The sequence below is a fragment of the Lactuca sativa genome, chromosome 8 (assembly GCF_002870075.4).
Source record: "Lactuca sativa cultivar Salinas chromosome 8, Lsat_Salinas_v11, whole genome shotgun sequence".
NCBI lineage: Eukaryota > Viridiplantae > Streptophyta > Magnoliopsida > Asterales > Asteraceae > Lactuca > Lactuca sativa.
Window position 1 is genome coordinate 90939029 of NC_056630.2, and position 72089 is coordinate 91011117.

Below are 72089 nucleotides of genomic sequence, written 5' to 3' on the forward strand. Positions count from 1 at the left end.
ACCAGAACCTTATTCTGGACCTTAACCCAGCCAAGACAGATTTCTTCAGCCAATCGTCGAGTGCTTGAGATACTCTCCACTGGTCATCGCTTTGACAAAATCGGAGATCGTACCCTTGGTTCATCTGTCCAAGGTGTACTCGACTGCAAGTTATCAAAAGGGAGAGGAGTTGATTCCATTCGAAATCTACAATAAGAAAACCCACATCACCAAATCCCATTTATGTAGCCTGCTAGGGCTTCCTCGGCCTTCCTCAGGGTTGTGACCTGGTTGAACCTGAGACCGTCTCCAACTCATCCATCTTGTAGATGTTTTACCAGATGGGGTACAAGGAAACTCTTACCGCTGTCTCCAAGTTCAAAAAGCCAAAGCTACCACCGATGTGGAACAGAATGCTTAACCTTCTCTTCAAGAGTTTCTCAGAGAAGGTCACTGTCTCTGAATGTACAAGCAAACTCTTCATGGCAACGATGTACGGTATCTATTTTGGCATCAATCTTGATTATGGCTCAGTGCTTTCAGCTCAATTGGTCCAAAGTACCCTCTCCACTACACGACACAGTGAGATTTCTTATGCTCGTTTCTGGACAATTGTGGTTCAACGGGCGATTAACAAGCTTAACATCCCTGTTCTTGAAGACTCCTATATGCCTGCATGTAACATCCCATTTATTAAATAAATAGAATTAATGAATAAATAGTAGCCCTAAAATCCATAATAGTTAGCGGCATGTTGGTCTTCGGGAGCTAAAAGCCATAATTGAGAGTTTAGGGGTTAAAATGTAAATTATGGGCTTAATTTGAAAGGATTTTGAAGACAGTGCTGCTTGATAATTATTAGGACTTATTATGAAAAGATTTTGGAATGTGGAGGGCTGAATGGTAAATTATGTACCTAGGTTGAAAAGAATTTGTCATTGAGGGGCTATATGGTAACTTATGGATCTATTTTGAAAAGTTTATGTGTGAGAGGGACCAGTTGTGTTAAACTTCGTATGATGTTTGGAAGCATGATATGGGATTAAACCCGATATGCCCCTACCGAGTTGAAGATGCGTCTCAAGGGAAACCCTAACCCTCATTGTAAATCGTCGCCACCCTTATACCCTCTCAACTCCAGCCGCCGCTCTCGCTCCACCGTCGAGATCGTGAACCACCAAGAACTGTGCACTGTCGCTGCCGTTTGCTGCTGATGAAGTCGGATTCAAAGTCAATGTCAGATCCGCTGTGGTCTCTACCTTCTCCGATAATGGTGACCTTTCCTCCCCCTCGTTCTTCTATCATCTCTCACGTTCTTCGACACCACCACTCCAGCGGCTGTCACGCGTTGGTAATACTCTCTCTGGCTACCGCTTGCCACCACAAGAGTGGTGGTGCTATATATGTTTTGTATGTATGATTGATACTTCAGCCATGTTATTGTGTGTGTGTGTGTGCGTGTCTCATTTGCCATAGCCTGTGTGTGGGTGAGTTGTCGGCTGGAAAATGCAAGAAGACCACCATATCAGCCAACCATGGTGGCTACCGCCATGTTACTTCCTTTTGCCACCACCAGCCACTGTGTATGGGTGGTTGTGTGTGTGATACAGTGTTTTTGTGCGTGTGTTTCAATTGTATGGGGCTACAGGAACGCTTTTGGCCAGAGACCCAAAGAAACACCCCACGACCACCTCCATGAAGTTGTGGCTGCTACCTCATGCCGCCACCAGCCGCTACTTTAGGGTGGCTGTGTGCTTGTGTGTGTGCGTTTGGACCCAAAACCAATAACTCCCGCCATAGGAATGGTGGTTGCCGCCTCCCGCCGCCTTCAACCACTGCCGACCACCACTTCCTAAGGTGGCAGTGGGTGGTGCTTGATTTATAAAAACACATATATTTAATTAATTAACTAATTAACTAATTTATGAGTTGTAAACCCTAATTAGGGTTTAGAAAGCCCTAATGTTATGAAACCCTAATTTGGAAGATAGCGGGACCCGCATTGAAGCTATTTATCGGACTTAAAATATTAATTATTAATCCTTTGAAATTAACTTAACGCAATATTGAAATTAATAGATTAAGTCCTTAATGGGTTAAGTAAGAACACTTGACCCTAATCGTCATTTTATATGGAAACCCTAATTTCTCTTGGGCCTTGAGTTGGGCCTTACTATTAGGATTTAGTGATTGGGCTATTAATGGGCCATCCAAGAACAAGTTTATGGACAAGGAATTATTGGGCTTTAGGATAAGCCTCATTGGACAGATTTGGGCCCAATTTGGAAAATTGGGCCATAAGTGGGTCATAATTGGGCCTTAACGATTATGAGATATTGGATCATCGAAATGCTAAGTGTATGGACCAGGATTTTTAATGGGATTTAGGGTAAGGCCCATGTAAGGGGGTTTGGGCCTAATTTGGAAAATTAGGCCATAAATGGGCCTTGGTTGATTATTTGGCTTTTGGGCCTTCAAGTGTGAGTTTGGGCCTTGGTCTTGGACCAAGATAGGTTAGGGGTAAAATGGTCCTTTTACACTAAGTGTGTACTTATGGTTATATATTATAACCCAATTATTAATTGGGTGTTGTTTTGATGATTGGCAGTTTAGGGATCTGTCAGCCAGCAGCCAGGGATTTATTCGCGGGACTTCAGCAGTGCGAGGTAAGTCTCCTCACTGTTTGTATGGGTCTAAGGCACCAATGCTAGCCCATTTAGTTTATGTATGGTAGGAAGACCCGGGAGTTAGCCCTAGGCAATATGGATGAAAGACCAGGAGGTGGCTCCTGGCATACTGTATGCTATTATGTATGAAAGACCAGGAGGTGGCTCCTTGCACACTATATGCTGATTAGCTAAGTAGAGTAGTATGTATGCTAGTTGTCTTTGTGATGCTTGCATGGAAGACCATGAGATAGCTCTTGGCACTTGTCTGTGAGACCTAGGGGTTGGCCCCCGGCTTGGCAAGAAAGACCACATCTCGTGGCATAATGGCAAGACTATGTTTAGCACATAGCATCTATATTGATTATGATATACGTATGGCTCATGGTTATGTATGACAGTATGCGATTTATGTGCTTATATGCTAGACAGTATCCGGTTGAAGAGACTGAAGGGGTAGGCCAACACCTAGATATGCTAGGCAGTATGTTGACATGTATGGTATGTGGTATATGGGGAACTCACTAAGCTTCATGCTTACGGTTTACAGTTTTGGTTTCAGGTACTCGTTTTCAAAGGAAATGAGTCGGCTTGATCGCATCGCATCACACTATGTTTTCCGCACATGAGATCTTTGGGATTACACTCTGATATGGTTTTATGATAATATATTTTGAGTATTGACACTTTGGTTTTGACATGAGATATTATTATGATTGTTTTTATATTGTTGGTTTTTCGTAATAACTTAATTAAGATGAAATTTTTTGGTCTTGAATTTTGGGATGTTACACTGCAATTCAGATCTTCCACACCACCAACATTATTCTCGTAGATAATTCCAAGTTCAGCTTTATTAGCTCAATCCGGAGTCTATGCTTCGAGATGTTCCAGCTGCGAGTGACGTATTGCGAACCCATAGCAGTCTACCAGTCTCTAGCTTTCACCCAATGTTTGATGAAGTCCAAGAGATCCTTGATGAGGCAGTCAAACCGAATAAAGGAGGAAAGAAAAGACGTGCAAAAGAGGGTCCATATGAACCTCCTCAAGCTCTGAAAAAGAAGAGGGTAAAGCAAGCGGCTCGCAGGCCATGAACGCCATCACCGACTAACCACGAAGACTCGCCGTCGAACACGGTTTCGGAGCTATCTGTCCAAGGAGGAACTCAAAACGAATGTGATGATACTGTTGAATCTTCGCAACCACCAATCTTGCAACGAGTCTCGTCTAATCCTGAGGTAACTTTTGAGATTCCTACTTCTGTTCCAGTCAGCGATGAATTTTTCAGAGATTTCTTTGTTCCTTCTCCCACCTCTACTGTCACAAATCCTATTACCACTGCTCCTTGCCCACCGGTATCTATGGGTGTTTCGCAGACCCAAACCCCTTTATTCACAGATTCAACAGCCGCTACAACTGCTACCACTATTGAACCTCCGGTTTCCGTCAACGTATCTAATGCGGGGGCAGGTGCTTCAGGTTTCACTTTTAGTACTTCTACATCACCACCCTCACCTAGAACAACATAATACATTCAAAACAAAGCATAAACCATTAAATATAGCTCAAAAATATCCCCATTGGTTTATTGCTTTCTATTCTCTTCAAGGTTTCTCTACGAGATGCACGTCTGCTCGGTCAAAAGCCTATGTCCAAAGCTTCTTGTCAATAATTGTAGCTACCATACCGGTGAAAGCTTTCGCGACAGCTTCTTGTCAATAATTGTAGCTACCATACCGGTGAAAGCTTCTGGCGAGATGAACTCCCACTTTTGCTCACTAATTGGCTCAGTACTTGCACATGAGCCGGAACCTGAACCTGAACCTCCTCTTTGAGGGCTCATCCTCAACTAAAAAAAATCTACATGCAAATGATCAGAACATATCTAAGAATCCTCATCCCATAGGCTTCCTAGATTCTCCAAGATTCTCCCCGATTCGAGTATGGATCATGTGCTTTTAGTAGTACGGGCTCAATACTACCTTCCACACCTATCCATACTTTCCTCAAGAACTATTCTAAATCCTCTAAGTCAGATTCTCAAATTGATACCCCGAAAACTCGCTACCCAACTCAACCAACCCTCTAAAGGCACTTCTTAGGCTCTCCTAGGTTCCCGACCTCACCCTACCCTCAGTTGCTGAAAGACTCCCACCAATGTCAACAAACTACCTCATGAATATAGTCACATGCAACAAAGATCAGATAATCCTTCGAGTAAAAGACTCAACCCTAGAACGATTGAAATCAAATGAGAGTTGCGCAATAGGGTCAAATTCATCACTCTGAGATTATTTAACATGTGCAACATGTGACTTAACATATGCACTTAATAGCTGGTCCACATCTCTAAGAGTTCCACAAAGCACAAAGCGAGCAACATTCGGACAATGGAAAATCTAACCAACATATCACTAATCAAGTCATTCTATCCAATCATATGAAAACCATACTAGCATGCAATTCTAAAAGCTCAAACAATAAGGCATATAAAGGCATCTCTCCTAGCATAAAATTAGGAGCAGATCCATAGCCCTAGTCTAGCATGCAATTCTCATCATCATATCATATAACATAATAAACATGTATGGGTATTCTAGGAACCACTTACTTAAGCTTAGCCGATTGCACGCATCACACCCCTTTCTTTGATCAGAAACCCCTTTAATAAAATATTTACTTTATGAAAAATTTACCAAACCCTCAATTTGAGTTCAAGCACACTCGAGAGTATGTCTAAATCCCTCAAACCAAGGCTCTGACACCAACTTGTAACGTCCCGAATATCATAGGGTAAAATTTTCATTTTTAATATAATCAAAACACCAATTATCTTTTACTTAAACATTTAAAAGTATAACATAGAAGAATAGTTATCAGAATGCAATCCCAAGATCACAAAGTAGCGTAAAACATGGGTGTATACGCTGCAATCAAGCCGCACCCTTCCCTTTTGAACAAGAAGTACCTAAAACCATAAACAACAACTATAAGCATAAAGCTTAGTGAGTTCCCCAAAATATCACATACCATACATATCATTCATTTCATACATATCATACATACAATAGAAGGTGCTATGTGCCAACATAGGCTTGCCATTATGCCACAAATCGAATCATGGTCTTTCCTTGTCAGGTCGGGGGCCCAACACCCTGGGTCTCATAGACAAGTGCCAGGAGCCACCTGCTGGTCTTTCATGAAAGCATCACAGAGACAACTATCATACAAACTATAACTAACTATCTACTTAACACCCAAGGTCCGAACCTTAGTCTTGCATATTGATTTGCCAAGAGCCATCTCCGGGTCTTTCATACAAATGCCAAGAGTCACCCCCTAGTCTTCCAATAACATAATCTAATGGGCTGGCATTGGTGCCTTAGACCCATAGTATAGTGAGTAGACTCACCTCAAACCAAGATAACCGAATACTCGAACTGCTGCTACCGGAACCTTGCACTAACATCAATAAATATTATTCCATCAATAACTAATTTTTGACCCAATCAAGAATTCTAGACCAATGACCAACCTTCAGGGTAAAAGTCCATTTTACCCTTTTTCTTATTTTTCCAAAATCCAAAGACCAATCCACTAGCATCAACAGCCAAAATTCCATATATGGAACCATAAGGCCCAATAGGGCCTAAATATCCAAATTGGGCCCAAATCTATCATGGGCCTATCCCGAGAAGGCCTAATATCCTAAAAGGCCCAAAATATTCAATGCTCAATCCTGGTAAGACTTCAAGTCTTTAGTCCATGGTCAAAAGGTCAAAGGATCAAGAAAAACTCAACAGATTGAGTACACCCCGTGTACTCAGTTAGTACGCTTAGCATACGCCCAAAAGACCCAGTACGAGCTGTGTACAAGGAGGTACGCCCCACGTATTTGCTTAGCCCACAACCAACTTAGAAATTTCTTAATCCCTTAATCCAAAACATCAAATTCCCAAATCTAGCTCCTAAATCATGCCTTAATCCATAAAGTCGCTAACTTGAGCTTTTCCATGACTGAGTGGGTCCCAAATCCAAGTTCTTACTTTACAACTTCATCAAAGAGGTTAATACACATGCATTGGTTGATATTAACTATCAAGAACACATTTTTATGCATTTGGGACACCTAAAACATCCAGATCTAGTGTCCAACTCTTGAGACAAGCTCAAACTCATAACTACAAACCAAAAGGGACCAAAATGTTCCATAAACCACCCGAAGCAAGATCTAACCAAAGAGATGACAAGATGAGAGATTTTTACCTTCAATAGGTTGCAAAAGATGAGAAACTTTTGGATCTACAAGCCCCACTCCAAAGGATGATTCTTCAACATGCTCTAAACTCTTCAAGATGCACAAAAACACTCCAAGATTCCTCACAAGGCTTAAGAACTCCAAAATGGTGGCTAAGGGTCGAATTTTAGGGTTAAGGAGGCTTGGAGGCTGGTAAGGGTCAAGACTCAAGAAGAAAATATGCTTAAATAGAGGTAAAACCCTAAAAATGAGGGTTTCTAGCTGAATGGAGTACGCCCCGCGTACCCCTTAGTATGCCTGACGTACTCAAGGACCACCCACAATGCATTAACCCATTACGCCCAACATACTTGGTAAGTACACCCTGTGTACTCGACCAAGCTCCAAATCACATGAACTTCAGTTGGCCATAACTACATCGTATTAAGTCCATTTCCAACGAACTTTATATACATGGAAAAGTGACGAGAATCCCTACACTTCTAACAACTCACCCTTGCCTTAGAACTTCCCGAACAAAAATCCAAAATTCATAAAGGATCGAGCTACCAAATTACAATTATACCATTGGGCTCTGAAACAAAAACGAACACTTGGATTACTTAGTCTACAACCCCCATCCAAAAAGAGCCAATTCCTTCTTACCCAAGTCCCTAAGCCTTACGATATCCGAAAATCGGGCCACGACCCCGAATAATGAAACGATTCGAAACCGAGTTTTGTTAGGGTGCAAAGTCACGCTAGGATGTATTTGTGCTTTACCCTTATTGATGTGTAGATAATTTGTCTTTCCTATAAATAGGAAGTGAGTGACACTCATATTTAGAACTAGAAAAGGATCCCAGGCTTTTCCCGGGTTAGATAAAAATTTGAAAAAGGTTTTATTTACAAACAAAAGCATTTAAAAGGATTTATTTAGGCCGAATGAAGAATATAGCGAAAGAAATTTAAATATGTACACATTATTATTTATAACAATCATCTTATGAGGGTTAAATGCAATAAAAAGTATAAATGAACCCTTTCATTCTTTACTTTGTCACAGGATCGACTATTTGAACATATTAGACATGTAAAAATTCCACCTTCGTGCCCTTGCCCTTGCTTTATATGCTTCTTTACCTGCAAATCTGTTTATCAAGATTAAAGGTCAATTATGGAAAAAGTAAAATAAAACTACAGATAATATGAGAGTACTAAATTCTAAACTAACCAACTTCTTCCCCTCAACAATAACACGATCTTGAGAGCGAATGACACGTTTAATACCCTGTCTTTTCCCCTAATAATCATTACCTAATCCATCAGCAAAAAAGTAATGTAAAGAGTGCTAATTATTATTATTATTATTATTATTATTATTATTATTATTATTATTATTATTATTATTATTATTATTATTATATTAAAATTATCTATTGTTAGCTATAGTAATTTTAGTTTTCTAGCGGTGTATGAGCTTCTGAGCTGCTTTCCATCCCACTGTGTACCAAAATCTGAAATGAACATTCAAGAAGATGTTATACAGTGTCTTAATAAAATAAGGAAAATATAGAAAGAGTGAAAGTAGGATGCTACTTATTGTATTTAGCCCTACAAGAATCTGTAACATCAAATTGCAAATATTACAGATTTAGGTTATGCTAAAATTAACCCAAGGGTAAATCCGTAAATATATCCAGGTAATGAGCTCACACCCTCTTTATGAGACCTTAATACCAATTGTGTTGCACTGTTGTTTGTGTAAAGGATAAAAGCATACATCAGTAACCTAATTTACAATGAAATTGTTAAATTTTTATAAAGTGATTCAATAAATTATTGCAATGTTGCCACCCAATTTCGTGTGCCTTTTTATGATGGTTAAGGGTTTTTAATCACATACATTGAGATAAGATGCTACAATTGCACATAGGTATCAGAAAAAAGATGTGAAAAATAACTTGAGGATAAAATGACTAAAAACTAAAAAGTAATATGTTTTTTAAGCTAAATAGGAATTTTTTATAATTCAATGATGTTTAGTTAGAACTTGGAACTATTTATGTTGAATATTGCTACATTGAGAATCTATGATTCAAGAATGTTATTCAAATAAGTGGTAGAGTTTGAAAAAGTCAAATGCATGGACTTTTCTCATAAAAGGTTGTAATAATCTATTTAACCTTATCTTCCAAAACATCAAGGAAAATCAAATTTGTTTTTTTTTTCTTTTGTTGCAACAAAATTGATTCATTGTTCCCTGATGAATAGTAATTGTGAGATAAATATAAATATAATCTAAATTAAGAATTTGTAAAGCATAGTACCTGAACCCCAGTATCCTTCATAAGCATCTACATTGCAATTTATAATAAAATTTTATATTATTAAACAAACAACTCTAAAGGGTAAAATAGTAAACTCCAATGGAGGGAGAGAGAGAGATAGTCAGGTGAAACCTGACTAATGAGGTCCTATGCAGCTGCAGAAACTAACGGTTTTGAAGGAAACTTCAAATCTACTTGGCTTGTCCTGCAAAATTGAGTCCAACAATCTGTATCAGATATATGACATGACAAACAATTTTTGTTTAGAACAGTTTCTGAACATATTACATACCTTGGAAGATATTTTACGCCAACCTATGGCTGATAACCTTTTCATGGAACAAAGCTTGGAAACTGGTACTTTCCCATGCAAAATATGAAATATGAAGACAACGACTTATGACTTTACCTAGAAGTGAGGTTATCAGGCCATATGCAAATACATCGGTTAATTTGTTTCCATATTCATATTGAAAAATACCAATTGTAAATCAAAATCTTCGATAATGTTAACTAAGTACAAATTAACAAAAAATTCCAACGACACGAAAGCATATTCCTGAAATTCAATCTGTTTTCTCGAATAATTTCAAGGAAAACAAAGGAAGATTGGAAAACACGACGAACCTGAGCGAGATTGGTAACTGCTGTTGCGTAAGAATTCGGCCCTCTTTCATGCTGATTGCGAATCACTCTCATCAACAACCAAAGGCAGAAAGGAGACGAAATGGGGGAGACGAAATTGGGAAAATTGCAAAAGGGGATACCTTGGTGTGTATTACTACTTCCTGTGATGACGGTAGCGAGAATTTGAGCGAACATATGTAGAAAAAGGTGGGGATGTGCGCCTATTATTCACCCATCATTCCGGCCGGTCGAACCATCTCTGCCGCCGGCCTCACCTGCTCCCCTCCCTAGTGCAATGGCAGTAGTTGTTGGTGTCGAACAACTAAGTAAGAGACAAACCCTAGAATATGAGAAAAAAGAAACCGACTCCACAAATGTGAATTTTCCATTTCTCCTGCCCGTTGTCCTCAATTATAATCACATACCTGAGATTAGCTGCACCGATCGGAAAATGAAGCAGATCGTAGGCGCTTATGTAGATAGATGAAGGAAATATAGGAGGTGAAGCGATGGGCAGTAGGGATCGGAATTGCAGAAGAATAAAATTAAAGGTATAGGATCAAACGCATGTCAACCGGTGTCAGAAACAAAAACGGAAGGAAGATGCACGTGTATAGGAAAAAAGGTGATTGTACGGGTGGGAGGCTTAAAGGTTAGCTGTGTAACAGGAGTAGGAAACGACTGAAAAAAACAAAGACAAGAAGAGGATAATAGAAGGGGAAATTTTGACAAAAATACTGTAGCTAACAATAGATAATTTTAATATATATATATATATATATATATATATATATATATATATATATATATATATATATATATATATATATATATATATATATATATACAAACTCATTTGTATATCCTTTCTAGATCTAATATGAGCTTACACAAATTTATTTACTCATTGTGTTTTTGAATTTACATGATGATTCACTAGATCTTTTCTAATTCCGCACATGTCATCATAATCAACACCACTACAAGTTTTACACTAGATGTCTATATAATAATTCGTTATACAAGTATGACATACTTTCTTTTTCGTCATTAAACAATAAAAATAGTTGAGAAAATGGATGGACCATAAAATGATGATGTGAAGTGGGTGGGAGCCTTATCAATATAAATAAATAAATAAAATATTATAAAATGATACAAAATCTTTTTATTTAAGGTGAGAACAATTGTCAAATAAAACGAGAACGGAAGTAGGAATGATTATTTAAAATTTTCAAAAACACCAAAGTAGGGATGATTATTTAATATTTTCAAAAAAACACACTACATTAACAATTCTAAGTAAATTACAAGGACCATCTTTGAAATTACTATATTATTTATTTGTTTTTGTTTACCTACATGTGTACTTCAAACAAGAAAATGGGCATTTATTATCCATTTAATATAAGCCACTAACCTTAACGTAAATATACACATGTTGAGACACTTAATTCAGACCATGGTTCTAAAAGACAAGTTAATGCTTGTCAGGCGTGGAGTTGTCGTTACGAAAATGTTGAATATAGGTTTGTTAGGCATGACACCAAAAATAATGTGTCAAAGCGTGCCTTATCATGTTGTGGCAAGAGTTTTTTTTGAAGGCGCAAGTTTTTTTCTGTTTTTTCTGATCAGACCTAAAACAATTGAGTTTTTGTTAATTTTTTCATATAAAGTGTTAATATAACATTTCGAAAAACATGATATATTTGATATAAATTTATGATTATGTAATTATTTATTTTTAATATATATAAATCGTCTACTTCTGAAAAATATCATGGCTCGTCAAGACTTATCATGGCTTGATGTTTGACCTTGCCGGCCAAACCATGTCTCACGACATTTAGAACTCAGATTTGGACAATACAATGTAAAAAAAAAAAACAAACAAACAAAACAAAAAATTTGTTGAGAGTGAGATTTGAATTGACACCCAATTTAGACAAAATCCTTTATCAAACGCTTAAGACTAATTTTACCATGTCATTATTTGATTATATCATTGAACTTCGTTAATAATATCATTGTTTTTTAGGTGAACAATAATAGTAAAAAAATATTTTTATACTAATACAAAAAAAAAAAAAAAAAAAAAAAAAAAAAAAAGAGCAACTGCACGAGACCCCTCGGACTTTAGCAAACTTGGTGTTAAAATGCTAATGTTCTAAAGGAATAAATAAATTGGGATAGTCTTAGGGCCTGTTTAATATAGGGTATAACCAATTGACATGTTTGATAAGGATTAGAAAATGAAGGACTCGTCCAACACGAGGATTCGGTCCAAGTTTTTCTACTGTTTCGGTCATTTCTTTGCAATCGACGGACTGGGAATAAAAGTCGATACTTCCCATTTTGCCCTACTATTTTTTTTCATGCCCTGTATTAATTGGTTTTCTTGAATTTAGTTATGGAGTAATAATGGTCAATTGTAAAGTGTAAAGCTTGAATTTGTGTTAGAGATATTTTAAACTCATGCAAGTTGTCATTGCTTGATTGAAGTAATTACTAATGTGTAGTGTTGGATACAGAACAGGGAAAGAAGGCGGCAATGGTGGCAAGAGGAAGAGGAAGATGATGATGAGTGGCTGATCGAGAAAAAATATTTGGTTGATTCTTTGTTACAAGTTTAAATGGTTGGAGATAGAGAAATGTCATGGTGTTGGGCGATGAGATCATCAATTCATCCCTTTACTCATATCAAGCCAATGATCCAAACAAAAGTTATAAATCTTTAATTTATTTATTTTTTACTGTAGGTTGAATGTGTTTATAAAAAAAACTGTAATGTTATAAATTAAATGGTAAATCATAAAGGAATTATTATAAAAATGTTGTATGAGGGTAATGTAGTCATTTTACATAGTCAGTTAGATGCAAAATCAAACAATAAGTTTTAGTCAGAAGTTAACTTAGTCAGAACTTCTAACTCAGTCAGTTTTTAAGTCAGTCAACTCTAACCCAATTAGCAATTAGCAAACGACCCTTTAGTGACTGTCATACCCCAAATATGAAATCATTATTGTGGTAGTCTTTGTGACTGAAATACCGCCGATTTGTGACTGAAATACCACCGAATAGGAATGGAATGAAATTGGTAGTTTTGTGACAATAATACCAACGGAACTGTATTAGCAATAGCCTTGGTGGTGAATTACTACTCTTTGAGATGTGCATGGAATGTTTTGAGAAACATGATAAGTTACATTTTGTTATACAATGATTTTTATAATGTGATCCAAGTTTTACGAAAATGGTTTTATTCGTTATTATTGTATGTGTTATTAATGTGTTTTTAGGAACTAAAGTAGTTAGTAGTCAAGGTCTTTTGGAAATAAAGGAAATGACAATAGTCACTTTTGTATATCAGTAAACATATAGTGTAATATTGATCTTTGGATTATTAACTTTTAAAGACTTGATGTTTAAAATATACTATGTAACTATTGTATAATATTTTATAAAAAGGAAAAAGTTGGGTATATTTTTGGTATTAAACTATGGGTGTTACAAATTACATATGCGGTTTCTATTCGAATCTTATTTTAATTATGGTTCGGGTTCAGTTCCAACAAGTATTTTGATCTCCTAATTGTTAGAGTCTAGAACCTGAACAAAAAAATCGAAAACCGAATTTATGAATGAGGAGGAACAAAAAACCAAACCGAATTATATATTTGGTTCTCAATCAGTCGCGGTTCAAACATGTATTTTGCTGGCTCCTAATTGTTAGGGTTTGGAATTTGATTCATTCGAACCCAAACCAAAAACACAAGAACCAAATTTATGGATATGAAGGAACCAAAAATCAAATCCAACTAATATTTTGCTCGCTTCTAGTTCTATATTTTGCTCACACTGTATTGACCTCTAAAATGGATTTGGAAATATTAGGACAAATCATGGAACCACTTTTTAATTCAAGGCACAACCTTTACACATCTATGAATGCGCTACTTTGACTTGTTATAGACTCGTAAAAGAAAAAGCAATTTTAGGACTCTTTTTTAACACTTTAAAACACAATTACTCATGCATAATCAAGATTTCTACTAATATTTTTTCTCAAAATTGGCAAAAGTAAATAAAATAAAACCAAAAAAATTATCTACAGACCTCTTCTTTTCTGGTTGATATCAGGCTCTAATTGCCACCAACGCCTCCCACCGTCTCCACCAGCGTTATTAACCGCCGCCGCCGCCGCCTTCCGCTTCCTAACATCCGCCGCCAAGTTCTCAACATGTTCACCCTCTGAATTCAACGGGAAGAAAGAGAACTCCTTCTTCTGACCCGAGTCAACATCATTGACCAAAGTCAAACCTTTTCCGCATCCGTAGCTACTGGAAACAAGACCCAATCTTAGCGATAAATCACATTCAACCGGAGACGATGGTGGTTGTTGTTCTTCACCAACGGTTTTATTTAGATTAAACCCAGAGAAATTCGTAAACGGAAGCGGCAAACGCTCATGACCCGTTTGGAAAACCGGTTTTCCGACGATTATCCGGTTTGAATCTTCATGGGTCGTCTGAAATCCCGTTATCGGGTTTCGAGGTTGAAAATGGACGCCATAGTATAATGGGTACACCGAAGATGAAGCTACAGAAGCTTGATTTTCCATTAATGGTGGATAAAACGAGGGACCAGAAGTGGAAATTTGTATTTGATTTCGAGTGTCGATAGTTTTGGGCGATTTAGCATCAGGAGCTTGGTTTCTTGGGCTTAAATAGCTTCGGGTGTTGCTGTTTCTTTGGCTTCTTGATGTTCTTTCAGGAACACATCCAAGATTAAGTGCCGCTGAACACCATCAATCAAGAACACAATAAAAATCTCATCTTTTTTTGTCTTTTAAACTAAAAAACCATGAAAAAGGAAATGAATTTTTTCGAAAAGTAAGGAGAAATATGTGTACCTTCAACGCAAGGGGGCAAGAATTCACCGGTTTCGATGCTTTCATCTTTCCTGATTATGGTGTTAATGGCGTCATTTACTCGGTCCCATAGTGTATCAGGGTCAATGTATTCAGCCTGATTAATTTGTTAACAGTTTTGAATCAGAATCAAACAATAAACAAATGATTGATAATGATGGATAATAAGAAGAGATGTATGGATTTTACCTCTGAATTAGCTTTTGAGTACATGATTTCCTCTGATTTCAAAACAACAAGAGGCAATTTCTCTTGCCATTCTCTGTTCTTCTTGGTAGAAGTACTGTGATTTTCATGTACGACCCTGATCAAACACATGTTGTGCATTATTAGTAACATCTCAAACAAAGACCAAACAATCAAATAATCAAATAATCAAATAATCGAAACCCAATTTACCTAAAAATCTGCTGAATGATTGAACCTCTAATGGATTGATGACGATCACTGTGCCAAGATCTCCTCACGCATTCATATGGTCTTGGCCCAGGTCTTGGCATCTTCTACAATCAACCTAAAAATCGAAAGCTTTTCAAATGAAAAAGCAAGCAAATACAGCCCTAAATAATTAACAAAAAGTGAGAGAAAAGAAGAAAAACAGAGAACTGAGAAGAAACCCCACCCTCACAAGCATAGAAATTGAAAGGGGCCACAAAGACGCCATTGATAGCGATTGAAGTTTCGAATTCACTACCAACCAAATCGTATGTGTGGAGTGGGGAGGTGGATTAAGAATTGTCACGCATAAGGATGACACTGTCAAGGACAGCTTTTGCTTCTGGTTTGTCAATTTATCATAGAAATGGAAGAAGGAATCTTTTTTCCCAAGATCTTATCGTTACATTTTGATCAAACAGTGACGTTTGTTGGGTCTTTTTCTTGGGCAATGATCGACAAACATGTCGTCTATTTGGTACGAACCCAAGTGTCTTTCCATTGATTTTTATGGTACAATCATTGGTCCTACATTGTTGGGGTTAACAATTTTACTGTTTAAAGAGGAGCGTTTGTTTTGTGGTATCTATGAACTGATAGATATCTTTTCTTTTCAAGGTTAAAACGGTCATATTCAAACTTATAATCTTACGTTACCCTAGACAAGAGCTAGACATGCTTGAATAAGGTATCGTGGTGGTGGAACCACATGGCTTCATTATTGTTGTGTATAACTGGATATAATTAGTAGGTACAACTAGATTAGTAGTGTATTTTTAATTTAAAATTATATCTATTTTATTTAGAATAAAAGTAAATTTACTTTACAACATTTTTTATATGATAATGTTAGTTACATACATATACATGATGGATAATCTTTTAAGTGTCTTTTTTTTATGTTTTTCTTTTCATAGTGTCATCATGTCCATGAGACTATGATATCAACATTCAAGCTAAAAAAAAATGTGTTTTGTAAGAGCATTGGGTGTGGGCAATAAGGTGCAACACCAAGTTGTGCCACCTCACTTGCCACATAAACAAATGATATTATAACACCAAGTGGGGAAATGGACAACAAGATGCAACACCAACTTTTTGAAAATAAATATTTTTATTTTTGTATTTTTTTTACTATTTCGTTTTTTTTTTACTTTTTTTTGTTTTTTTGTCTTTTTGCGTTTTTTAATAACTAATATATTTTTTATAAAACATATAATTTAAAAAAAAAAAAAGACATAATATTTAAAATCTAAAATTCCGATTACAATTAAAAAAACATAATTTTAAACCTAAATTAATAACTAAAATACGATTCAAATTACTACTAAAACCACACACCAATCCAAATTAACCCAAATATTTTTTCTAATTTGTTCCTTCATCGCTTGTAGCACCGCTAGATCAGCAGACGCCAAACCTTCTTTGCTAGTCCGAAGAATTGACAATTGATGTGTCATTAATTCTCTATCTTTCTGCTCCTGTTTCTCCCGTGCCTGCCTTTCAAAGAACTCCAAATGACGACGTTTCAACTCATTTTTTTCTTTTACTAATAAATTGTGTTCGTTGAATTTCACTCTCATTTTCGCTGCCTCTTTTGCTCTCGTCTCCACCTCCTCCGCATGTCTTGTAGCACGCCTCGCTTTGTCGCGTCCGGGCGATCGTCGTGGAGGGGATATCTCTTGGATATCATCCGGAATTTCATCGCCATCGGCATTAGGTCGATGTGAGTCCGTGCGTCCGACACGTCGACCGAGCTAGAATTGCGAGACCTTTTGGATTGAACCTCCGACGATGTAAACATTTTATTCCACTTTGGATCCGCTCGTAACAACTCCCATGATTTTTCAAAGTCAAAAACATGACTAATTTCGACCCGATATTGTTCCTTAGCAGCTTTGAACAAATCGAAGTCGTTGGTTCTGCTTTGTTGTTGCGCCTCTAGCCGGTTGTAAATACCGTTAATTTGTTGGACCGCTTAGTTATTTGACCTCATTTGCTGCTTAACATGTCATTGTTGCGATACGGGTTTTTTTTTTTAAAATAGTGTGAAACTTGTCGAGCACCACCCCCCAATAAGCTCCTTTTTTTCATTCCATTTCCATGAACTTCGTCTTTTGAAGTAGCACACCATGCCGCCGTCAAAGCGTATTCCTCCTCCAGTGTCCACCATTGTGGAACGTCTGCATTTTCTTTCCCTTTACCTTTCTTGGTCCTACTACCTCCCGCTTCCGTTTCACCCGATTCTTGTGTCGTAGGCGATGGTTGGTTGGTTTGTTGTTGCATCGAAGCAAAAGAAGGGAAAATATTTTGTTGTAAATTTGGGTTTTGACCAAATTGATTTTGTTGAAAGTAAGGTGAGTTAGGAAACTGTAGTGGCGGTGAAGCGGGATTGAAATTTGCGCCTTGGTATGGGATCTGTGGTGAGCCTTGAGTCGATAAAAGGTTGAAATAACCTTCATAACCGGCAAACCCCGACAGGCGAGGTTGTGTTTGGTTGTGTGTTTGGGTTTGATGATGGGGAGGTGTTTTAGTTTTGCTCCGTTTTTTTAGAAAGAAATAAAAATGTAGATAGAAAGAAATGTAAATGTTTGAAATGAAATGAGTATATATATATATATATATATATATATATATATATATATATATATATATATATCACTACAGCCCTGCTGTAGATAGGGTTGTTAATCGGGTTTCGGGTTAAACGGGTCGGGTTAGTCGGGTTTTTCTAGAAAAAATATTCACCCGAAACCCGACCCTAATAAGGTACGGGTTAGTCGGGTTCGGGTTAACCAGGTTTCGAGTCTGTAGGGTTGGGTTAATCGGGTTAGTCGGGTTGAAGTTGAAATGTAAGATGAATTTATGTTGTGTCATTTTAATATATATCCACATGTATAGGGACTTAAAATGTAAAGTTGGTATACGATATGAATTTTTGGAGTTTCTTTTACCATATTAGTAATGTAAACAGTGAATAAAATTCGTAAAACTGTTACAACACAACCTTACTGCACTAAGAAGAGAGGAAAGTTATGTCATTTTATACATCTGTATACATATTACATAGTAATTTTACAATCTGGTTTGTTTATATAAGAAATATGTATTAGTTGTAAAATCTCATGGGATCTTGAATTCATATCATTCAAGGCAGTAAAAAAAGTTTTGGTAATAAATTCTTAATCGGGTTATTTGGGTTGACCCGAAACCCGAATTGTTTTGAAAAAATCAACCCTAAACCCGACCCTAATAATAATTCGGGTTAGTACGGTTAACCCGATTAAGAGTTCTGACCCGATTAAGAGTTCTGACCCTATTAAACCCGACCCTAATTACCTTATTCGGGTTTGGGTCCGGTCGGGTTAATCGGGTTTGGGTTTTTTTGACACCCCTAGCTGTAGACTCTGCCTCGCTCTAGCAGCCGAACAGAACGCTGACCTAGAACCGGTACCCTCGTTGTACACCGTAAGAACTCCCCCGCTAGGGTCTCGTATGGTCACCAGCTGTCGCTCGCAATTGATAACCACTCCAAATTTGCTTAACCAGTCCATGCCCACAATGACACAATCATCCCCCATCGCAGTCGGAACCAGATCAATCAGGAACTCAACACCGAAGATCTCGAGTACACATCCTCGAATCACATTAGTGGCATACACCACTCGCTCGTTAGCTATGGAAACTCGTAGAGGTCGACTCAACGCCTCTCGACGGATACTGATGTGCTGACTAAAGGCTAATGACACAAAAGATCGACTCGCACCCGAGTCAAATAACACCAAAGCAGGTACATAACTCACAAGAAAAGTACTTATGCATACCATAATATAAGCACAATATCTCAAACTCAAAATAAATATATGAAAGAATACATACCAGCCACAACATCGGGCGTTGTGTGAACCTCATCTGCTGTCAACTGGAAGGCTCTCCCGCGAGCCTTCGGCTCTTCGGCCTTCACTGGCCGACTCTCGGTAGCTCGTACAGTAGCAGGGGCAGCTCCCTGCGGTACTCCTTGTGCCGACCCCCGCAGTTGTGGACACTCGACCTTCCGATGGACGGTCTGGTTGCAGTGAAAGCAGACTGCAAATCCCTTGGAACAATCCTTAGCTATGCGCCCCACCTTGCCATATTTGTAGCAAGACCCTGCTCGGCAAATCCCCTCATGACTCTTGCTGCACTTACCACAGGTGCGGCCCCTATGGTTCCCTGGTCTCGAATCGGCGGGTTTTTCCTACTTGGCTACCGGCTAGGACTGAGTCGGTCGCTGATCCCTCTCCTGAGACTCTACCTCCTCCCTGTCCTGGGTCTCGAGCTCAATCTCCCTCTTCCGAGCATTCTCCTGGAGCTCGGCGAATGTCTGGTACGTCGAGTTCGCCACAAACTCGCGAATGTTCCTCCTCAGTATACTTAGATATCAGCTCATGTGTGCCTGCTTAGAAGACACATGCTCATGGCAAAACATCGCCCTCTCGTGAAACATCTGTGTGATCACCGTCACAGACTCTGTCCCCTGCTTGAGGGACAAGAACTCCTGTGCCAACCGTTCCCTCTCCACCGGGGAAACATACTCATCCCTGAACATGGTGGTGAACCTCTCCCAGGTCACCGCCGTCACAAACTTCCACCAGTCCTTCACTCCCAAGTGAAGATGGTTCAGTGCAAACCGAACCCTCAGATGCTCCGGAGACGAACATGTGTAGAAGAATCCCTCAATATCATAAATCCATCTCATCGTAGCAATCGGATCCTGCGTCCCGTCAAACTCCGGTGGCTTCGTGTTGCTGAACTCCCGGAACAGCAACGAGTCACACCCCTGAGTTCTAGCAGCAGCCACAGTTGCAGTAGTGGCTGCATATATATATATATATATATATATATATATATATATATATATATATATATATATATATAGGTAAAAAGGTAATTTTTTTAATTGCTGTGAATTTGACCGTTTTCAAACGGTCTAAGTTTACAACGGCTCAATTTTTGGCCGTTTCATCTCGTTTCCGTGGCCACGAGAAGTGAACGACAAGAAGCAACGAGTTGGGGGGCGGTGTTCCCCCCGTTACGACGTTGTCGAACTGCGCCACATCACCGGCATTTCATCTCGTTTGGACCCATACCGTGTGGTCTAAGGAAAATGGGGATGTTATGCTCAAGAAATAGATTTATCGACTTTGTGTGTAGCATCTTCTAGTTCGTAGTTGTAAATCGTCTCTATAAAAGGGTTATTTTTTAATCATATGTATATCAATAACATTGACATAAGTGATAGATGCCCATATGTGTCTAAATACGTATTGAAATTCAAACCCTAACATTATATTCCTAAGGCTTGAATACTTAATCTATTTATGGAAATATATCATCTTGAAACTTAGTACAAATTGGAGAATTCCAAAATCTAGAGGAAGTATATGTCATTCTCAAAGGGCGCGTTTGGTTGGTAGGAAAAAGAATGGAATTCAAGGGAAAATGATCTTAATTTTGTCAAATTCATGCGTTTGGTTGGACTTAGAGGGGGAAAATGATTCCTAAATGAAATAAATTTTCCCCCATATAGAGGAAAGTGGATTGCTTCCAAAGTTGGATGAAAAATTTACAAAATACTTCATTTACTTATTAGAAAACAAACACTCATCGGTCACCACTACTGTTGGATTAGTGTCTAAGTCCATAACTATTTTGGTATGTACTTGACCCGATGGTGCATGGTCCTTTTGGGTTGCCTTCACCATAGCAACTTGATTGGAGAAATAAATAAAGAGAGAGGTTATTATGATTTATTAATATGGTATAAGGATAATATATTAAAGGAGAAATCATATTTGTTTAATTAATATTGGTCAATAATTAATTAAGAATTAATTTTGTGATCAAGTGTAATTAATTAAACTAGAGGGGCTGAATTGTAATTATGTGATAGTTACAAAATAAGGTAAGGATTATCTTATATATAGGGTGAACGAATTTAAGGTGATAATGCCTTAGAATTCGACTAGGATAAGGGTTTCTAAGACTTATCTTATGGTTGCTTGGTGGGCAAGCAACTAGATAAGGATAAGGACTAAAACCCTAATCTTTACACCTATATAAACCCCCTAAGGCTCATGAATTCGTCCAACCCTTCCCAAGAAGTCCTAGGGACGAATTCTAACACCTCTCCTCTCTCTTTATACCTTCTCCATTTGTTCTTGGTGTTTGTAAGCCATTAGAGGAGTGACACTTGTAACTCTAAGCCTTCCAAAGTCAATTCAAGGAGGAATTGGGATTGTTATTGCTACATAACAATCAAGGTAATATCATAAACCTAATTATATGTTAATATTGATTTCCATATGCTAGAATTAGGGTTTATAGTCTTGGATTCAAAGCATGTACAATAAAGAAACCTAGATCCAAGCATTAGGGTTTGTATGAGCACATAGGATTTCTTATGACCAAAACCCATCAGTGGTATCAGAGCCATGATTGGTTTCTATTGTATTGATGCTTGATGTAACTAAAAATCGTGTTTTGGCCTCACTGTTCGACCTGACTCGGCGAGTCACTCTTGGACTCGGCGAGTCAGCCCTACTTGGCGAGTTCCAGAGGGTGACTCGGCGAGTCGGTGCGTCAGATAGTGCTTATCTCGGGATTTCTTGCTGTTTTTGCATTGGGATAATTACCTTATCATGTTAGATTAATATTAATCCGATTATATGATATATTTGACTATATTTTTAATCTAATTGAAGATATTTATCAATTAATAAGATAATTGATTAATTATTTTAAGTAAATTGATAAATTATTTTGCAAGAAATCATCAAATATGGATAATTATGTGATTAAATGTTAATTTGAATTATTTGTTATTTGATCCATGTTGTTGTGAAAAGTTTCATATTTGGCCCTTTAGGTTTTATAGTTTAAATTTGAACCCCAAAAGTTTTGTTGTTTTGAAATTTAAATAGTTAAAACCCTAATGTTTTGAAAAAGGTTTCAAAACTTGCCCTCAAGTTTTGGAATTTAAATTTTGATTAAATAGTTTAATTTTGATGCATATTTAAATTCTAAACCCTAATGTGTTGAAATGTTTCAAAACTTTCCCACAAGTTTTGGAATTTAAAAGTTGATTAAAAGTTTAATTAGGAATGTTAAATTCTAAAACTCTAGTATTGTTTTGAAAAAGTTCACATCACACCCTTATGGTTTTTTAATTAAGGTGTATAATTAAAAGATGTTTAGTAAATCCATAAAAGTTTAGGTTTACAATTTAATTGAATTAAAAGTATAATTGTTAAATTAGACCACCTAGTATTTTGAAAGTATAAAATACACCCTATACTATATATAACATTAAAAGTCTAACATTATATATATATATATATATATATATATATATATATATATATATATATATATATGAGTAAAAGTCAGTCTTACCGTTAGTAGGCATCATTCTCGAAGCTGGTCTATAAGGGGTGTTTAAGGAAATTGCCTATAAAATGGCGATTGAATGGGTATCCACTCTTACCCACCGCACTCTTGACTAGTGGAGGGTCGTTGGCCGAACGGGTAGGATAGGACGAAACCTTCCATTATAAGTATAATAAAGTAAAAAAGTAACTAAATGTTTTCATAAAATTCTCAATCTTAGTTACTTAGGCAAAAGTGAATTGATGCAATTCCATGAAATTACACTTTGTGCCCTTGCGAAGACGTTAGTGGAGCGTGTGTGGTTTACCAGCACACTAAATGGTTCTAAGCAAAGGTAGCAAAGGGTGACTCAATGTTTGTCATAGTTCGGTGGAGCGTGTATGGTTTACCAGCACATCGAATAGGTGACTGTAACATGTGAGTGCACCATGTAAGTTTGCATGGTTATTCACACCCGCTTTGTGATCCTCGGCATCCCAGTCACAAACAAGAGGGGTATATCGAGATTTAAACATGCCATTGAAAGTTCAATGAATCTCAAAGGATCTAGGAGTTTTCATAAATTTAAAACTTAAATTTTTTTTTTCCTTTTTCATGGTGGAAATTAGTGAATCGTCATTCACTTACCTTCAAATTATCTGCAATTAGGGTTACGGCATCCCTTTCCCGAGTTGTAGAATATTGTGTTGGGTCCTAGCCTTAGTATTTCATTTGGGTGATTTACTGAGGACTCAATAAATCAACTAACTTGAATTCGTTTTCTCCCGTATTGTAGATGTCAAAGTTTGACAACTATGGTCTTCCCAAATCCCGTGGAACAAGCATTCCACATGAAGATGATATTCCACGATTCGATCGAGGAACAAGAGATCATGCTTCACTTCCTCCTCCTCCTCTGATTATTCTCCCTAACCCACAAGTTCAAAGGCTTCAAAAGTTCAAGATCACTCAAACCCGTTTGGCAAGTAAACATAAAGAAGGAAAGTCGGTGTGTGCACACGTCCTATGGATGAAGTCACACATTGATAGGTTAAGAATGTTGGGATCCGTTGTCTGTGAGGAAATGGTTGTTGATTGGGTTCTTCATTCACTTCCTAACTCATATAGTGAGTTCGTAAAAGAGTACTATATGATGAACTACGACATGACCCTTATAGATCTCACCTACATGCTTATTGCTGCTGAATCAGCAATGATTTGGCGCAATAGAAAAAGCAAAGTTGATTGGTGAATCTGCCTTCGAGACCTCTATGGATATAGACAATGGCAACAAAAGACATGCTATGATCGAAAAGTTTGATCATAAGAAAGGCAATGTATGAAGTAGTTCCATGTCCTGTTCCAAAAGAGTCAATTTGCTTTTATTGCCAAGAGAAAGGGCATTGGAGACGAAGCAGCCCCATTTACCTAAGAGATCTAAGAGATAGGAGAGTCGAAACGTATGGCTCTAATATAGGTAAAATCCATTGACTAACTCTTTTAAGCTTCATTCTAGATTCTTAATACATAATGTGATAAGATTACAATTGATGTTTTGTAGAATCGAAGAAAAGAAAGGGAGCTTAAAGGAAGAAGTGAGCAGAATCTAACCATGAAGGAATGGATTTTGATCGTATTTCTCAAAGATTAGATTCTTAAGCTACTACTTAGAGTTAGAATTAGATTGCTAAGAAAGATGTATTAGCATAAGTTTTTCAATGAGTTGCATTGTAAGGACAAAATTTTTCCATAATAAAATAAATTTTGATTTTAAATTTTATTTATTTATCCTTACAATGGCGTGTATGAAAAATTGATGTTAAAATGTTTCTATTATTAGCAACAATGGATTTGGTTCTTATATTGTTATTTATGGAAAGCTGAGAATTTACCAAATAGGGAGAGTTTCTCATCGCCCAAAGTTTCAATTGGACAGAAATTTGGAATCACGCAACTTGGTTGCATGATGAATGAGAAATTTCATATTTGGAAATTAGACAAATTCATTGACAAAGTGTCAAGTGAAGGACTAAGAGATCCAGCACACAATGTTGCGTGTTGATCAAATCCACCATAAGAGTAACAATGATATTCGTCATGATTTACTAAAGGTTTAGTAAATATGATTATACTTACAAGATTAAGTGTAATTTTGAATTGATTAAAGGGTTTAGATCAATAGCAGAACGAATAAGAAGAATCAAGTAGGCAGAAAGATAAAAGTTTCTCCATTCTAAGAAGATGGGAGAGTACCTTTTATGCTTTATGATATGTCTTAATGATTAAGAACCATATCTCAATTGATCCTCTAAGTGAGTCTTAGTACAATTGTATGTCTAAGAAGAGGAATCAAGAATTGAAGAAATGGTTAAATCAATAAGTCAATCATACTTCGTTCCAATAACAAGTCTTAAAGTTAAGATTGTGACATTGAGTGAAAGGTATTAAGAAGGTTTGTAACTTTCATTAAATGTGGAAAGTTGTGATGTCTTGGATAAGACAAAGACCAACTAGGACCAATTTATGAAGTGTTTTGATAAAAGCTACACTAACTCTTGAATATTTGTTTGTCAAGAAATGGTTTTTGACAAGAGAATCGTATATGTCAAGGAGTCAGTGGGAGTCTTTATAGTCTTGAAAAGTTTCAAGAACAAATCAAATAAACCTAATCGATCATCACTAGCACATGAGTTGAGGTTTACAACCTATCGTGAAGACATTATTTTGTTTCTGTGCCAATCCAATCGAGTTAATTATGCATGTGAGTCCTATGAGTTCTCATTTGAATGCATAAAAGGCAAGGACCTTGATCAATGGAAAGTACATTGATAGGAAAAGGTGAGCTGCTTAACTACTTGGAAGACGTGGTGGGCAGCTGTGCTACCATAAGGCAAGAAATCAAGATTAAGAAAGTTCGATCCATATGAGTTTGAATTCGTCGTAAACTTTGGTTTTGACAAATTCACATGGATAGGAACATATACACCATTTAAATCTAAGTGTCATAAGATTTCCTCCTTCATGAAAATGATTGTGAGGAAATGCTTTCACTAAGAAAGATTTTAAGAAGATAATGATTATAAAATTGCATTCTCGAATTCGATTATGGTTACGGTATCCCTTTCCATAATTTGAATTGTGAGGTTTGGCAATTAGTCTTAATTGTCTAGACACACAGATGAACTATCGAAGGCAAAGGTGTATAAGTTCAAAAAGCCTTGATAAAAGATTATCAAAGCACTAAGTATTAGAAACATGAACTTAAGAAATTCAATAAGTATTGTCTTTCTGGAAGTTGAGATGTTTATGAATACATGTCGAAGCTAGTGGGAGCATAAGTGTTATGTTTTATAATAATCATCATGATAGTGGGAGCATAAATGTTATGATTGTATGATTATTAAGGCAAGTATTGCAAAGTTGGCAATATTAATTATAGAAAAACAAGAGTCATACTTTGCAAAGTCGCAATAGTTGAAGAGTTGTTTTGCTATAATTAAAGGAGAGAATATTATGCTTCATTTCAAATCTAAAGGTTTAGGTTGAGAAATGTTAATAAAATTTAGTCAAAGGTACAAAGTGTGTTCTTAAAATTTCGATTATGATTACGACATCCCTCTTCACTATTCGAATTTTGAGAACATAGCAAATAAAACATTATGCGTCGTATCCCATACGCTTCGGGTATAGGATCGATTGCAAATGCTTTAATGTTTGACCATTCTAAAATTTTCCAAATGTCGAGCACATTTAGAGGGAAAAAGGACTAGAATCGGTTTAGACTAAAATAATTAAACAACTATCAAAGGACAATCCAAGTTCGACGAGGATTGGTCGCTTGTGAGTAGTTGGAAGTATAGTATTGGAAAATATGGAAATGTTTCCATATTGGATGGACCATATCGACATCATTACGAATAGATAAGATTCTATTAAGAATGAGTTGTCATATGGAACATATGGAAGTGTGTCCATATTGGGAATTGAATATTGAGAAATCTATGATTAGATTAGAAACTTCTATGCAAAAGGATGTTCAAAGAATGTACTTTGAGTGAGAGACATCACGTCTATGGAATTGTCATGTAACAATCTCTGATAGAGGACTTTGTAATATCATTGGCAATAGTCTTTGTGAATTTGGTGCAGTGACATTACGAAAGGATAGTTGCGTAGAATGTTAGAATCTAGAATATTCTATAAGTAGCAAGAATTTGATATTCTTTCACTTATGGAAAAGGATTTGGAGTTGTGAAATGAGAATGATTGGAAATGTGTTCAATATGATCTATTTCACAAAGTAAGAACCATAGGTAAACATTGTGTGCATGCTAGGAGCATGGGACAAGTGTTGTAATTCAAGTAAGAAGTTGATTACCCGAAACTACAATTAATGAGTAATCAATATGGTGATAAATAAAAGGTGTTTTATTTATGCTCAAAGGGTTGAGGCCATATGAGATTAGTATTATTCTTGTGTTTCACATTTGCATGTTTTGACTTCCAGAATAATTGAGTTTATTAAGAATAATCGAATTATTCAAACGGGCCACAGTCGTTCATATGTTGGAAGTAGATATGAATGAAGACTGTCGTGAATTGGTGTGTGGATTGTCTAAAAGAGTATTAGACATAAGCAAATGTTTGCTGCAACGTTCATGAGTGCTTATGAATGTGATTTGAGCATTGGATTAGACCCACGCTCACTTGGATCACTCCATGGATTGTATCACGAGTGATTGGTGAGACGATAACATCTTATATTCTTGAAACCGAGATGTGTGAGTTGTATCTTGCAAATCGGTTGCACATTGATAATATGTAAACGCACCAGTAACTTGGTGTTATAAAACATATTGTTGTGTGTGATTCGGTGCGTGAGTGCAAGCGAGCATTGTATCAAAGTTTATCCATTCCTTTTATTCAAAGTAGGATAAAGGCGATATCTTTGGGCCCCTCGATGGTTTAGTGATGACAAACGTAAATGCTCGGCCGGGCTAGGGCTAATTTGATTTGTTCAATTAGTCTATTGTCATAAATCAGAAATCGAGAAATAGTACAAAGAGAATGATTTGAAATCATATCTCAAATGATATCTAGAATGGAGGAATATATGATCGCTTATCTAAGGACACGCGTATTTGATATGATTAGAGTTGACAGCGGCTTTGGAAAGCTACAATTGCAGATCGGGATCCGAAGTCATACGCATAATAGTTGTTAGACTTATCCAAGTGGGAGACTGTTGGATTAGTGTCTAAGTCCATAACTATTTTGGTATGTACTTGACCCGATGGTGCATGGTCCTTTTGGTTTGCCTTTACCAAAGCAACTTGATTGGAGAAATAAATAAAGAGAGAGGTTATTATGATTTATTAATATGTTATAAGGATAATATATTAAAGGAGAAATCATATTTGTTTAATTAATATTGGTCAATAATTAATTAAGAATTAATTTTGTGATCAAGTGTAATTAATTAAACTAGAGGGGCTGAATTGTAATTATGTGATAGTTACAAAATAAGGTAAGGATTATCTTATATATAGGGTGAACGAATTTAAGGTGATAATGCCTTAGAATTCGACTAGGATAAGGGTTTCTAAGACTTATCTTATGGTTGCTTGGTGGGCAAGCAACTAGATAAGGATAAGGACTAAAACCCTAATCTTTACACCTATATAAACCCCCTAAGGCTCATGAATTCTTCCAACCCTTCCCAAGAAGTCCTGGGGACGAATTCTAACACCTCTCCTCTCTCTTTATACCTTCTCCATTTGTTCTTGGTGTTTGTAAGCCATTAGAGGAGTGACACTTGTGACTCTAAGCCTTCCAAAGTCAATTCAAGGAGGAATTGGGATTGTTATTGCTACATAACAATCAAGGTAATATCATAAACCTAATTATATGTTAATATTGATTTCCATATGCTAGAATTAGGGTTTATAGTCTTGGATTCAAAGCATGTACAATAGAGAAACCTAGATCCAAGCATTAGGGTTTGTATGAGCACATAGGATGTCTTATGACCAAAATCCATCAACTACTACTAAGGACCACTAACCGCCATTGTCGCCGCCACCTACCACCACCATTGCCACCACCACCATAGTCACAATCACCGCTGCAGTCACCACCGTCACCACCACCACTACCACCGCCGCCACCACCATCACCACCACTACCACCGCCTTCGCCACCACTACCATCACCCACCACCATTACCATCGTCGCCACTGGCACCACCATCACTACCGCTACCACCACCATTACCGCTACCACCACCACCACTATCAGTACCATCACCCACCACCATTACCACCGTTGTCACCACCTCCACTGCCACCAACACCATCGTCGCCGCCATCTCTATCGCCACCAACACCACCACTGTCGCGACCATCACCACCACCACTACTGCTACCGTCACATGTTGGGTTTTTATTCAAAAATTGTTTCAAAAACATAAAGATAGCAACATAAGACTTTAATTTTGATCAAAATAAAACTAGTTTTATCCCCACCAAAAGATCATTTTGCAAGAACTTAGAAAGATTAAACATAACCAAAAAAGCAGAAAGTGAAACAATATTTGAAGACTTTGGTTCCTTTTGGCAATTAAAAGTTGATGAATATGGCTTTAACCTCCAAGGAAGAAGCTCTCTAGAAGTGTCCACCAACATTTAGTCAATTTGATAAGATGCTAGTCTTTATCTTGTAATAAAAGAATCTCTTAAGCCTTTACAAACAAAACAAAGCTTTTGTTCTAAATGAGAGTTTAATTAAAGTATCAAATTCTTCTATCTTTGATCTTAACATTTTAAGAGACAAAAACTAGATACAATATAGAGATAATAAGTCATAATTTTCGTGGTTTTTGACTAGTAAAAGAAGAGATACATGCAAGCCTTTTAATGATCTTAATTCAAGTACTTATAAATTGAGTCTTGATGTTTTAATAAACCATGCATCTAGCAAAAAAAGGTTATAAGTGTAAGAACATGGCTTTATGATTAAATAAATGCAAGTATGTCTTCTTTTCCCATTATGGTCTCCTTGAATATTTTAGAAAAAGAAGAAGCTGGTTTTTCTATAAAAACTCTTATAATTTTTAACTTTTAAAACATATAAATCCATATAAGATAAAGACCCCCTTTTGGTTCCAAAAGATGTACATGACATAATAAATCATATCTTACGATATATTTTGATTTAGCATTGAAAATTAACATATCCATGAAATAAATAATTTCCAATTAATTACAAGATATATATTTATTTATCAAGAATCAAATTCTCATAAATAATATAGTTGCATCAAGTTGTTGTTAGTGTAACCATTTAGGATCATATATTATCTAGCAATATCATTTTATAATGACTCTTGGGCATATAGATCTTTCAATCTCCCACTTGCACAAGACTCATAATAAATTGATATAGATAATGATGAACCTCTAGCAACAATTTATTGCCCCCAATAATATATAATGGAAGGAATAGTAATATAACGGTATTATCAAATGTAACATTGATCAATTGTTTGTATTCGTTTTGGTTTATATGTACTCTTTCATCCACAAAGGCTTCTAGGACTGTGCAAATTTTTATGAATGATTTGAAAACTAACATGTGTAAAAGTAAATTTTTTTGAAATGAGTTTCAAAAGTGAGGTTTATGAATTTTGATTTAAAGTAAAAAAAAATTATACAATGATTTGAAATTCTACCGTGTCCAAACATATGTATCTGACAAAGACAAAGACAAATTTGACTTGGGTATTTTTTATAATGTCATGTATTTTATCTTAACGATGAAGAGATATAGGAAGGAGTTAGTTTCCTACATATAGACCTTTTGATGATTAGAAGAATAGTAGGAGGGAAGATTAGGCATTACATTTAGAATATGTATTGTATTTATGTATGACTTCTCTATGGCTTGTGTTGATTTTTGTAAGGGGCAGAACCAAGAATTTTAAATAATAAGGGCTTAAAAGATATCGATTTTAAAATAAGAGATGCTTAAAACTGACGGTGGGTTTTAGGTATAATGCGCTTTAGTTGGTTGGACATATAGTCCAATTAAAATATATGGATGAGGAGCTCAACACCCACATGTGCCCCCTTACTAGCTCCACCATTGGTTTTTGTAACCCTCGATTTACTAATTCCAATTTGTTTGTGTTATAGACCTGAATTGCATTAGGAATATTAACATTATTGCAAATAATGGCATGTTATGTATGCTAATCCTTATCATAAAATATAGGGCGTTAAAAATATTATAGCCACATTTTAAGTGAATTAAGTAGTGAGTTGACACTCCTAGGCTTAAACAATGAGAGAATCACAAAGGGATGACAACCTTAGTACCACTTTTATTGACAATTAAGTCTTAAGTGCCTTATGACAGGCTTTATGAATGCATAAATGGAAATTTTCTATGCTAATCTAAATTATATAACTAGGTATAAGGTGAAGTGTCATTGGAATTGTTAATGGAACTAGATTATAACCCGCGTTAAACGCGGGGAACATACAAAAAAAGTATAAATCGTTGAATGGCATATATGTGGACAGCTTTTTATATTAAAAAGAATTTGATGCATTAATGGGTTAAAATGAATTTTTTCAATTCTTCAATACATATATTAAACAAACTTAATATCATAAAACAAAATAAGAGATGAGTTGGCGATTAAAAAATTTACCCTACATTTGATATCTTTTCCATCAGCCACTAATTAGCATGGTGAATAACATCTTTAACATGATGGTCAATCAATACAAAAGAAGCAGACTCATATTCATATTGAACACAAATTACGACCATCGCCGTAAAATTATAAAATGACACTTTAATGGACAATGAAATAAAATTGGAAACATTCAAATATAGATTAATGGCACAAGAACTTTACAAACGTAAAATTATGAACTTACTTGCTATAAACATCAGAAACTCCACTACAACAATCACAAGTAAATGGTTCAACATTAGTATCACCATCATTCTTACTTACTTTTTTTGAATAGTCATGACAATAAAAAGAATATCAGCATTCGTCTAAATCAAAACCGATGACAGTAACAATGATGGACAAACCAATTTCCTATTTCAAAATATATATATATATATATATATATATATATATATATATATATATATATATATATATATATATAAAATTCATACATATATTCATTATCATACTATTTTGAATTCTTTTATTTCAAATTCTATAATTATGAAATGTAAATACAAATTACTTGATTTTAAAAAGGAATGAACCATATTTATGTTTTGACAATTATTTTAACATTTATTTCACTTCAATACATTCCAATTAAAAATTTTAGTCACCATTAATAAGTTTTCAACTTCCCAAACGTAATCAACTTAATTTAGTTAATATTAATTTTATTTTATTTTATTATGGCATCATCAAAATGATCCAATGATTAAAATTAATTAAGCAAACAAAATTAATGGTCCTGATTGTTGAATGTGATGTCATCAAGTTTCTCTTTTAATATGTATAGACACTAAACCCTTCGAGAAGGTACTCTATTTTTACTTTTATTTATTTATTTATTTATTTTTTCATTCAATCCAAACACATAATCCAATTCAATTAACACATAACTAATTAAACTGAATTTTACTTCATCTGATCCAAACACACACAAGCACACAATCACAAACACACACACACACATATAGAGAGAGAGAGGGGGAGAGAGTGTGTGTGAGAATAGAAAATCCGTTTATCAAAAACTCAATAATAAGCCACTGATACATATATTGAACACATAAACTATAATCAAGTGTAAGAAATTAATCAATAAATCAAAAAAAAATGTTAACCTTATGAAGCTGGTATTCGAACGTGATGCTGCAAAGTCCTGATTTCATGAAATTGTGATAACAACTAAATGAGATTATACTTATACATAATTTTGAACAACGATTTTGGAAAGGATATGAAGAAATTAATATTATGATTCATATCATACTATTTTGAATTCTTTGATTTCAAATTCTATAATTATGAAAGATATATACAAATTACTTGATTTTAAAAAGGAAGGAACCATATTTATGTTTTGATAAATATGTTGACATTTATTTCACTTCAATACATTCCAATTAAAAGTTTCAGTCACCATTAATAAGTTTTCAACTTTTCCTAAAGTAGTCAAATTAATTTAGTTAATATTAATTTAATTTTATTTTATGATGACATCATCAAAATGATCCAATGGTTGAAATTAATCAATGAAACACAATGAATGGTCCTGATTGTTGAAGGTGATGTCACCAGGTTTCTCTTTTAATATATATTAGATTATAACATGCGTTAAACACGAGGGAACACATGAAAAAAGTTTAACTCGTTGAAGAACATATTTGTAGACAAATTTTTATGTTAAAAAGAATTGGATGCATTAATGGGTTAAAATGAATTTATTCAATTCTTTAATACATATCTTAAAAAAATAATATCATAAAACAAAATAAGAGATGAGTTGACGATTAAAAAAAATTAACGCTACCTTTGATATTTTTTCCATCAGCCACTTATTACCCTGGTGAATAACATTTTTAACATGACGGTCAAATAATACAAAAGAAGCAGACTCAGTTTCATATTGAACACGAATTACGACCCCTACCCTAAAAATTATAAAATGACACTTTAATTGACAATGAAATAAAATTGGAAACATTCAAATATAGATTAATGACACAAGAATTTTACAAATGTAAAACTATGAACTTACTTGCTGTAAACATCAGAAACTCCACCACAACCATCACAATTAAATGGTTCAGCATTGGTATCATCATCATTCTTACTTAATTTTTTTGAACAGTCACAACAATAAAAAGAATACCAGTCTTCGTTTAAATCAAAACCGATGATAGTAGCAATGATGGACAAACTAATTCCTATTTTATAAAAAAATTTAAAAATATATAAAAAAATTCATATATATATATATATATATATATATATATATATATATATATACATTGTGTTATGCGCTATAAATTTATATACTGTTAAGTATACCTTATTGTAATCTGGAATATCATCAATGTTCTTGATTGGAAAACGAAGGTAGTAATCTTCTGCCTTGGCCATAACAGTATTAGTGTTAAGTTGTGTAGTACTAATGGAAGACTCAACATTCAAATCCATATCAACGATACTATATATAAGAAGAAAAAAATGAAGAATTTAAACAATATAAATAATTAATGATTAAGAATAAGGAAAAACAAACATTAAACTATTAATTAATGATAAAAGACGTATGTTTTTTCGAATTTTGAAATGTGAGACATGTCATCATTAATATGCAATCTTGACCGAAACAAACAGTTACCCACTTTAGGCTAACCTGGAAATAACAATTAAAGTTATAAATTAATTTATCTTATAAATAAAATATTAATGTAATGACATGAACATTTATAATGAAAAAAATATTCTTACCACCCTAAGTTTTGAGATTTGCCATACATAGGAGGATGATAACACATGCATTATCATTTTGATGTAAACAAATCATTTTACAGCAAGTATGTATAATAAGGCAATATCAAAAGTACATTGCCTTTTTTTACCTTTGGACAAAAAACCATATGCTGATTGAGAAACACAAACACAAACATATATTAAAGAAATATATGAATCATTCCCAAAAAAGTAGTTTTTATTGCAAGGGTAAATAAGTCATTTTGAAGAAATAATATATGTAGACACTAAACTTTTCGAGAAGGTACTCCACTTTTACTTTTCTTTATTTCTATTTTCATCCGATCCAAACACATAATCAAATCCAAACACATAACTAATTAAACTGAATTTTACATCATCAAATACAATCACATAATCTAGTCCAAACACACACACACATACACAAACACACACAACAAAGGTAAATAGGTCATTTTACAACACGTATGTATAATACTGCAATATCAAAATTACATTTGCCTTTTTTTACCTTTGGACAAAAATGCATATGCTGATTGAGAAACACATACACATATATATTAAAGAATATACAAATCATTCCAATTAAAAGTAGTTTTTACAGCAAGAATATACTGAACATATACTTTTTTTACCTTTGGATTGTTTGTCAAAAACTCACTAATAAGCCATTGATACATATACTAAACACATAAACTATAATCAGATGTAAGAAATTAATCAGTAAATCAAAAAAAATTGCTAACCTTATGAAGCTGTTATTCGAATGTGATGCTGCAAAGTCCATATTTCACGAAATTATGATAACAACTGAATGAGATTATACTTATACATAATTTTGAACAACGATCTTGGAAAGGATATGAAGAAATTAATATTGTGATTCATATCATACTATTTTGAATTCTTTGATTTCAAATTCTATAATTATGAAAGGTATATACAAATTAGTTGATTTTAAAAAGGAAGGAACCATATTTATGTTTTGACAATTATGTTGACATTTATTTCACTTCAATACATTCCAATTAAATTTTTCAGTCGCCATTAATAAGTTTTCAACTTTCCAAATGTAGTTAGCTTAATTTAATTAATATTAATTTTATTTTATTTTATGATGACATCATCAAAATGATCCGATGGTTGAAATTAATCAAGGAAACACAATGAATGGCCCTGATTGTTGAAGGTGATGTCATCAAGTTTCTCTTTTAATATATAGACACTAAACCCTTCTAAAAGCTACTATATTTTTACTTTTCTTTATTTATTTTTCATTCAATCCAAACACATAATCCAATCCAATTAACACATAACCAATTAAACTAAATTTTACTTAATCCAATCCAAACACACACATAGAGAGGGAGGGAGAGAGAGAGGGAGAGATAGATAGAGAGAGAGAGAGAGAGAATAGGAAATCCGTTTATCAAAAACCCATTAATATGCCACTGATATATATATATTGAACACATAAACTATAATCAGAAGTAAGAAATTAATAAGTAAATCAAAAAAAAAATTGCTAACCTTATGAAGCTGGTATTCTAACGTGATGCTGTAAAGTCCAAATTTCACGAAATTGTGATAACAACTGAATGATAATATATACTTAACATAATTTTAAACAACGATTTTGGAAAGGATATGAAGAAATAAATATTGTGATTCATATCACACCATTTTGAGTTCTTTGATTTCAAATTCTATAATTATGAAAGGTATATACAAATTACTTGATTTTAAAAAGGAAGGAACCATATTTATGTTTTGATAATTATACTGACATTTCCAGTCACCATTAATAAGTTTTCAATTTTCCAAACTTAGTCAACTTAATTTAGTTAATATTAATTTTATTTTATTTTATATGACATCATCAAAATGATCCAATGGTTGAAATTAATCAAGAAAATACAATGAATGGTCCTGATTGTTGAAGATTATGTCATCAAGTTTCTCTTTTAATATATATAAAGATTAGGATGGTTATGTGTCATCCAGGTTGGGAAACGCAAAATGAAAGGAAAATAATGTAAAACACTATATATCATACATATGTTGGTGCATATAAGAACTCTACTGACTAACATGAATAAATTATTGAATATGAAATAATAAGAGGACTCATGTCATCATGATGAGCAAGATAAAGTATATTTGAATAAGATGGAACAATCTTATGAATGAAATCGAATGGAAATGAAAATACATAATATGTTGAAAGTAAATAATGGTGTTTAACTTTTCACCTAAAGATCATCATATGAACTATATGGGAAAAGTAAACAAGTAAGATAATAAAATTACTAAAGTGGAAATGTGATGCCTAAATAAGACTATACATGGACTTATAATTTGTGAATTCAATTACGATCTTACCTAAAATTGTAGAAGTTATACATCGAATATTATAGAGTTGTGTTTAATCTTTTGTTTATTTGTTTTGCATTTCCTAGAATAAAGTTAATAAAGTTTATGAGTTTTAGAGAATGAATAAGGTAACCATTTACCTTTGAACCCTCATACATATGGAAGCATCTTCATCATTTGTGTAACACTCCAAAAATCACAATAAATTTGAATTTTTCAAAACCAATCATAAATCAATATTGTTTACAAAAAGAGTCAGTGTTTCAAAAGCATTATTTCAAATCAGAGTTTTCCAAAGACTGGATACATAAAACAGGAAGTTGTGTACAATCATGTTTTTGCCTTCCCACGATCCTATGAAGTACCTGAAACGACAAACCAAAACTGTAAGCCAAAGCTTAGTGAGTTCCCCCAAAGTACCAACATACCACATAACAAACAAGCATACAATATGAGTAGCCGACCTGGACCGCCTCACAGAGCCTACAACCTATCTGGACTACTCTACGAGCCTTCGGTATGACTGGATCGCCTCGCAGGGCCTATAGTCTATCCCGACCGCTCCACGGGCCATCGGCCTGACTAGAACACCTCATAGGGCCTACAGCCTATCCGATCGTCCCCAGGTGTCTTGGCCTACAACACAAAGAAGAACCACCTCAACCCAACACAACATGTCGACATATGCAACAAATAAACATAAACATAGAGCCAACAAATATAGATAATCATACGGTTCTACTGAACAGCTACAAACTATTATATCACTATCTTGCCCAAAATAAATAAATAATCTAGTGGCCCGACATTAGTTCCTTCGACCCACGGGTAAAATGAGGAAAACTAACCCTTCGGTCTGAATGCAAGCCGAATAAATTTCGGTCCCGAAAATTAGCTCAATGATCACCTAACCAAAACCAAGGACCTAATCTCAATTAATCAGCTCAAAATACCTAAAATACCCTAGGTCAATTTGGTCAAAACCATGGTCAAAGGTCAAGGTCAACGGGTCAACTCGGTCTACTCAGCTAAGTATGGGGGTGTACTCAGCTCCTACGTTGGGTGTACTCAGGCTTTTACCAGAGTCGGGCGTTTGACCCCATATGCACAACATACTCTGGGTTATGCACGACGTACACACAAACTCTCTCTTTCCTCAATAAGAGCTTAATGCATTAAGCTCTCACATCCTAATGTCAGATCCAATGCCAAAATACCACTAGGAGTCATAAAGTTTCCAACTTTATGACTTTGTATGCCCATTAAGTGCTTAATACACAAAATCCTAACTTCTTAGCACCTTAAGACCTTCCAGAGCATGCATGGGGAAAAACTAAACATCCATACCACATTTTTATGATTCAAGACCCATCATTAGGTTTGAAAGGATGACTTATTCGACTAAGAGCATGTCATGCTCAAGAATCATCATAGTTGGGACCAAAAATGCCTTAAATGAAGAAATGGATAGATCTATAAGATAATATGATCAAGCTATGAGCTTTTTACCTCCTGAAGGTTGCTAGTAAGGAGAAAATCTCATATCCAAGTTGCTTACAAGCTCCAAGGTCTTTCCACCTTCTTCTTCTTCTTCTTCTTCAATAATACCACAAAACACAAAGATAAGCTCAATATGCACTCTTCGTACTTAGGGTTAGCTAGAGGGACATTTTCTCAGATCTATAAGATAAGATGTATGCCTTTCTATTTCATGGTTTCTACGTGACTATATGTGTTGTGTATTTTGGAGAACTCACTAGGCATTTGCTTACAGTTTGTTGGGTGTTTAAGGTACTTCTGGCTTTAAGGGCAAAGGCATAGCTTGATGGCGCAGCGTGTACTCTCCAGTATTCTGCACTAGTTGTTTTGGACACTCTGATCTTTTAAACGATGTATTATGTAATGGAATTTGTGGGAAACAAATATGGATAATATTTCTAGTTAATAAATATAAAAAAAATTATCTAAGTTTTTGGGTTGTTACAAAATCCCACTTGTTTTTTGATCATTGTGAGTAAGCACGCTATGTGTGCTTATGTTTCTTCGTTTTTGTCAACGATGCTCTCGCCAGAGGTGGGTTAAAACAAGGAAGAAGCTTGTTGGAGGTGGGTTAGAAGAATGAAGAGGCGAGAGAGAGAGAGAGATAGAGAGTCGATAAAAGAGGGAGATGGTGCTACCTAGTATAGTGGATGTAAGGTGGACTCACTTTTATTTTTAATTATAAAAACCTGATTAACTAATATAAGAAAATGGAAAAAAGAAATTAAAATGGAAAAAATGTCATTTCAAGTATTCTAGGGACCAAAACCACAGGAAATTCTTAATTTTAGACCTTCAATGCAAGTTAGATATTTTTTGGACTCTATCCATAGTTTTTTATCAGAACACAAGGACCAATTTTGTAGTTTTGTCTTATCCTTATTATGTGCTCATAGATAAGAAAATCATTAGATTTGGTTATTCATAGTTCAAATAACATTAAAATCAATTAATGATCACTTGTTGCGTGAACATTGCAATAGTTAGGGGTGAGCATGGTGCGGTTTTTACACCAAACCGAAACTGAAAAGCGAAATTACGGTTTTTATATCCATGAAACCGATAGGTGCGGTTTTTATTGCGGATCGGTTTTGCGGTTTCATTTGCAGTTTCCGTTTTTTTGCGGTTTCGTTTATTACCCGCAATATAGAAATGGTGTGGTTTTATTAGGATGGTGCGGTTATTTTTATGTCCAACCGCAACTTTCAGCTTTTATTTCCTTATTAAGTTTGACTTTCCCACAACTTTCAGCCTTTATTTCATTTATTAAGTTTGACTTTCTTTTATGAGAATTAGCACTAAATACAACATATAAGCATCAATTCATATTATATCAGTATATTCCCTTTAATTTTTTTGAAGTTATAACTTGCCAACTTGAACTTGCATCCAAAAGATAATAAAATAGATATAAACACACGATCCAACCACATTTTGAAATTAATAAATTCATTTTAATTCATAACCATTAAGTCATCAACATCTTGGTTTAAACTTCGTACAACATAATATCCATCAAAGTTCAAACTTCATCAAAAAGCATAAACATGTTTTTATCACCAGCAATAAAACATAGAAAATAAACCACCATTAATCATAATCTCCTTGATCCTTGGAAGATTTTTTCTTGTTTTCAATCTACATAAATAAATAAAAAATATTAGATTATTATTATATAAATCACTAGTAATTATAATAATAATATGAAATCATAATATATGGGAAAAAAACTTTACCAATTTTTAATCCTGCCATCTTCTCATTAAATTCATCAATTTCTTTACTCTTCATAGCACAACCAAGCTCAAGATCTACCGATGAACACCTTATCCAATCTTGTGCTATACCTAGCTGTCTCCCAATCAACATCACTTGGAGCACCAACTACTTTAGCATTTCATTTCCTTTTTCTTGTGCTCCCGTCCACATCGGCATCCGCCTCTATGCGAAAATAAGCCCCGTAAGAAGGGTATATCATATAAAGCCTATTGAGAAAATAAAACAAGCACTCGATGTTAGTTAAAGGAAAAAAAATAATATAAATATAAAACAAAAAACATACCTTTCAAACGCATTCTCATAAAGTACGACTGTTTCCAACATTAAATATGTTGAATTCCATCTCGTGTCAACATCAAGAGACGACTTTTGTTTGGATCGTACTTCAACACGAGCAACACAGTCTTCAAATGTTTTATATCGGGCCGGTAATGATCGTACATACGTCACCACATTTCGAATTCTAGTAACAACATCGAATTGTTCTTCCAAACCATCTCTAACAACAAGATTGATGATATTGTTGGATTAGTGTCTAAGTCCATAACTATTTTGGTATGTACTTGACCCAATGGTGCATGGTCCTTTTGGGTTGCCTTCACCAAAGCAACTTGATAGGATGAATTATGGAGTGAAAGGATTAAATATGATTTATTAATATATTATGAGAATAATATATTAAAGGAGAAATCATATTGTTTAATTAATATTAGTCAATAATTAATTGGTAATTAGTTTTGTGACTAAAAGAGATTAATTAAACTTAAGGGACTGGAATTGTAATTATAAGATAATTGCAATTTAGGCCATGGATTGCCTTTTATTATAAGGTGGACGAATTCTATGGGGGAAGCCCATATGAAATTGTCCAAGGCCTTAAGGAAAGGGCTCCATGGGTTGCTTAGGGCTTAAGCAACCAAATTAGGGTTTTCTTGTTAGATAACCCTAATTGCCTCACTATATATAGACCCCTTAAGGACCAAAAACGTGGACAAGCAACCTTCTAGGGTTTCACACATTTTTGGGCAGCCTCTAACCTCTCTCCTCTTCATCCTCTTGCTTATGGTGTTTGTGAACCATTAGAGGAGTGACACTTGTGACTCTAAGCCTTCCAAAGTCAATACAAGGAGATTTGGGATTGTTATTGCTACATAACAATCAAGGTAATATTATAAACCTATTCTCATGTTAATATGATTACTTGTATGCTAGAATTAGGGTTTATAGTCTTGGATAACTTGCATGTACAATAGAGAAACCTAGATCCAAGCATTAGGGTTTGTATGAGCACATAGGATGTTCTTAGGACCAAAACCCATCAGTGGTATCAGAGCCTAGATTGGTTTCAATTGTATTGATGCATTACATGTTCAAAAAATTCGATTTTTAATCTTCTGGAGGCTGGACTCGCCGAGTCCATAGCTGAACTCGCCGAGTCCATGCAGACTCGACGAGTCCAAGCTTGACTCGACGAGTCAACTCGTCTGATGGGGATATCTTCGCGATTTCTTGCTGTTTTTGCTTATGGATAGTTACCTTATCATATTAGATCAATATAAATCCGATTTTATGATATATTTGACTATATTCTTGATCTAATTGAAGATATTTATCAATTAATAAGATAATTGTTTCCTTATGTGATAATTGATTAATTATTTTGACTAAATTGATAAATTGTTTTGCAAGAAATCATTAAATAAATCAAATATGGATAATTATGTGATTAATTGTTAATTTAGATTATTTGTTATTTGATCCTTGTTGTTATGAAAAGTTTCATATTTTCCCCTTAGGTTTTATAGTTTAAATTTGAACCCAAAAGTTTTGTTGTTTTGAAATTTAAATAGTTAAAACCCTAATGTTTTGAAAAAAGGTTTCAAAACTTTCCCTCAAGTTTTGGAATTTAAATTTTGATTAAATGGTTTAATTTTGATGTATATTTAAATTCTAAACCCTAATGTGTTGAAATGTTTCAAAACTTGCCCTCAAGTTTTGGAATTTAAAAGTTGATTAAAAGTTTAATTAGGAATGTTAAATTCTAAAACTCTAGTATAGTTTTGAAAAAGTTCAAATCACACCCTTATGGTTTTATTAATTAATTAAGGTGTATAATTAAAAGAAGTTTAATAAATCCATAAAAGTTTTGGTTTACAATTTAATTGAATTAAAAGTATAATTGTTAAATTTAACCACCTAATATTTTAAAAGTGTAAAATACACCCTATACTATATATAACATTAAAAGTCTAACATTATATATATGTATGAGTAAAAGTCAGTCTTACTGTAAGTAGGCCTCATTCACGAAGCTGGTCTATAAGGGGTGTTTAAGGAAATTGCCTATAAAATGGCGATTGAATGAGTATCCACTCTTACCCACCGTACTCTTGACCAGTGGAGGGTCGTTAGCCGAACGGGTAGGATAGGACGAAACCATCCATTATAAGTATAATGAATTATTAAAGTAACTAAATGTTTTCATAAAATTCTCAATCTTAGTTACTTAGGCAAAAGTGAATTGATGCAATTCCATGAAATTACACTTTGTGCCCTTGCGAAGACGTTAGTGGAGCGTGTGTGGTTTACCGGCACACTAAATGGTTCTAAGCAAAGGTAGCAAAGGGTGACTCAATGTTTATCATAGTTCGGTGGAGCGTGTGTGGTTTATAGGCACATCGAATAGGTGACTGTAACATGTGAGGGCACCATGTAAGTTTGCATGGTTATTCACACCCGCTTGGTGATCCTCGGCATCCCAGTCACAAACTAGAAGAGCATATCGAGATTTAAACATGCCATTGAAAGTTCAATGAATCTCAAAGGATCTAGGAGTTTTCATAGATTTAAAACTTAGATTTCCTTTTCGTTTTTCGTGGTGGAAATTAGTGAATCGTCATTCACTTACCTTCAAATATTCTGCAATTAGGGTTACGACATCCCTCTCCCGAGTTGTAGAATATTGTGTTGGGTCCTAGCCTTAGTATCTCATTTGGGTGATTTGCTAAGGACTCAATCAATCAACTAACTTGAATTTGTTTTCTCCCGTATTGCAGATGTCAAAGTTCGACAACTATGGTTTTCCCAAATCCCGTGGAACAAACATTCCACATGAAGATGACATTCCATGATTCGATTGAGGAACAAGAGATCATACTTCACTTCCTCCTCCTCCTCAAATTATTCTCCCTAACCCACAAGTTCAAAGGCTTGAAAATTTCAAGATCACTCAAACCCTTTTGGCAAGTAAACATAAAGAAGGAAAGTCGGTGTGTGCACACGTCCTAGGGATGAAGTCACACATTGATAGGTTAAGAATGTTGGGATCCGTTGTCTGTGAGGAAATGGATGTTGATTGGGTTCTTCAGTCACTTCCTAACTCATATAGTGAGTTCGTAAGAGAGTACTATATGATGAACCGCGACGTGACCCTTATAGATCTCACCTATATGCTTATTGCTGCTGAATCAGCAATGGTTTGGCGCAATGGAAAAGCAAAGTTGATTGGTGAATCTGCCTTCAAGACCTCTATGGATATAGACAATGGCAATGAAAGACATGCTATGATCGAAAAGTTTGATCATAAGAGAAAGGCAATGTCTAAAGTAGTTCCATGTCATGTTCCAAAAGAGTCAATTTGCTTTTATTGCCAAGAGAAAGGGCATTGGAGACGAAGCTGCCCCATTTACCTAAGAGATCTAAGAGATGGGAGAGTCGAAACGTATGGCTCTAATATAGGTAAAATCCACTGACTAACTCTTTTAAGCTTCTGTTCTAGATTCTTAATACATAATGTGATAAGATTACAATTGATGTTTTGTAGAATTGAAGAAAAGAAAGGGAGATTAAAGGAAGAAGTGAGCAGAATCTAACCATGAAGGAATGGATTTCGATCGCATTTCTCGAAGATTAGATTCTTAAGCTACTACTTAGAGTTAGAGTTAGATTGCTAAGAAAGATGTATTAGCATAAGTTTTTCAATGAGTTGCATTGTAAGGACAAATTTTTCCGCAATAAAATAAATTTTGATTTTAAATTTTATTTATTTATCCTTGCAATGGCGTGTATGAAAAATTGATGTTAAAATGTTTCTATTATTAGCAATAATAGATTTGGTTCTTATTATGTTATTTATGGAAAGTCGAGAGTTTACCAAATAGGGAGAGTTTCTCATCGCCCAAGTTTCAATTGGACAGAAATTTGGAATCATGCAACTTGGTTGTATGATGAATGAGAAATTTCATATTTGGAAATTAGACTAGTTCTTTGACAAAGTGTCAAGTGAAGGACTAGGAGATCGAGCACACAAAGTTGCGTGTTGATCAATTCCATCATAAGAGTAACAAAGATATTCGTCATGTTTTACTAAAAGTTTAGTAAATGTGATTATACTTACAAGATTAAGTGTAATTATGAATTGATTGAAAAGGTTTAAATCAATAGCACAACGAATAAGAAGAATCAAGTAGGCAGAAAGATAAAAGTTTCTCCATTCTAAGAAGAAGGGAGAGTAGCTTTTATGCTTTATGATAGGTCTTAATGATTAAGAACCATATCTCAATTGATCCTCTAAGTGAGTCTTAGTACAATTGTATGTTTAAGAAGAGGAATCAAGAATTGAAGAAATGGTTAAATCAAGAGGTCAATCATACTTCGTTCCAAAACAAGTCTTAGAGTTAAGATTGTGACATTGAGTGACAAGAATTAGAAAGGTTTATAACATTCATCAAATGTGGAAAGTTGTGATGTCTTGGATAAGACAAAGACCAACTAGGTCCAATTTATGAAGTGTTTGATAAAAGCTAAACTAACTCTTGAATATTTGTTTGTCAAGAAATGGTTATTGAAAAGAGAATCTTATATGTCAAGGAGTCAGTGGGAGTCTTATTGGTCTTGAAAGGTTTCAAGAACAAATCATAGACCTTATCAATCATCACTAGCACACGAGTTGAGGTTTACAACCTATCGTGTTGACATTATTTTGTTTCTGTGCCAATCCAATCGAGTTAATTATGCATATGAGTCCTATGAGGTCTCATTTGAATGCATAAAAGGCAAGCACCTTAATCAATGAAAGGTTTATTGATAGGAAAAGGTGAGATGCTTAACTACTTGGAAGACATGGTGGGCAGCTGTGCTACCATAAAGGCAGGAAATCGAGATCAAGAAAGTTCGATCCATATGAGTTTGAATTTGTCGCAAACTTTGGTTTTGACAAATTCACATGGATAGGAACAAATACACCGTTTAAATTTAAGTGTCATAAGATTTCCTCCTTCATGAAAATGATTGTGAAGAAATGCTTTCACTAAGAAAGATTTTAAGAAGATAGTGATTGTAAAATTGCATTCTTGAATTCAATTATGGTTACGGTATCCCTTTCCATAATTTGAATTGTGAGGTTTGGCAATTAGTCTTAATTGTTTAGACACACATATGAACTATCTAAGGCAAAGGTGTATAAGTTTAAAAGGCCTTGATAAAAGATTATCAAAGCATTAAGTATTAGAAACATGGACTTAAGAAATTCAATAGGTATTGTCTTTCTGGAAGTTAAGATGTTTATGAATACATGTCGAAGCTAGTGGGAGCATAAGTGTTATGTTTTATAATAATCATCATGATAGTGGGAGCATAAAAGTTATGGTTGTATGATTATTAAGGCACGTATTGCAAGTTGGCAATATTAATTATAGAAAACAAGAGTTATACCTTGCAAAGTCGTAAGGGTTGTAAAGTTGTTTTGCTACAATTAAAGGAGAGAATATTATGCTTCATTTCAAATCTAAAGGCTTAGGTTGATAAATGTTAATAAATTTAGTCAAGGGTACATAGTGTGTTCTTAAAATTTCGATTATGATTACGGCATTCCTCTTCACAATTCGAATTTTGAGAACATAGCAAATAAAACATTATGCGTCGTATCCCATACGCTTCGGGTATAGGATCGATTGCAAATGCTTTAATGTTTGACCATTCTAAAATTTTCCAAATGTCGAGCGCATTTAGAGGGAAAAGGGACTAGAATTGGTTTTGACTAAAACAATTAAACAACTATCAAAGGACAATCCAAATTTTGACGAGGATTGGTCGCTTGTGAGTAGTTGGAAGCATGATATTGGATGGACCATATCGACATCATTATGAATATATAAGATTCTATTAAGAATGAGTTGTCATATGGAAAATATGGAAACGTGTCCATATTGAGAATTGGATATTGAAAATCTATGACTAGATTAGAAACTTTTTATGCAAAAGGATGTTCAAAGAATGTACTTTGAGTGAGAGACATCACGTCTATGGAATTGTCTTGTAACAATCTCCGATAGAGGACTTTGTAATATCATTGGCAATAGTCTTTGTGAGTTTGGTGCAGTGACATTACAAAATGATCATTGCATAGAATGTTAGAATCTAGCATATTTTATAAGTAACAAGAATTTGATATTCTCACACTTATGAAAAAGGATTTGGAGTTGTGAAATGAGAATGATTGGAAATGTGTTCAATTTGATCTATTTCACAAAAGTAAGAACCATAGGTAAACATTGTGTGCATGCTAGGAGCATGGGACAAGTATAATGATTCAAGTAAGAAGTTGATTAACCGAAACGAAAAATAATGAGTAATCGATATGGTGATAAATAAAAGGAGTTTTATTTATACTCAAAGGTTTGAGGCCATATGAGATTAGTATTATTCTTGTGTTTCACATTTGCATGTTTTGACTTCCAGAATAATTGAATTTATTAATAATAATCGAATTATTCGAACGGGCCACAGTCATTCATATGTTGGAAGTAGATATAAATAAAGACTGTCATGAATTGGTGTGTGGATTGTCTAAAAGAGTATTAGACATAAGCAAATGTTTGCTGCAACGTTCGTGAGTGCTTATGAATATGAATTTGAGCATTGGATTAAACCCACGCTCACTTGGATCATTCCATGAACTGTATCACGAATGATTAGTGAGACGATAACATCTTATATTCTTGAAACCGAGATGTGTGAGTTGTATCTTGCAAATCGGTTACACATTGATAATATGTAAACGCACAAGTAACTTGGTGTTATAAAACATATTGTTGTGTGTGATTCGGTGAGTGAGTGCAAGCAAGCATTGTATCAAAGTTTATCCGTTCCTTTTATTCAAAGTAGGATAAAAGCGATATCTTTGGGCCCCTCGATGATTTAGTGATGACAAACGTAAATGCTCGGCCGGGCTAAGGCTAATTTGATTTGTTCAATTAGTCAGTCGTCATAAATCGGGAATCGAGATATAGTACAAAGAGAATGATTTGAAATCATATCTCATATGATATCTAGAATGGAGGAATATATGATCCCTTATCTAAGGACATGCATATCTGATAGGATCAGAGTTGACAACGGCTTTGGAAAGCTACGATTGCAGATCAGGATCTGAAGTCATACACATAATAGTTATTAGACTTATCCAAGTGGGAGACTGTTGGATTAATGTCTAAGTCCATAACTATTTTGTTATGTACTTGACCCGATGGTGCATGGTCCTTTTGGGTTGCCTTAACCAAAGCAACTTGATAGGATGAATTATGGAGAGAAAGGATTAAATATGATTTATTAATATATTATGAGAATAATATATTAAAGGAGAAATCATATTGTTTAATTAATATTAGTCAATAATTAATTGGTAATTAGTTTTGTTACTAAAAGAGATTAATTAAACTTAAGGGACTGGAATTGTAATTATAAGATAATTGCAATTTGGGCTATGGATTGCCTTTTATTATAAGGTGGACGAATTCTATGGGGGAAGCCCATATGAAATCGTCCAAGGCCTTAAGGAAAGGGCTCCATGGGTTGCTTGGGGCTTAAGCAACCAAATTAGGGTTTCCTTGTTAGATAACCCTAATTGCCTCACTATATATAGACCCCTTAAGGACCAAAAACGTGGACAAGCAACCTTCTAGGGTTTCATACATTTTTGGGCAGCCTCTAACCTCTCTCCTCTTCATCCTCTTGCTTATGGTGTTTGTGAACCATTAGAGGAGTGACACTTGTGACACTAAGCCTTCCAAAGTCAATACAAGGAGATTTGGGATTGTTATTGCTACATAACAATCAAGGTAATATTATAAACCTATTCTCATGTTAATATGATTACTTGTATGCTAGAATTAGAGTTTATAGTCTTGGATAACTTGCATGTACAATAGAGAAACCTAGATCCAAGCATTAGGGTTTGTATGAGCACATAGGATGTTCTTAGGACCAAAACCCATCAGATAGGTGCACAACAACGGAGGTGAAAATATTTACAATCTAATATATCCTTCGGTCCCTTCAACATCTTCTTCAAATATCTTATAGCCTCGTCATTTGAAGACGCATTATCCACTGTCACAGTAAACACAATTTCAATCCCCCACTTTTGTATACACTAATAAACTAAACTCCCAATGGTTTCACCCCTATGATTCTCTATAGGGCAAAAGTTTAGAATTTTCTTTTGTAAAACCCATGCATCGTCAATCCAATGAGCCGTAAGACACATATAATTCACGTTCTGAAAAGATGACTATGTGTTGTTAGTTAGGCACACTATTGGGCTTTTAACATATCTTTAAATTTTTTTCTTCTTTTTTATAAATCTCTATATAGTCTCGAGCTACAATCCATCTAGATGTCATCTTAAACTCCGGATTCAATTCCCACACAAATTCCTTAAAACCCTCATTGTCAACAATGCTAAACGGTTGATTGTCTTTAATGCACATTTTGGCAAGGGCCAATCTACACTTCTCCTGGCTAAAGGAATGCTTAGCCAAAGACCCACCCGCCTCGGTACCTTTTGGCTTAAAGCTTAATTTTGTTTGTTTCTTTGCATCTTTGTCTTTACCTTCATAAAGGGGGCTACGCCTACAAGAATTTGTAAACGGATAACTTAGATAGCTTAGAGATAGGATTATGAATCAAATGTTTGTTGTAACTATATGATCCTTGTATTCAGGATCTCATTCCTATCTCTGTAATTTTACTGTATATAAATACACTCAGATACCCAATTGGGTTTTCACGGCTATTACCCTTCTTAACTTGGTATCAGAGCTTGATTCTAGGGCTTAGAAACTCTTCTCTTTCTCTGCTATTCCGGCTACTAGTTTCTCTATCCGGTTCTCACTATGTCTACCTCTGCTTCTCAAATCAACTCTGCCAAGATTGCCACTGCAATCTCGTGCAAACTCACTCGCACAAACTTTCTCTTATGGAAATCCCAAGTAGTTCCTATATTGCGAGGAGTTCAATTGTTTGGATACCTTGATGGAACCATACCCAAACCTAATGCCAAAATCGCAACTGGAACATGTGCAGATGTTAGAGAAATCGATAACCCCCAATATGCTCCCTGGTTTGTTCAAGATCAAGCAATTGTCGGCGCTCTTTTGTCCTCCATGACAGAAGAAGTACTTGCTCAAGTCACAAGGTGTGCAAACACGTCCAATGAACTCTGGACTTCACTGCAGACTATGTTCTCAGCTCAGCATCGAGGTAACTCCATCCAAATACGAACTCAACTCTCCACAACCAAGAAGGGAGATATGACTGCATCATAATTCTATCACAAGATGACCAGCCTTGCCGATATCATGGCCAACATAGGCCATCCAATGACAGATGAAGAAGTTATTGGATACATTCTTGCTGGGCTTGGCCCAGGTCATGGTGATCTGGTCACTGCTATCACAGTAATGAGCAACCAGAATTCGGTAACTCTACCCGATTTTTATTCGTATTTAATTGCTCATGAGGCACAAGCTAGTATTATGAATAGTACGCCCGATTTTACTACCTCTTCCAACACTGTCACTCGTCAAGATCAAAATCCTTCACGTCGTAACAACAACAACAACAATTCTTTCAATAACAGAGGCAATTATCGTGGACGTGGACGTGGACGTGGATGAGGCAGGGGTAGAGGCAATGGTGGTCTAAGATGTCAAGTATGTGGTATTCCTGGTCATGGTGCCTTAACATGTCGCAACAGGTTCAACCATGCCTATCAGAATGAAGAATATCGTGGGGGAAACAGTGCTACTACTGGAATCTACAACAATGATCCTCACTGGTACATTGATTGTGGAGCAACCGATCACTTGACAAGTGATTTGGATCGTCTCACTATCCAAGATCGTTATCAAGGAAAAGATCAAGTTCAAGTTGCCAATGGCACAGGTTTGAACATCTCTCATATTGGTCATTCAAAAATTTCTGGTCTAGGAAAAACTCTTGTCCTTAAAAACATCCTTAGAGTCCCTCAAATTTCAAAGCATCTACTTTCTGCCCATAAACTTGTTTCGGATAATAATGTTTTTTATTGAACTTCACAATCATGCTTTCTTTGTTAAGGACAAGGCAACGAAGAGAATCCTCCTGGTCGATAAAACCAAAGGAGGCTTGTACCCAGTGCCACTTCGTCATTCATCTATTCGATCACCTCATCAGACGTTTTCAAGTTCTCGAGTGACCAACTCTCAATGGCATCAACGGTTAGGGCATCCAAGTTCAGCGGTAGTTAGTTCAATTCTGAAGTCAAATAAATTAGGAGTGTCTTTTGATATTAATAAACACTTGATTTGTGACGCTTGTCAACGATCCAAGAGTCATCAATTACCATACAAAAACTCTTTGCATGTTTCTTCTTTTCCACTTGAGCTCGTCCACACGGATGTTTGGGGACCAGCTCAAGTATCTAGTGGTGGTTATAAATATTATGTCAGTTTTGTTGATGATTTCAGTCGTTTTACCTGGATATATCTTATTAAACACAAATCTGATGTTGAACAAATATTTTACAACTTCCAACATCACGCTGAGCGTCTATTGAATACCAAAATCCGTATGATCCAATCTGACTGGGGAGGTGAATATCACAAACTCAACAAATATTTTCAAACAAAAGGCATTTCACACCGTGTTTCTTGTCCACATACCTCACAACAAAATTGTATTGCAGAACGCAAGCACTGCCATATAGTTGAAACATGGCTAGCTTTACTTGCTCACTCCTCCCTTCCACTCCGATTTTGGGATGAAGCTTTCCTCACCGCTTGTTATCTCATTAATCGCATGCCTAGTTCCACCACATACAATACTGCTCCCATCACTCGATTGCTTCATCTCACACCTGATTACACCTTTCTGAGAACTTTTGGGTGTGCGTGTTGGCCAAGCCTACGAAAATACAATTCTCACAAACTAGATTTTCGGTCCAAAATGTGTGTTTTCATTGGATATAGTTCCATGCACAAAGGGTACAAATGCCTTGATCGAAGCACTGGTAAAATCTATATATCCCGTGATGTTATTTTTGACGAATCCAGATTTCCCTTTGAATCCTCATTCAACAGTCCAACGACATGCACATCTCATGATCTGGTCTCTTTTCCTCAAATAGAACCAGAAATTACTAATGATCATCTGAGTAGATACGATCTTTCTTTGTTATCTCACAATATTCATGCAGCTGCAGGTACACCTTTCTCGCAGGGGCTCCCAAACGTGAGCATCTCTCCACCATTGTCACCATCTACTGTAGAACCACCATTCATACCTATCCCAGACGACTCCATAAGTGAACAACCCACTCCTTCTCCTCCAGTCATACTTGATATACCAGTCATATCTGTCCCTGCTGCTGCGTCTCCCACAGTAAGTGAACAACCCACTCTTTCTCCTTCGGGAGTCACTACTCGCAGCCAAGCTGGTGTCACACGTCCACGCAAATTCACCGATGGCACTGTTCTTTATGATGTCAACAGACGAGCATTTATGGCTGTTCCTACCACCCATCACAAAGCTTATGTTGACCCAGCATGGCGTCTTGCTATGGAAGACGAATTCTTGGCACTCCAGCAAAATAAAACGTGGACCCTTGTTCCTCGACCACCAGGTGTTACCATCGTTAGTTGCAAGTGGATTTTTAAAGTTAAAACACACCCGGATGGGTCTCTTGATAAACGAAAAGCTCGTCTCGTCGCTAGGGGTTTTACTCAGCAACATGGAGTGGATTTCCATGACACCTTCAGTCCAGTGGTTAAAGCAGCCACCGTCCGATTAATTCTATCATTGGCTATCTCTAGGCAATGGCATCTCCGACATGTGGATGTAAGTAATGCCTTTCTCCATGGCTTTCTAAATGAAGAAGTTTATATGCAACAACCGCCGGGGTTTGAGGATTCCACTAACCCCCGTTATGTTTGCAAACTTCATAAATCAATATATGGCCTCAAGCAATCCCCCAGAGCTTGGTTTGCTCGTTTAAGTGATAAGTTATATCAGTTGGGTTTCACTTCTTTTAAGGCGGACACCTCCTTGTTCATCTTTCATCATGGATGTATTCTCATTTATATGCTCGTCTATGTCGATGACATTGTTATTACTGGTTCCTCCAAGTCCGCCATCGACAAACTTGTCCAAGCTCTCACATGTTCCTTTCCTATTAAAGACCTTGGCAGACTTAGTTACTTCCTTGGCCTTGAGGTAATTCACAATTCAGGGGGAATCACACTTCTACAACACAAATATGCTATCGATTTACTACACCGTGCTCATATGGAGAATTGTAAAAGTATCTCAACTCCAATGTTAGTAACATATAAGTTGTCTCTCAATCATGGCAAGCCGCTACCTGAGGAAGATGTGTTCAAATATCGAAGCATGGTTGGAGGACTACAGTACCTCACTCTAACACGCCCTGATATTTCCTTTGCAGTTAACAAAGTATGCCAATTCTTGTCGAAACCCACTGATATTCATTGGGAAGCTGTCAAACGAATTTTAAGATATGTTAAGGGAACGGTGAATACTGGATTACGCTTCACACGCTCCACATCAACACTTTTAAGTGTATTTACTGATGCAGATTGGGCAGGATGTACAGATTATCGACAATCCACAAGTGGTTTTGCAATATTTCTTGGTCCAAACCTAATATCGTGGAGTTCTCGCAAGCAACCAACTGTGGCTCGATCCAACACCGAAGCTGAGTACAAGGCACTTGCAAACGGTACTGTAGAAGCTAAATGGATACAGACCTTATTAAAAGAATTAGGAGTACATCAGCCAAGGCCTCCTGTATTGTGGTGTGACAATCTTGGAGCAACGTATCTAACAGCAAATCCTATATTTCATGCATGAACGAAGCATATAGAGGTGGATTTTCATTTTGTAAGGGAAAAGGTGGCCATGGGAGCACTTGCTGTCAGGTTCATCTCTTCTGGTGATCAATTAGCTGATGGACTTACAAAGCCGATGACCAAACAAATGTTACAGCATCTAAGACACAATCTTAACCTTGTATCGGTTAAGATTGAGGGGGAATGTAAACGGATAACTTAGATAGCTTAGAGATAGGATTATGAATCAAATGTTTGTTGTAACTATATGATCCTTGTATTCAGGATCTCATTCCTATCTCTGTAATTTTACTGTATATAAATACACTCAGATACCCAATTGGGTTTTCACGGCTAATACCCTTCTTAACTGAATTAACTAGACGACTGAGTAAAGAGGAGGTGCCATTCTCTCTAGTGCCACAAGCTAAAACCTTTTTGCAATGTGTGCATTCTGCTTTTTTGGCACCTTTAACATATGGAAAATGCTGCCAAACAATGGACCGTAACTTAGTTTTGCATTATTTTTTTCTTCAATATCACCTTCAGTCTGCGGAGTCGATACTCGATGGTTGCTGACTTGCTTCAATGGTTCGATGATTCAATTGTTGGTTGCTCCAGTCGCTAGTCGCCAAAACGGAGGCTAAGGCTTTTTAGAAAACACGACTTGAATGAAAGAAACATTTTGAACGAACTAGACGTCTGAAACGAGCCTTTTCTTTTTGGATATGTATTTTTATTAAAAAAATAAAACATATATTCAATTAATAATAATATTTTAATATTGCGGTGCGGTTCGGTTATTTTGCGGTTTTATGAGACATAAAACCGCACCGCACCGAAAAGTTGCGGTTTTTTGAATTTCTAAAACCGCACCGCCGGTTATATGTTCGGTTTCGGTTTTTCGGTTATTTTGCGGTTTTTCAGTTTGCGGTTCGGTTTTTGCTCACCCCTAGCAATAGTAGTTCATGAATTGATTAAACACTATGAAGTCGGGACAAGATAACTAGTAACTTTATAATTTGGTAACCAACTAAATAATCCATCGCGTAGAAATCAATCATAGGGAAAAGGTGATTCGAAGCTTAACGAAAGTTCCATTTAATCTTAATTTAAAATCGTTTCTGTTTTGTTTGTTTTAGTATAAGTAATTTTAGTTTAATTGTTAGTTAATAATTTGAGTTTTTCCGAACTAGCGAAATTAGATAACCCCCCCCCCCTCCCCCCAATTTGCAGTTATTTTTCTAGTTTAATTAGTAGCAATATTTTTTTTTATAAAAATCATACCATTTTCCCTTGTATTCGACACCATTTCTTACATTTACTATACTATTTAAGCGATTAGATATACTGCTTATTTGTGTTTTAAAACTAGTTAAGATTCGATAGGATTTTATAAATTTAAAACTGTTAGTGCATAATAAACACATCAAATGCATATTGAAATATATAGTATAGTGAGATAAATCACCTGACAATCTCGAAACAACTAAGTATGTAGCTTTGCAGACAACTTTGATCAACATGTATCAACTTGTTTTGACGAAATTCAAATATTTGCGAGCAAAACTTCAATGCCTACTTATCTCTTTCCGAAACTCCCAAAGCTTCACTGCTTAACTACTAAAATTACAGAAAGAGAAGTCGAATCACGAGGGACCGAAATGCTCGAGGGTAATCAGAGAAAGACTCTTGAATCAAGAGAATGGTACTGCAAGAAATGGAGGAGGGATGGCCTCCTATTTATAAGGAGGATGGGGAGGCGAGTCGTGCTTTTGAGGTGGTGTAGAGGTTGGTTCCTAGTGCGCCATGCGTGTCCACTTCTAGTGGTATCACGTCATCAGCTTCGCATGTAAAACTCTAGAACTTCGAAAAGTCATTTCTTTTGCATAAGAACTCCATTTTTTATTTTCTTTATGTCTCTGGTTTCATATCAACGAATACTACAGCTTTCATTTAGACTTATCAGCTAATTCACATTTTATTTTTCATTCTACAGTTTGAGAAGGTTACACTGTAATGCCGCTGCGAAATTCTTAACTTCTTCATACCAACTTCATTCTCGACATTCTTTATATCGACAGATTTATATTTACGTAGACATCAACTTTTATTTAGATCGTTTTGTCTAATACATGACCTATATCCATTTCATATTTTATGACACACATTACGGTATCGTGTGGAACACGAAACTTCAAAAAAAAAACATAACTTCTTTATACGAAGTCAAATTTAAGCATTTTTTATACTCACGGTTTCGTATTGACGTCTACTATATCTTTCATGATGATTACTTTGGTTAAGAATTTATATATATTTCTCTTTTGAATTTTATAACAAACATTTTATATTAAAATATATAGTAAAGTGAAAAGAGGGTGTTACAAAACCTATGACAAATTCACTTCAAAGTGTCAAAGTTACAGTTCCTTATGATAAGCGCATGAGTTTTCCTAGTTAGACATGTAATATAGTCTTTTGAAACACATACATAGAGAAAAAATTTATTGATGTTACAAGACAAATCCTAAAGTCCACTATTTTATTATGTATAATAGATATATTATCATGTTAATCTTGTTGCGATTGAAAATGATGAAAGAAAAACAGGTTTTCCCATGCATGCATACATTGAATTTGAAATGCATTTCATCATGATAAAGAAAATTCACACATATGATGTCTCGAATATAGGTATCCAAAAGACTTTATTGGGGTGTACCTCTCCTGGAAGGGTAAATGCCTTATAAATATGATGTCATGATAAGTTGATATGTTCTTCGTATGTTGGTGTAGACATGTGATGGATTTTGTAACCCCTGGGGTTGTACTAGTTCCAATTTATTTGTTTTATAGACTGGATTTCCACACCGGACATTGACATTATTGCAAATTATAGCCTCTTATATATGTTAATCCTATAATAAAATTGTTGTGTTACATCTATCGTCCCTATTGGCTTCTTGGACCACATCTTCCCGTATGCACCCATAATCTGGCTCTTTGTGCTTGGGATTTATGTGGCACTCTTTTACACTCCTCTCCATCAAGTATAGAATTGGTGGTTACTGGTGTTGAATGAACTTGAAGAAACATATATAGCTAAAAAGAATTTAGAACAAATAACTCTTAAAGAATAACTATTTTTCTTAAGGGTGAAGATTTTAGTATATAATTCTTCAAAAGAGGATTTAACTATAAACCCATGTAAACAAAAACAATAACTTAACTTCCTATTGTTTACCTTTAAAAAAAAATGATGTTAACATGGTTTTCGCTATATTTTTTTTTTCCTAGGATTGATTTATAATTAAGCTTAAAAAAGAAGAAGAAAAGTAAATCGTGTGCAAGGACATGCTCTATGAGAGACTTTAAGTAAATGACATGTCCTTTTTAATATATTTTAGTAAATATGGTTAGAATCTTATTCGACGACGATACATTTATTGAAGTTTTTAAATATCAAATAATAACACCATGACACTTTGATGGTTGTTAATAATTAAAGGTAAATGAAAAAATAACGTGTTTTTATTTGTTTGTGTACTATTTAATTATAATTTTTCCGTTTAAAAAAAATTGTTATACTTTTATTTTATATATTAGAATATTATATTTTTAATTCATTATTTGTTAACACAATGCAAGTTAAAATTTTATCCATTTATAACATGGTACTAGTTTATAACCCGTGAGAACCACAGGTAAAAAATAAATTAAATTTTCATAGTAAAAATTCATAAATTATTTATCAATTACTTTAAATAAATCATTAATTATGAGATATACCAAAATTTTAAAATTATTATAACTTCAAATCTAACATATACGTAATTAGAAAAATAAATTTGAATTTTGAAGTGTTGCCTAATATATCTTTTTGACATGTGACATGATATTAATGAAGATTTGTTTTAGAATGACAAATGTCAAATGCAGATTAACACTATTTATTTATTAAAATAAGAAGATTTTCAATTGTTTTTCATTAGAACATTATATTTGGAACAATCCATTCAAGTATAGTAACAAAAATGTTTCGTATCCGCCCTGCATATATTAATGTGAAGTTGGAGGAGTTAGGGCTATTCATTATTCGGATAAAACCAAATTATCCAATTGTACAATTTGGATTGAGCTATTTGGTTCGGATATTCGGATTTTTGGATTGGTTTTCAATAAAACCGAATTATTATTTTGAATTTCGGATTGGTTTTGGTTTATAAAATAAGAATCGAATAGTCCAAAAAAACCGAATAAACATTTATTATTTATCTATTTATAATATATATCTATAGTTATTTATTAATTTTGTAATTTACTTTTTCAAATAAGTTCAAAACGTTTCACCCGATAAAAAAACATTAATATGCATTTTCCCTCAAAAGTTTTCTACCTATAAAATATTTGACTACAATATATCTTCTAATTAGTTGTTTATAAATTTCAAATCACAACTAAATAATTTGTTTTTGCTGCTTGTGTAATATTATAATTATATGTCGTTTTAAAATGTTTCGATTTTTGAAAACCGAATTATAAAAACCGATCCAACCGAATTGTAATTGGGTCGGGTCGGATCGGATTTGAATTTTGGTTTGGACTATTCGGATCTATATTTTGAAAACTGAAATCAATTTGATGATGTCCATGGACCTGTATTCCCAGACTTTTTTCTCCTAAAAACTTGAACCTAAAAATCTTAACACGTGTAAAAAGAAACACCACACTTCGGATATACATTTCCATAATCACAAACTAAACTCTCATTTTCTTGTTGAGATTTGTGATGCTACATTATTATATGAAGGATGCTGCTAATAAGATACCCCTTAGACACCTTTTCATCAATTTTATAAAAAGTCAACCTATAATGAACTATTTGTAATCAGCTTTTTCGGAAAACAATGCAATTTCAACCAATAAAAATATTTCAAAAATTAATTAGAGTTGTCTAAATGGTAAAATGGGATGTCTATTTAGCCGACCTTATGAAATATTTCAATGATTATAACGAACGGTCCAATTTTAAGGGTATTTTAAGATACACTATGGCTTGTTTTTAATATGTGAAAAGAAGATCAATGATTTCATGTTATACTTTTGGGTGTAAATATTTAATCTCAAAAGAGTTTCTTTTTTTTTTCTTTTCTTTTCTTCTTTTTAATTGTTTGGTTTTATCTTACTTTTGGTTTTGGGTTTTTTCATATAAAAACTATTCAAATTATATATTTTTTTAAACTATAAAAACAAGAAAAAATCCAAAACTTTTAGCATTTTATTTGAAAATAGACCACTTAAGCCATATTATAAAAGTTTAGGTACTGAAATGTAAAAGTATCTGAAACAGAAGCACCCAAATTGTAAATTATTTCATATCAGCAATTCATGCTGCTATTCCTTCAACCACCTTTGTGCAGATTTACATATCACGGTACCGGAATCAGCTCATCGGAGATTTGATGCTACACAATGTCGTTGGTTCAACGACAACCGACCGATTCGTCGGACTGCATGCTACCGGGACCACCCTCCCGCAACAATGGTGGATCCGCTGACCTCGTATCAACCGGCCTCCTCGCATATGCCGCCGGTAGCACCGTCCCTATCCTCGATACTCGCTCCATGCAACTCGTCTGCGTCTTTCCTATCCCTCCTCCTGTTGCCACATCCGGCACCAGCAGCACATCCTCCTCCTCCTCACTGTCCCCTTATGTCACCTCCGTCCGTTGGTGCCCTACCTCGCTCCGTCTAGACCTTCTCTCTCATGACCTTTCTTCGTCCCACTCTCACCTTCTCCTCGCCGCCGGCGACCGCCAAGGCCGTATTTGCCTCCTCGATCTTCGCCAGAAATCAGCCCCTCTGCTCTTCCTCCAAACCGATCAGAACTCCAAACTTGGAATCCAAGACCTTTGTTGGATCCAAGCCCGATCCGACTCATGGATAATCGCTGCCCTAATGGGATCATCACTCCTCGCTCTTTTCAACATCCCCACCGGACGTTGCTTCTTCAAATACGATGCATCGCCGGAAATCTTCTCTTGTATTAAACGTGACCCCTTCGATTCCCGCCATTTATGCGTCATAAGTTTAAAAGGCCTTCTCTTGTCAATCAAAGTCCTTGGGGACGTGTCTGATTCTGATGTCGTATTGGAAGAACTCAAAATCCCTACCGATGTCTCTGAGTTGAATAAGCTTGAGAGAGAAGTCGGTATCGGCGTTGGTTCAGCCGCTACACTTAGTAATTCCCCGGCAACGGCGACGCTTCCCACTTATGCAGTCAAACTCGCATTTTCGCCTCATTGGAGGCACATTTTGTATGTTACTTTTCCGAGGGAATTAATCGTGTTTGATCTGCAGTACGAAACGGCTCTGTCTCATTCCAGTTTACCGAGAGGATGTGGGAAGTTTCTCGACGTGTTGCCGGACCCAAGTATGGAGCTGGTTTACTGTGCTCATCTCGACGGCCGGCTTAGCGCTTGGCGGCGAAAGGAGTGAGTAAATATTGTCGCTTAACCAAAGCAAAGCATATATGGTTTGCTTATTTGTGCCATTGTTATAATCCATCTCTAATTACAAAGTGTCGTTTAGAATTGCATAAGGTTTAGGAGTTTAAGGGAATTGGAAAACCTAATCATTTGCACATCACTGCAGAGGAGAACAGGTGCACGAAAAGTGTATGATGGAAGAATTGATGCCCTCAATTGGCACATCTGTCCCAACTCCCTCAGTTCTTGCAGTTGTCATCTCTCAATCGGATGCCACCCTCCAAAATGTCGGCAAGCATTTTTCCGATGGACATCAACCTTCATCTCCTGACAACGAATTTGATCTGGATTTTGATAATCCTTTTGATTTCCGTGATGATTCACATATCATTTGTAGAACACATTTTATATCCATTTCAGATGATGGAAAGATATGGAATTGGCTTCTGACTTCCGAAGACCCTACAGATAATCCAAAAGATACATCTGACCCTGCACATGTTACAGAAGTCCGTAAAGATCCATCAGCCTCTACTGTAAGCCAGGATAAGCTAACACTCAAGGTTAATAGTTAATACTTGATACTAAACTATGACTATTCAATTTCTATAAGTTCAAAGTTATGATTCTATTTTCCTTATAAATCATGCATTTTGTGAATCAAAATCTTGGTGCAGATCAGTCTTGTTGGCCAACTTCATCTCCTTTCTTCAACATTGACATTGTTGGCTGTTCCTTCTCCTTCTTTGACAGCAACTTTGGCAAGTGAGTTGTTTTCTCTGTAATTTCCAATTTTCCATATGCTTCTTTAAAACTTCATTTTTACATTCATCACTTAGTGAATGAGACATTTATGATATATGATGTGAAGGTGGTGGAAACCATCCTGCTGTGGCTGTTCCACTTGTTGCTTTGGGAACTCAAAATGGTTCGATTGATGTTATTGATGTTTCTGCAAATGCTGTAGCTGCAAGTTTTTCTGTACATAATAATCTTGTAAGAGGATTAAGGTGGCTTGGAAACACTAGACTTGTCTCATTCTCATATAGTCCGGTATTAAACATACTAAAACCACCAAATTCATCTTTGAATTTTTTTTTATAAATATTTTAATTATGAAAGTTAATTATGTACTTAATACAGGGAAGTGAGAAGTCTGGAAGCTATGTGAATAGGCTTGTTGTTACATGCCTTCGGAGTGGTCATAATCGAGCATTTAGGGTTTTACAAAAGCCTGAACGTGCATCAATTAGAGCTCTACGTGTGTCATCTTCCGGAAGGTTGTTCTTGAAAAGGAATATTGGTTGTTTAATTTGCTACTTCACCTAAATATGGAAGTGTTTTTTTTCTTTTTTGTTTAAGTATGGATTCTTGATATATTTTGTAGGTATCTTTTGATCTTGTTTCGTGATGCACCTGTGGAGGTTTGGGCAATGACAAAGACTCCAATTATGGTAAAATGGCTGATTGTTTTCCTACTTTCAAAGGATAATTACAAGTCAACAAAGTGGCCAACTTTTTAACCCTTTATCTCAATTTCACAATGGAAGAAACTGCAAATGTTAAATTGTTCCAACCATAAAAGAACATAAAAACTTTTGAAAAAGAAAGAATCATATTTGCAACTCTACAAAAGTATTTATTATAGTATTTTTCTTTTTGCAGCTTAGGTCTTTAGCTCTTCCATTCACAGTTTTGGAGTGGACTCTTCCTACTGTTCCACGTCCCTCTCACAGTGGAGCCTCTAGGCAATCTGTATCTAATTCTCAAGACAACACTTCTGCAGCATCTGAAGGAGCCTCTACAGACACCAGTGAGCTTCTTCTATTCTCTGCTAAATCTTACATACTTGATTTAACATTTTATACTTTATCTCTTTCTTACTGTAAATTCAATAAGGTTTTCATCCTCAAAACTCAAAAGTAACTTGCAGATGGAGCTCAAGAAGATTTTACAGAGACCTTTTCATTTGGTTTAGTAAATGGCTCTTGTGGGGTGTTTGAAGTTCATGGACGAAGGATCCGAGATTTCAGGTAATTTTTATTATCCATTTCTTCCATATATATATAGCATTTTTTCTTAATCAATTTTTTTTATATATTATAAGTTGATGATACATATTTGTTATTTCCAGACCAAAGTGGCCTGACTCCTCTTTTGTTTCTACTGAAGGGATGGTGACAGCTATGGCTTATCGTATGCCTCATGTGGTTAGTTTCTTTTTTTTTTTTTTTTTATATATATATAATAGTATTAAAAGATTTTGTCACTACTTATTTATATTTATATATGTGTAAAAAGGTTATGGGGGACAGATTAGGAAATGTAAGGTGGTGGGATGTGACAACTGGACAATCTTCCTCTTTCAACACTCACAAAGAAGGCATTAGAAGAATTAAATTCTCCCCTGTTGTTCCTGGAGATCGCAGCCTTGGACGTATTGCTGTTTTGTTTAATGACAACACATTTTCTGTGTTTGATCTTGTAATTAACTTGCTTTCTTACTCGTCATTTATGTCCCATGTTTTCTGCTACTTCCAATCTTTTTTTTATTTATTATTATTATCATTTTTTTTTCAGGATTCACAGGATCCTTTAGCCAATTCCCTATTACAGACACGGTTTCCAGGAACACTTGTGTTGGAGCTTGATTGGTTACCTGTACGAACTGACAAAAACGATCCATTAGTATTGTGTATTGCTGGAGCTGATAGTAGCTTTCGTCTTGTTCAGGTTAACATGTATGCATCACTTTTTTTTTTTTTTTTTTTTTACTTTGTTTTCAAGATATCTATTTACAACCAAAACATATTATCCAATACTAACATTGTATACTCTTTTTTTTTTCATGCAGTGATAAAAAAAGTGGTTATGATGCCCAACCTGGATCTGTGAAGGAGCGATTTAGGCCAATGCCTTTATGTTCTCCTGTATTACTTCCTACACCACATGCCTTAGTAAGATTGACTTTATTCACACTAATATCATATGGTGTATATCTTTTTTATTTTATACTATTAAAATATCTTTTTTTTTTTTTTTTAACCATAGGCATTGCGGTTAATCTTGCAATATGGGGTAAAGCCTTCATGGTTTAACACATGCGGTTCAATCCCAGATAAGGGGGGAGATTCAGATTCCCAAATATCAAGAAGTTCATCAGCATCTGTTGGAGACCTTCGTAGTTATTTAATTGATTTATCACCTATTGGTGACTCTGTTGTCCCTGAGTTACTTCTTAAAGCATTAGAGCCTTACCGAAGAGAAGGTAAAGCTTTATTTTCAGCCTAAATGCAACATACTTTTCAAATTTATTAACCATATTATTGCACTTCTTACTATAAGTAGAATGATGTGATAATAAAAAAGTTTGTTTTGTTTTTGGTTTGAATTAGGCTGTGTGCTTGATGATGAGAGGGTGAGACAATATGGTAGTATTGTGAATAAAGGTTGTGCTGCAAGGTTTTCTTTTGCAGCTGCAATATTTGGTGAAACTTTGGAGGCTTGTTTTTGGTTGCAATTGCCTCGTGCATTAAAGCACTCACTGAATATGTTGGCTACAAAGTCTTTGCAAAAAGCACCTGTGAAATTGCCATCTACCATTGATGAGTCATCTGTACTAAGTAGGATGTTCACCATGAAGAGAAGATCTGTACCAAGGTTAACAAACTCAAATTCACTCGTAAGTTTTCTTTTTTTTTTTTCTTCTATTTTTACGTGGTATAATTATTTCAGATGGAATTTTGGAATTTCTTTTGTTTTCTTCATTTCATTCCTTAGCCATATTGTTTATTTATTCCATCATGAATGGATGACAGAGTAATGGTGAACTTAGGATGATGGCTTTTGCACAAGAAGAGTTGTGGGAAAATGCTAGTGAACGTATTACTTGGCATGAAAACTTGGAGGGTGAACAAGCTATTCAAAACCAAGTCCATGAGTCAGTTTTCATCTCTTTCTCATTTTCTCTTAAGATGTTTGTAGTTAGAATTTTTTTTGTTACTAAGGAATTGTGGAGTTGATGAATGATTTATTATTATTTATAATAAATAAATAGGCTAGTGACAGTTGGTAACTTGGATGCTGCTGTGAATTTACTTCTTTCAACTCCTCCAGAGAGCTCCTTCTTCTACCCAAATGCTTTGCGTGCTGTTGCTCTTTCCTCTGCAGTCTCAAGATCTTTGAATGAACTCGCAGTTAAGGTAACATGCAGTTTCCATCTCATCTTTTTTATTTTATTTTTCCACCATAAATTATTTCTTTTTTTATTTATTAGGTGGTTGCAGCAAATATGGTGAGGACTGACAGGTCATTATCTGGCACACACCTCCTCTGTGCTGTTGGGAGATATCAAGAAGCTTGTTCACAGGTGCTGATTGCTCTCATGTCATTCACCTTCATTTTCTTCTTCTTCTTATTATTATTAGATTAGATTTAGAATTCCATCATGAATCAAGATTGTTTTTATTATGTTTGTCAGTTGCAAGATGCAGGGTGTTGGACAGATGCTGCAACCTTAGCAGCAACACATTTAAAAGGAAGTGATTATTCAAGGTATTTTATTTATTAATCTCTTCTTTACAATTCAATTCTTACTTTAATCAGTGGTACATATATATTTACTACTTATCTTGTATGATATTATATATATAATAAAACAAGACAACATTTTATTTCTCTCAAGTCTTCATATTAAGAGAAATATTTCCAATTAGTTTTATGGTATTTTTTTGAGTGTAGGGTAATGCAAAGATGGGCAGGACACGTGTTAAATACGGAACATAACATGTGGAGGTATCATCATTTATTTTCAATAAAAATAAATAAATAAAGGTTTTCAAAATTACGTAGCGTATATGTATGCGTATGTGTCCTTAATTTCAGGGCCCTAATAATGTATGTAGCGGCGGGATGTTTACAAGAAGCATTGGCGGTGCTGTGTGAGGCTCATCGACCAGATAGCGCAGCGATGTTCATCATAGCCTGCCGGGAAATTCATGGGGAGTTTATAGAGGGGTTAGATCCAAACGACGACGCATCTGCCACGATCAAGGAAAAATTGGTTGTGTTACGAGGATTAAACCCAGAAAGTGAAGAAGTTATCGGTGTCGGGGAATTATACACAAAATACCAACAGGAATTAGTTCATCTCTGCATGGATTCACAACCATATTCCGATTAAAATTTGGGAAATTCCCCAACCTACGTACTCATATTAAATCATATTGTACTACACATAACAATAACAAGATAAAACCTCACTATACACCAAATTACGAATTACATCCTTGTGGTTATATATATTCACTTACATTACGAATTTAGACTACACCTTTAAAATTTTAGTAATAATAATATCAGTCCAATGTATGTATTTTACCCTTTTCACCTTGTTCCTTGTTACATTAGGTTAAGTACGTTCATGAGAAGTAAAAAAAGATTAAAAGGAAAACAAGAAAATAATTGCCTTTGGGGTGGGAGTGGGACTCGGACTCGGACTCGGACTCGGCCACCTCTCTCTTTCCTAGTTTCCTTTCCATATATAGGTTTTTCTTGTTTTTTCAAGGATAAATAATACAAAAGACACTAAGTTTATATCAAAATTCTAATTTAAGAATGTGTTTTTTTTTTCTCAAATTTAACACTATGTTTTTTAATTTTTTTACAATTCTAACCACTTGACCGGTCAACCAAGTTATCAGCTAACGTGACATGATGACGTGTCAATTTTGATTACATGACATGTTGACATGAAATGTTGACGTGTCAAATTGATTTTTTTTTCCACAAAAGACACTAAGTTTACATTTTTTTTTTTATTTTGACACTAAGTTTAATTTTTTTATTCAATTTTGACATTTTATTTTTTTTGTTTCAAATTGAACATCATTTTTTCTAATTTTGTTCAATGTTGACCATTTTCCATTTGAAACCGTATAAATATATTTTTTTATTAAATTTGAAACTGTATAAATACATTTTTTTCTTTTAAAAACCACATTTTTATATAAATACAAGGTTTTTTTTTACTTTGACCAGGGTTTGACCAATCTTAACCTAGGGGTATTTTGCGTATTTTGATTATATGTTAAGTTTGACCATGATCTAATTAATAGGTGACGGGTAGAGCCGATATTCAGAGTAGAGATTTATTCAGCTATTGTTCGGACTGAGATGTGAGTTTTCCTTACAGTACTTGTGTGTCGAAGGAACCAATGCCGACCCACTAGATTATGTATCCTGGTATTTAGGATGATGTTATGCTAGTTATATGATAGGTGAGTAGATATGTATGATTACCTATATTTGTTGGATATGTGTTTATGTTATTTGTTGCATATGTCGACATATTGTGGTTGGGTTGAGGCGGTCCTTCTTTGTGCTGAAGGTCAAGATACCCTGGTTAGTCCAGACATGCTGTAGGCCCTGCGATGCGGTTCAGTCAGGTCGAAGGCTCGTAGAGCGGTCCAGATAGGTTGTAGGCCATGTGAGGCCATCCAATCAGGCTGAAGGCTCATTTTTGAATGCTATTGTTGTTATATTGTGTGATGATACTTTGGGGGAACTCATTAAAGTTTGGCTTACGGTTTCAGTTTATTGTTTCAGGTACTTCAGAGGATCGTAGGAAAGAGAAGGCATGGTCGTGCACATCTTCCTGTTTTTATGACAATGGATCTTAGGATACTTTGATGTTTATTATACTTTTGAAATAATGTTTTTGTAAACACTTTATGGTTAATTGGTTGCTTTTGAAAAAATTAAATTTCTTTGATTTTTGGGATGTTACATGTTTCTAGTAACAAAGTTCCAATAAGATATTCTGTAATATCGAAGACTCGGTCTGTGAGACTTTGGAATCTTGATATCACAGGAGATTAATGCACGTTAAGTTGGAATTCTATCACATCTTAAATAGTGATAGGAATTTGGAATTGTGAAATGAGCATCATTGGAATAATGTCCAATTGATTTGTTCACAAAGGAAGGACCACAGAAAGGCATAGTATGCATGTTCATAACATGGCACGACTGATTTTAATTCAAGTGGTTAGTTGATTACTCGAAACATTATACAATGAATAAAGTCGTAATTATTATGGTAAATAAATAATAAGATTATTTATATTCAATAGATTTGAGACCATAGTTAATTAGTTTATTATTGTGTTTCGGTTTGCATGTTTTACTTCTTCGATGATTTGATTATTTGAAATTCCACAGTCGCTCATACTTTTGGAAGTAAGTAGTGAATGGAGATTGTCATGAATTGAATTGTAGATTGTCTATGAGGATTAGACATTGCAATAAGATTGCTACAATGTTCATGAGTACTTAGAAAAATAAGGATTTTGAGTATTGGATAATCCCACACTCAGATAATTACTTCATGGATTCTATCACGAATAATTATGAGATGATAATATCTTTTATTCTTTAAACGGAGATATATGAGTTGTAATTTACATGTCGGTTATGTACTGGTATTACGAAGACGCATCAGTAACGTGATGTCATAAAACATAGTATCATGCATGATTTGGTGTGTAAAAGATACAAGCATAAAAGTCAAAGTTTATTCGTTCCTTTTGCCCTAAAGGAAAAAAGCGATATCTTTGGGCCCCTCAGTGATTTTTTGTCGACATTTAAAGTGTTTGCCCGAGCCCAGACTGAATGGATGTGTTCAATTAGTAGTCTGAATTCAGTCGTCATAAATCAGGAAATCAAGAAACAAAATCTTGGTTTGTGAGATTGATTCTAATCCATGTCTCATGTCCATACGATATCTTGTAGAATGAAGGAATATATGATCACTTATCTTGGGGCCAATGTCTGATTATATTAGAGTTTGACAGTGGCTTTGGAAAGCACTATTTGTTGTTTGGTTATATTTGCAATTGTAGTTATAGACTTATCCAAGTGGGATATTGTTGGATTAAGGTGTCTAAGCTTATAACTAAATTGGTATAAGCTTGAAAATAGAAGCAAAGTCCTTTTGGGCTACCCTCATAACCAGAAATAACTAGAAATGATATTAGAGGAGAGAGAGAGAGAGAGAGAGAGAGGGAGAGAGAGAGAGAGAGAGAGAAATGTTTTGTTAATATATTATGTGATTCATATATTAATTGGGAATATATAATTGATATGTTATTAATTAATTAACATGAGATCAATAGCTAAATAATTGATTTGTTCATTTATATGGTTTATAAATTAATAATAAATCAATTAGAACTAATTAGTTATTAATCAGAATTAATCTGGAATTAATTTGGGATCAATTGAAATTAATTAAATATGTAAGAGGTGAATTGTTATTGTTCAATAGTTGAACGAAAGAAGCAATTCTAAAAACCTCAATGGCATTGATGGTTTTGGAGGCTCCTCTAGGGTTTCTAGAAGCCTCCTGGTTACATAAAAGGAAGGGATTTGAATTATGATTAAATATAGTATTTAACCAATTCAGATTATTCTTTGCTTGCAAGTTACCTAAACTATAAATATGACCCCAAGGCATCAATTGTCATTCATTTCCTTCCTAAGAAGCATAGGAACGAACTTTATTCACCTCCTCTCTCTCCTTTTTTCATTCTAGGGTTTCTAGGTTTTTAGGTGTTAGCCATTTGTTAGGCGTGTCAAACCCAACAAATAAATGGGTACGATATACTCCAAAAGAATCCCACTATATTGCACTAAAAGGTAGTACAAGGTAAGTAGGGTCGATCCACAGAGACATGGGATAATCAGTCCATACCTCTTTGCACAAGGTACTATGGTCACTAACAGTAAAAGGGGGGTTTTAGGATGCAATGATTAAAACAAACACTTAAAAACACAAGTAATCAGCTAAATGAGTGAATTAAATTCAGAATTTGTAAGGACTCCAACTCTATGTATGACAACTTAGCAATGCGATTCCAAGATAACATGATATTTGCTCAATTCTATCTTAGTTGGTACTGGTACTTGAAAGTGTTAACAAGCTCTAACACTTCTCATTCGCCACATTAATTAACCAGAACAGGCTCTTTGATTAAACCTAACCTTACTAACCTAATCTAAACAAGCTCTTAGAATTAGATTAGAAATTTGCATTAAGCTTTATGTGAATGTTCCCAACAACACCCAATACTCCTCACAAGCTCGGGAGTGTAAAAGTGTGTGAAACGATTTACACTAAATTCATTCAATGGAAATCAATTTAGTGCTTGTTACTTAGTCCAATTCACAAAACAATTACGGATATTGCAAATTAGATAACTTGAATGACCTAACCCTAATTCAAATGGCCAATAAGAATCACAATTAGAATCAAACATTAGATTGAATCAAAATCAATTTCACTAGATAGAAATTAAAAGCAAACATCAAGTCATATGATTGAAATCACAACTATGAAGTCAAAACATGCACTTGGAGAAACTAGGGTTCTAGCCACACATGACTAGAACAAAATCACAAGTCAAAATATGGAAATAATATGCAATTAAAACTTACAAATAATAGAAATAATGTTTCCAAATGATAAATGATCAAATCCTTGCAAAAGCCTTCGAAATCCCCTCACCAATAGTGCTCTGATATGATGTGTGTGTCCCCAAATGACCCAATTCCCGTGATATGAAAAATAGGAAAACTACCAAAAGGCAATTTTTGGGTCGAACACGGCCCATGTCAAAATAGAGTAAATCAACACAGGTCATGTTGAGTGAAAAATGGTCTTCAATCCTCAATTCCAACTCCAAAGTTCGATGCTCAAAACTGCTCAGCTGGGCTAACACGGCCCGTGTCAAAATAGGCTAAAATGACACGGGTCGTGTTCAGCAGGGTCAAACTCTTCTTTTATGGTCAACACGGTCCGTGCCCATTCTGCGGTATAAAACCAACACGCCCCGTGTACCCCTCTGACTCCAATTCCAAACTTCAAAATTTCAACTTTTTCGCTTTGCGTCCGATCAACCCGAAATCTTCACCAATGCTTCCCGGCCCCTTCAAAATCACAATCCAACCTCCGTTTTACCTGAGAAAGACATGAAAGTGTGCAAATAAGGTTGTTATAGATACTAAAATGAATATGATAAAATGCAAGAAGAATGAAGTATAACTAAGCTAAATAAATGCAGAAAAAGGGACTGGAAAGTGTGCAAAAAGGTGCACAAAATGCACCTAACACCATTAGAAACATTAGATTTATGGTGCTCGCTTTCCAAGGTTTTTCAAGAGGGAATTTTGTTTGGTTATTTACTATAATAATTAAAAGGTATGTAAACCTCAATGCTACATTTCTTTCAATTATTATAGAGTTCCCTTAGGGTTCTTGATGTTCATAGGTTATTGTTATCAATAGAGCAAACTTAGATCCAAATAGGTTGCATGTGAAATTAAGGGTTAAATTTTTCTGCCACATGTTTTAATTATAACCTATAAAACCCATCAGAACTATTTGTATACAAAGCTCCGAGCTCTTATTCTTCTATACAATATTTTATTTGAACAAGGTAAGTTGTCAACCCCGAATGGAAACTGAAATGGCATATTATCTATATGATTTTCTTTTATCAGATTTCCTATTTTGTGTTTCATGTTTTAAGAAAGCTACAAGATCGTGTAACATCCCGAGTTCAGAAGTGCAAGTTCAGGGTTCAATGTGTAAATGTGAAAGGGCAACTCGGCGAGTCCATGGGTGGACTCGGCGAGTAGGGTCGCGATTCTGGTCGCGTGTTAAGTGGCCAACTCAGCGAGTCGGCGGCTGGATTCGGCGAGTTGGTGCTGTGTGGAGAAAACCCTAATTTCGGAGGATGAGCCCTATTTAAAGGACATTATATCCTCTCCCTAGCCTCTTTACCCTCTCTTGAAGTCCAGAAACCCTATAATCGTGTATAACCTCCATTGATGAAGAATTAGAGCTTGGGAAGAGAACTTGAGAAGAAGAAGGTTGAAGATTAAGAGGCTACCATCTGGATATTATTGTAGATCAGGGATCTACTCCTCTTTTGGATCATTTCTGAGGTAACAATCTGTTACCTTGAGTTTCCTTCTTCTTGATTTGTTCTTAGTTGCTATTTTGGGGATTATGGCTTGAGTGGATTCAATTGCAAGTTTTGAAGCTAGATCTGAAGTTGAAACTTCAGATCCAAGCTGGTAATGATCCTATTTGTTGTAAAGGTGTTGCCCAAGAATGGTTGATGAAGCCCTTTTGTCCTAAACCCAAACCCTAGAGTGTAAAATGCTTAGATCTACTTGGATTCACGTAAAGTTTGCCACTTTACGTGATGGATGGCTTGTATAAGAGTAGATCTATGGATTTGAGACCATGCATGGCTTGGAAAGCCTCTGTACGGGTTATGAGCTAGTGGCACTCGGCGAGTTGCATGAAGGTGGGCAGAAACTCGACGAGTTGGAAGAACAACTCGGCGAGTTGGTTGAAGATAGCCTTGGACTCGGCGAGTCTGTTCTTGGACTCGGCGAGTCTGGTCGTGAGGTCCTAACATTTTTCTGGTTGAGCCGTGAATCGGTGAGTCAAGGGAGGACTCGGTGAGTTAAGTGCGAGGGGACTCAGAGTTGTTGGACTCGGCGAGTCTCGGGGTGACTCGGTGAGTTGAGTCGCGGATTGGGGAAGTTCTGAGCATGGGGACTCGATGAGTCATTGGGTTGACTCGGCGAGTTGAGTCAGTCAGGAGGTTGACTTTGACTTTGACCAAGGGTTGACCAGTTGACTTCCTGGGGCATTTTGGTAATTATTGGCATTTGTTTTGAGTTCAGTGTTGGTGTTGGCTAGTGGTGGAGATTGTGTCAGTGGTCGGAGCATCTTGGTATTATCTTTCAGTCGGCAGTTGCAAGGTGAGTTATCCTCACTATATCGACAGGGTCTACGGCACCAAGGCCGACCCTTTATCGGATTGTGATTCGGGTAACGTTATTATGTTTTGCTTTGCTATGTTTGCATCCGGTAGTTATGATGGTATATGTTAGAGACCTGATTAAGGTCGGTATCCTGGTATATAGGATGATGCTATGCTAGTGACCGGTTAGGTCGGTATCCTAGTTAGGATGATGTTATGCTATGTGATCTGTTAGATCGGTTTGTTTGGATACGATTCGTTATATGATTGAATGTTTATGTGCACATGGTTGTTGGACTGGGGTTGGGTTGAGGCGGGTCCTGCTTTGTGCTGTAGGCCGACATACCCATGGAGGACCGGTTATCCCGAAGGCCCAGCGAGCGGTCCGGATAGGCTGTAGGCCCCAAGAGGGCGGACCAGACATGCCGAGGCTCGGAGAGTGGACCAGGCCGACTGAAGGCCCAGTGCAGGCGGACCAGTCATACTGTAGACTCAGAGAGTGGACCAGGTGGATTGAAGGCCCGGTGCGGGCGGACCAATCACACTGTAGACTTGATGTATATGGCTAGACTCGGAGGGTGGACCAGGTGCACTGAAGGCCGGTGCGGCGGACCAGTCACACAGTAGACCCGAAGTGCATGGCTATTCTGTGTTCTGTTATGATATGGCATGTTGTGCATGTATGGTATATGTGGTTGGTATTTTGGGGGTATCTCACTAAGCTTTCGGGCTTATAGTTGTGGTTTAATGTTTTTAGGTTCTTCAGGAGACCGTGGCAAGG

At 35.5% G+C, this 72089-nt stretch overlaps 2 protein-coding genes and 1 long non-coding RNA gene across 6 annotated transcripts; 1 reads left to right on the forward strand and 2 right to left on the reverse strand.

Annotated features, from left to right (window-relative positions):
* Positions 1-7837: 7837 nt before the first annotated feature.
* LOC111878260 (uncharacterized) lies at positions 7838-10523 on the reverse strand. 4 transcript variants are annotated; one of them, XR_006186096.1, is made up of 7 exons: positions 10265-10523; positions 9980-10161; positions 9505-9890; positions 9345-9417; positions 9213-9239; positions 8117-8399; positions 7838-8033 (listed from the first exon to the last, which is right to left on the reverse strand). It is a non-coding gene; the product is annotated as an uncharacterized LOC111878260 (long non-coding RNA). The 4 variants fall into 4 exon arrangements; XR_006186095.1 differs by having other exon boundaries at positions 9505-9621; positions 9840-10161; XR_002845668.2 differs by having other exon boundaries at positions 9505-10161.
* A 3257-nt stretch (positions 10524-13780) lies between these two features.
* LOC111878259 (uncharacterized) lies at positions 13781-15628 on the reverse strand. Its single transcript, XM_023874767.3, has 5 exons — positions 15392-15628; positions 15169-15283; positions 14959-15073; positions 14752-14866; positions 13781-14636 (listed from the first exon to the last, which is right to left on the reverse strand). The coding sequence occupies exons 2-5, from the start codon at positions 15267-15269 to the stop codon at positions 13948-13950; spliced, it is 1020 nt and encodes a 339-aa protein (XP_023730535.1). The 5' UTR covers positions 15270-15283; positions 15392-15628; the 3' UTR covers positions 13781-13947.
* A 42532-nt stretch (positions 15629-58160) lies between these two features.
* Positions 58161-64887, forward strand: LOC111878257 (uncharacterized). Its single transcript, XM_023874766.3, has 20 exons — positions 58161-59474; positions 59635-60031; positions 60146-60233; positions 60340-60521; positions 60612-60748; positions 60856-60922; positions 61134-61281; positions 61402-61501; positions 61603-61678; positions 61770-61952; positions 62049-62209; positions 62323-62425; positions 62520-62736; positions 62864-63150; positions 63287-63408; positions 63526-63670; positions 63745-63837; positions 63949-64022; positions 64209-64262; positions 64353-64887. Exons 1-20 carry the CDS (start codon positions 58453-58455, stop codon positions 64648-64650), a joined length of 3954 nt encoding a protein of 1317 aa, XP_023730534.1. The 5' UTR covers positions 58161-58452; the 3' UTR covers positions 64651-64887.
* Positions 64888-72089: the final 7202 nt, after the last annotated feature.

Excerpts from the sequence above, each read along its gene's own strand:
- LOC111878259 (XM_023874767.3), bottom strand. The coding sequence starts at position 15,269 with ATGCCAAGACCTGGGCCAAGACCATATGAATGCGTGAGGAGATCTTGG. Across the intron at positions 15,074-15,168 it reads ATCATTCAGCAGATTTTTAG|GGTCGTACATGAAAATCACA; the intron begins GTAAATTGGGTT and ends GTGTTTGATCAG. Across the intron at positions 14,637-14,751 it reads CTTGCCCCCTTGCGTTGAAG|CGGCACTTAATCTTGGATGT; the intron begins GTACACATATTT and ends GATGGTGTTCAG.
- LOC111878257 (XM_023874766.3), top strand. The coding sequence starts at position 58,453 with ATGTCGTTGGTTCAACGACAACCGACCGATTCGTCGGACTGCATGCTA. Across the intron at positions 61,679-61,769 it reads CTTATCGTATGCCTCATGTG|GTTATGGGGGACAGATTAGG; the intron begins GTTAGTTTCTTT and ends ATGTGTAAAAAG. Across the intron at positions 62,737-62,863 it reads AGAGCCTTACCGAAGAGAAG|GCTGTGTGCTTGATGATGAG; the intron begins GTAAAGCTTTAT and ends GGTTTGAATTAG.